The sequence below is a fragment of the Telopea speciosissima genome, chromosome 10 (assembly GCF_018873765.1).
Source record: "Telopea speciosissima isolate NSW1024214 ecotype Mountain lineage chromosome 10, Tspe_v1, whole genome shotgun sequence".
Lineage (NCBI taxonomy): Eukaryota > Viridiplantae > Streptophyta > Magnoliopsida > Proteales > Proteaceae > Telopea > Telopea speciosissima.
Genome location: NC_057925.1, coordinates 929325 through 986686, shown reverse-complemented (window position 1 = coordinate 986686; position 57362 = coordinate 929325). Strand labels below are relative to the sequence as shown.

Genomic DNA, 57362 nt, shown 5'->3' with positions numbered 1-57362 from the left:
TAGAGATCTGAAGGAATATTACTGGTGGAGTGGAATGAAGAGGGATGTGGCTGAGTATGTGGCAAAATGTCTTACTTGTCAGCAGGTGAAGGCGGACAGACAGCGACCTCATGGCCTCTTATAGTCATTGCCTGTTCCAGAGTGGAAGTGGGAGCATGTTACCATGGATTTTGTCACCGGGTTGCCCCGCACGCCTAGAGGTGTCGATACCATATGGGTTGTCGTTGACAGATTGACAAAGACGGCTCACTTCATCCCCATGAAGATTACCTATTCGATGGACAAGCTGGCTCGCTTGTACATTGATAATGTAGTTCGTCTACACGGAGTTCCTGTCAGCATCATCTCCGATCGGGATCCCAGATTTACATCTAAGTTCTGGGGGGGGTTTTCAGAAGGCAATGGGTACACTGTTGAGTTTTAGTACAGCCTTCCACCCTCAAACCGACGGACAGTCGGAGAGGACTATTCAGACATTGGAAGATATGCTCCGAGCTTGTGCCATTGATATGCAGGGCAGCTGGGACGAGCATCTCTCACTTATTGAGTTTGCTTACAATAACAGTTACCAGGCTACTATAGGCATGGCACCGTTTGAGGCTCAGTATGGGAAGAAGTGTCGGACACCGTTATATTGGGACGAAGTAGGTGAACGGCGTATTCTTGGACCCGAGTTGATTCAGGCAACATGCGAGAAGGTGGACTTGATTCGTGAGCGGATCAAGGCGGCTCGATCCCAGCGAAGGGTTATGCGGACTTGAGGCGGAAAGACCTTGAGTTCACTATTGGCGATAAAGTGTTCCTTAAGGTATCACCCTCCAAAGGGGTGATGCGTTTCAAGAAGAAGGGCAAGCGAGTCCGAGATTTATAGGACCTTTTGAGATCCTTGCACGGATTGGACCAGTGGCATATCGGTTAGCACTCCCTCCATCTTTAGAAGGTGTGCACGACGTCTTCCACGTATCCATGTTGAGGAAGTATGTCCATGATCCAAGCCATGTATTGACGCATGAACCACCAGAACTTGCGGCCGACATGTCCTATAAAGAGCTGCCTAAAAAGATTTTGGACAGCAAGGTTGTTCATCTTCGCAACCGGCCCATTTATTATGTGAAGATAAAATGGTGCAACCATCCGGAAGAGGAAGCTTCTTGGGAGGCAGAGGTAGAGATGCGGGCGAAATACCCTTTTCTTGCCTATCTACAAGGTACATCAAATTTCGAGGACGAAATTTCTTATAAGGTGGGGGGGATGTTATACCCGTACCCCGGGATATAATTAAATATCATTTCTTCTCGTGACGTGTAGATACCGCTGCCATGTATGCTGGTGACCTGTTCTCCATGATGGTCAAACCTAGCTACAAAATCGTTGACCACAGCACGGGTTTGCCTGTGGAGGAAAGATTCCTCAACCGCCAGTGGGAAAAGTTCATTGACGGCGACTTCGTCGATTACCCTTCAAGTACCAGTCCGGGAAGCGAGGAGTTCAGGAGAGAGCATCCTGGACCGTCACCTCAGTTGGATAATTCGTTCGGTGATGAGCTTAGCATTGCCGTGGCGAAGCTGTTCGGGGTCATGGGTAATAAACCATGACAGGGGAAAAGTAAGTTCTAGCCTCAAGACTTATTAATTATTCTTCCCTTGGTAACCTCAAAGTGCGGGTCCGGGCTTGAACCGCTCGAGCTATTTCATGAGAGAAGGGAATAATTTAAGTTCGGGTCCCGCGTACCTTTAGGAAGTACATTGGGGACTTATACCCATGTCATATGAACCCATCTAAGAATGGGCTTTTCCCTAATTGAGGTTGTGGGCAGGCCCATATAACCTATTGACCCAATGATGCGTTATTCCATCCACTTATCCACATAGGACTAATGGGTTGACCCATTAGGCCTCATGACCCATTTGACTAGAGGTACCCAAATACCCATTTATTATAAATGAGTCCATGAGGGAGAGAGAGAACATTACTTCTCCTTCATCATCCTCTTCTACCCTAAATCGTGGAGGAGAGAAAGAGGAGAGAAAGAGGAGAGGAAGAGAAAGAGGAAGGAGGGAGAGGCTTGGAGGAAGGTGGAGACCCCATCTTTTGGGCCATAAATCGTGGAGCTCTCATCTTGGGGGTAGGTAAGCTATTGAACCTTCTTCCTTCTTCTATTTTGGATTTTAAAAGGGGTTGGGTAATGGGAGAGATTGACCTAGATCTCTCTTGGAACCTAGGGAGTCGATGGAGCTTTAAAGCCAAGCTATGGTGGAGTTATTTCACTCCATTATGAGCTCTAATGTGAGGGTTCTCATTGCCATTTGAGAGATTTAAGGTTGGACCCTAATGAGCTTAGGATGGAGTTTTCTAGAAGTCCTTGTGCTTTAAAACCACTTGAAATGGGGTCCTTGGAGGGGAATCCTTCGGATTTTGGACCTGAAGGTGTGAGGGTTTACATGTGGGTTCAGACCTGCAAGAAACCACCTGAAATTACCTTCCCGCGAAGGATTCTGTGAAGGTCGGATTTACACTCGGTTTTAGTTTTCTGAAACCACATCTGCATCCGACCTTGACCAAAATTATCCTGAGTCCCTGTGAAGGTCAGATTTACACTCGGTTTCAGTTTTCTGAAACCACATCTGCATCCGACCTTGACCAAAATTGTCCTGAGTCCCTGTGAAGGTCGGATTTACACTCGGTTTTAGTTTTCTGAAACCACATCTCGCATCCGACCTTGACTAAAACTGTCCCGAACCCCCGGTTTTCTAGGATTTACATGTGGTTGCAGAATTTGGGCATGAAACCACTCCTGCAACCACTTTGTTTCCGAAACCTTATACTTAAGTGTTTATGGGAGACCTTTTGGGGATCCTTTCCTTTTGCTCGTTTAACCTTATTCCACTCTTTGTATAGGTTAATATATTCACTTTTGTGGCTTATTGCTTGATCGAGGCGACAACTGATAATCGTGGTGCTTGGCGTATACGTAGTGAGTGGGTTTGGTCGTTTGGGCTTGTTATTATTATTGCATTATATATTATGCAATCATTATAATTAATAAGCATGTTTGTGCATATTGCATACTCTTATACACAATTGTTATAATGTTGATTGGCAATGTGGTACCTTGATGGGTCTCGGTGGGGGTACGGAACCCGAACACTATATACATTTATGAAGAAATTTTGTTGAATGTCATGTTGAATCAGATGCGCCGTGTCGCGGCGTAACCGGGCACTAAACCGGATGAAAAGTTGATGCGCCCGATTACCTCTCGGGACGATAGGACTTGCATGTAGTATATTGTGGCTAGGATTTCACACCCTTATGCTACGACCCTTACCAACAGGGGTTTAGGTGTTGGGTAATCGACACCGGATTCTCGTGGAGGTGGGAGAGGCCACATGGTAGTATTGGTTATCGTGGGTCCGCCACCGAGTGGTCTTGGAGGCTTCGATCGGCGTAGGTCCCACGTGACAATTGAGGTTTCATTGTGGCGATAAGTTAAGTGACCCCGTGTCTCCCGAGTTGTCACAGTAGCATATGCCATTGACTTAGTTGTTTGTTAGGTGGAAAAATGGACTTAACATGTGCATGCATCATTGGACTATGTGAATTGCGTGTTTGTGCATTCCCATCCCCTCACTGGCTCAGTGGAGCTAACCCCCTCGTGCACACACTTTTTAGATTATGATGTAGGTGACGGATATCTCGCGGGACTTGGAGTTCAGCCCTCGGGATACGATGAGATCGGTGAGGAGGAACCAGAGGCCGTGTTTGAGGAACATGGCGACGGGTGTCCTTGCGATGATTGTGCCTACGGGCCGTGAGGATATTCGGGACTCGATCCCTTTTTGATCACTTTTGAGGCTAAGGCCTATGGTGAAATACTTACTGTAATACCATTTTTGATAGTTATTAGATGGTCATTGGAAATGTAACTAATTACTGTATTTATCATCTAGCTTTGAACATCTTGTAACTATTCGATTTATACGCTTCCGCAATACTACTGATCCTTGGAATGTAATATTCCTCTTTTCTGCATTCTAATATTATATTGTGTTAATATTGGATATGACTGTGCGTTGGGACACTGTGTCAGTGATCCGGGCGGTTTAGTAGGATGACACGCGTCGTCCTAGTCACCCTTTATATGATATTATATTCCTTGTCTGGAATAGGGGCGTGACATAAGAACATCTAGGAAACTCCATCCTAAGCTCATTAGGGTCTTAAGACCTCTCTAGGTCCATTCAATCACAATAGGTTCAAGAGAAGGAACCGAGAAGAACCTAACCTAAAGCATAATAGGGTCCAACCTTAAATCTCTCAAATGGAAATGAGAACCTTTACATTAGAGCTCATAATGGAGTGAAATAACTCCACCATAGCTTAGGCTTTAAGGCTCCATCGACTTCTTAGGTTCCAAGAGAGATCTAGGTCAATCTCTCCCATTACCCAACCCTTTTTAAAATCCGAAATAGAAGAAGGAAGAAGCTTCAATAGCTTACCTACCCCCAAGATGAGAGAGCTCCACGATTTATGGCTCCAAGAAATGGGGTCTCCACCTTCCTCCTCCTCCTTCTCTCCTCTTTCTCTCCTCCACGATTTAGGATAGATGAGAATGATGAAGGAGAAGTAAATGTTCTCTTTCTCCCTCTTGGACTTATTTATAAGAAATGGGTATTTGGGTGCCTCTAGTCAAATGGGTCATGAGGCTTAATGGGTAAGTGAATGGAATAACCCATCATTGGGTCAATAGGTTAAATGGGCCCTTAGTGAAATGGGCCATACTAGTTAAATGGCTTCTTAAGTTAAATGGGCCTGCCCACAACTTTAATTAGGGAAAAACCCATTTTTAGATGGGTTCATATGAGATGGGTATAAGTCCCCAATGTACTTCCCAAAGGTAAGTGGGACCCGAACTTAAAATATTCCCTTCTCTCATGAAATAGCTCGAACGGTTCAGGCCTGGACCCGCACTTCGAGGTCACGAAGGGAAGAATAAATAATAAGACTTGAGGGCTAGAACTTACTTTTCCCCTGTCATGGTTTATCACCCATGACCCTGAATAGCTTCGCCACGGCAATGCCAAGCTCATCACGGAACGAATTATCCAATTGAGGTGACGGTCCAGGATGCTTTCTCCTAAACTCCTCGCTTCCCGGGCTGGTACTTGGAGGATAGTCAACGAAGTCGCCGTCAACGAACTTTCCCCACTGGCGGTTGAGGAATCTTTCCTCCACAGGCAAACCCGTATTGTGGTCAACGATTTTGTAGCTAGGTTTGACCATCATGGAGAACAGGTCACCAGCATACATGGCAGCGGTATCTACACGTCACGAGAAGAAAAAATATTTAATTATATCCCGGGGTACGGGTAAAACACCTGGTGCATCCCTGTTAGGGTTTCTCCTTCCCTCATGTGTCCCATGCAATTATGGAACACAAATGGGACGAAGAAAATCATCTCTAATCCATCACATGGAAAGAGGGATCTATCCCATACTCGACTGCACAACGGAAATAAATCGATTCGAGTTTCTTTCGCATCCCCTAAATATTAATAATTGAATGAATCAATCAAGAATTGCTAACCTGGTGAGCCCCAACTGTTGCTCCTCCAATAGACAATGGTTTTTCTTCCAGTGAGCGTTCCAAACAAACAGGTCTGAACCTCCAATGGTGCTACCAAGGTTCTTCAAGCCAATCCCAGATGCTCTCAAATTCTTCAGCACAGATCTAGGGTTTCTCAAACCCTAACTCTCAAACACAGATGAGAGAAACTAGAAGAAGAAGAAGGAGAGAGATCATAAGAGGGAGAGAGAGAGAGACCAAAACGCAGGAGAGAGGGGGCTAGGCTGAAACGCAGAGCACTGTCTGCCCCCTCTGTGTTTTGGTCCCCTTTTATAGATGTAGGGTTTTAGTTAAAAACCTTGAGATTTGTTTAATCCCTGTGAGAGTTTGACTCTCTCTCTCTCAGTTTGGCAGTTCTGTTTAAACTCAAAATGCTTCTAAAAGGAGAAGAAATAGAATCTAATAGGGAAAATATTAATTAGTTACTTTATTTAATATTTATGGATAATTACAATTAGCACCATATCCATTAATTAAATAAAGAACCAATTAAAATAGCAAATTCCAAATAACTTTCTATGTGATAACAAATTATCATATACAACCCCCCCCCCACTAATCAACACCATCATTATGGAATGCAGGGCATGTACACATGTACTGCCAAACCCCATTCCATTGTACATGTCCATATAAGAGCGTCTGTGCATCTGATTGGGTCTCGCAAAACTCGATAAAACACTTTGTTCAAAATAATCATATAATCTATCATTTTATGTAAAATAGATTTTTGCAAAACTATTTCTAAAACGACACTGCATCCAGATTCTTATCCTACCATACACAGACAGTCTCAATCTTGGTGTTCCCCAATCGGGCAGTGGTGACCATGTTGGGTAACTCCTTCACTCACAAAGTGTTCATGCATTCCCAGAACACCGACTTTGACTCGCTTGAGTCTCAGTCATTGATGAACTAAAGAATGCGTCACACTTTGCAGCGACAGGGTTCCCTCAGGCAAAGGGTGTCGGTGACACATATCTATCCCTTCCTACATCTGACAGTAATAAATGAGGGAATCGACAAAATAGATTCTTCGCCAATGCATACATCAAACATGTGAGCACTTGCATTCGTACTCTGACATCACATGTCTAGGCATACCCAATGCGACGACCATATGATAAGGGTGCCCAGCCCAAACCCTAGTCGTGACTACCATTTTAAGTATAACTTACGGACACATAATGCTCAAAAAGTTTAAATCGTATGTGATAATATTAAACTAAAATGTATGAAAGTTCAATACAAAGGTGAATCGGACCGAACTGGATTTGATGGACATACACTTGTCCAACAATTAGAACATATAAAGGGATATTACCATAATACCCTTACAGATCGATCATTACTAATCTCAAGAAGGGTTAATTAATTTTGAGTGAATTGAGAAGCCCTAAGCTTATTATATAGGTGGAGGTGGAGACATCTGGGAATTGGTGTTGTTTTGAGCACCAAAAACCTGTGTGTACAAATCATAGTGGTTAACCCTCGAAGCTGAAGCTGAAGCTTTCTTGTTGTGAAGAAGCTGGTTTTTGAGGATCAGTTGAAGGGGAATGGGTATGAGCCCCTTCGTAGCTGATTCGGATGTTCTTCGGTTTCGAGGTAGACCATTCCACTCGCTTCTTGGCTCTGCAGTTCCTCTTATGGCACTTGAAATAGCTTCTACATATATACATTTATATATGGAATTCAAAACACATCATATCAGTCAGTATTTCTCAGAACTTAATTGTCAACGATATGATTTCAACCTTTTTATTAGTGTATCGATCTGTAAAAAAAAATTTATTTTACATACCTGTTTTTTCTAATAGTTTTGATGAACTTTTGGCCATATTTTTTCCAACCATGCCCATCTTCTGGGATCACCAAGTTGTTGTCTTCTTTATCTTTGATCACTTGCTCTTCTCTATGCTCTTCTTCCTCATCATGAGTTTCATCCCTGGAAGAAATAACAAGTTGGATATATTATGTTTAATGAATTATTAAATATTTCTCTTCCATCATACCCAAATTAATAAGTATATACGGCCCAGGCAGGGCAGACTCATGATGATGGAGTGCATGGTTTGGGATCTGATTGATCCATCTCCTAACATAAAATCAAAGAAACACCCGGCCAGTTTGGATTTCTGGAAAATGAAGTGGAGAACGGAAACATAAAACCATACATACACTTGTGCTCCTCTGGCTGGAGGAGGGTCGTCGGCCATGGCGCGCGGCTGATCTTCTTCGTCTTCAAAACTGTTTTAAAGTTACTGACTCTAGATCGAATTAGAGCTAGATTTTATGTTTTTTTGGTAAATCAAAGAGCTAAATTAAAACGAGAGAGAGAGAGAGAGAGTTATTTGTCGGCACTTTATATTTCTGATGGCGGAGTTGGGGCTTCCTATCACTATCACTATCACTATCTGTAAATGAAACAAAAAATTAACACCATAGGGAGAAAGAGTTCATGGGAGCCTCATGATGAAGGAGGAAGGGGGGGATGGGGGAGAGACGTATTATGAGGTCTATAATGGACACGTAAGTATTTAGTGACGTGTATCTGCTGATATCACCAGACCCATAGTACATTTCAGCATTTATATACCTAGTTGTACATTAGGCTCTGCTTGTCCACATAATCTATTAACCCTCATCTCATCCACTTATATATCTACCACCATATTGCAGATTGCAGATTTAATTAGGTGACAAAATTTATTTAAACACAATTCTTAATTACCTTTTCATTTCATTCATGTAAAAGGTAAATATCAGGTCTTAATTAATTTTGGATTTTAACATTTTTTTTTTTTCTTACTTACTTTCAACATATATATATAGTTGGAAATTAAATCAGTTTTCTCGATCTCGCGATTCAGTTCGTCTTTTTCAAAACTTGGTGAGTCAAATTTAGCAGGTGAAACACGTTTAAGACATGCACGCTAAACCTTGATTCCTTTAATTTGGCTTGAATTATTGGATGGAGACTATTCTCCCAACAATACAATATTTTCACTCCTAATATTGTGCATAGATAAAATGGAATAGAAATAACTCGAACTGTTAGGTATGTAGAGGCTAGGGAACTCACAATTAAGTATATAAGACGATAGCTAGATGCATGAATGTTGGCCGGATATATACCAATGTGTGACTATTCTCCCAACGATCAATGATGTCAATGGCCTCAAGAGTTCCTTCCTATATCAATTGATTGAACCAATTATAGATGACTCTCTACAAATTACATAGAATTGTTGATTCATGCATCGATCAAAGGGTAGTATGTACGTTCCCTAGCTAGCTAAAATACCCGCATGCATGCATGCATCTGAAGCCCGTGGTGAATGAATTCCCTTTCACCGTGACTTAAGGAAAACGATTAAACTTGGTCCATAATAGAAAGCTCGATCATCTTTTCTAAATTTTTCTATTGGAACTAGAAATCCAAATGTTTAGAAGAACCAAAGCATAGCCTTAATTATCACCTACTTAGAAGTTAGAATCACATTTAAATTATTTTTAACACCTACACCTCATGACCTATTTATTGTCTTCTTGATTCTATCACTGACAAAAAATTTCTGATGTGGTCAATAGGTAGAAAGAGACTGAGACCTTAAATAAAATAAGGATCAAATTTTCCTTTATCCATGGTGAAGAGAGAATCACTTCATCCACGGGTTTTCAAACTAACTCCATCCCTAGCTATGATCGATAGAGAACATATATAGGAAATAATGACACCTGGCCTTAAATCCCAATTGTTAGATCCTTATCACCCACATTAAATAATAATTTTTAAAGTAAAATAATGTGATCCTCTTAATTAATCCTTGTGAATTTGCCTCCAAGATAAAATAGTCCAATGACTCCGGCCACCATTAACCATACACAAGATTAATTATCGGTCTTCTTCAAATACTACTGGGTTGTGTTCAAACAAGAAACAAAACCCACTTACAAGTATCAAGTATGACTTGTAAAAACAAAACCAAAAACAAGAAAAAGAACAAAGTTGCAACATATATATATATATATACACACGAATGGGCCGGTCAGTTCAAGAAGAAGGATGTACAAAAGGATAAACTCCGGCCAGTATTTAAAAAAAGTATGACGATTTTAAGAGGAGAAATTAATTAAGGGTATCAAAATCTGAAGAAAAGAAAAAGAAGTTTTAAGAGGCCGGAGAGACTATATATATCCATAAATACTCTCTAGCTAGCTAGCTAGCAACTGAAATCTGAGAATGATTAACGATATATACCGAGCCAGCGGTTTTGGATTTCTGGTTATGAATGAACTTAAAAAACTTAATTTACTTAATTAATTAAGCTGATCGAAAATAAAGTGGAGATAGAGAGCAGAGAATGGTCATAGGAAGGCATATATACAGTAGTGATCCTCTGGGTGGAGGACTGTCGTCGGCCATGGCGCCTCCTCCTCCTCCTCCTCCTCCTCCTCTTCAAAAACAGTTAAAGTGCGTGACACTACCCACCTGTAAAAGTGCTACTAATTAAAACGAGAGAGAGAGAGAGAGGGAGAGAGAGGGTTATGATCGAGATCTCTGTTAGTCTGTAATTAATACTCGATCTCTTCGATCACATACGCTAGCTAGCTGCCTAGTCATTCAATTTTTCCATTTTTAAGGAGAAAGGATGGATGATATGAATAAAATAAAATTAAGTAAAATCTCCCCACGGGTACGTCCTTCGTTTTTTTTTTTGTTTTTTTATAATTTGATTCCTGAGAACAACTGCTTTTTTAGTGCAATAGTAATTAAGTAGAGCCCCAGTTCAGCTAAGCTAGCCTCCAGGTCCAGCTTCTCAATTGAGAAGGATATAATTAATTAATGGGACAATTACTATCACTATCTTACACTTAGCCTATAATTATTAAAACTATCCTATGTTCAAATTCTTTTTTAAAATTACCTGCTTTTAAACTTTTACATCTCCTTCTAGCCCTCATATTTTTAAATACTAGGATTGCCCTTCCTTTTCACCTAGTAACTTGCTAATCTATTTAACCTACCCTCATCCTTCTACTTTTTACTATTTTTAAGGATAAAAATAGTAAAAAATGAAGCATCCACCCACTTCTTCTCTCCCATTTTTTATTCCGTTCAGTTTTTTTTTTCAATTTTTCTATTTAATTAATTTTTTATTCAACATTTCATCCTCGTCGTTCTTCAAACAGATCATGGTTCTAAGTATCGATATCGTGTCGCCCGTATCGAGCGATGTACCGATTTTGTTAGTTACCGATACAGATACCATGCTAATACCGTATCGGTAGCACGGTACTGACAAGGGCTAAAATGGTTAGAGAACTCATTTTTTAAGGAAATTCAAGGGTAATTTTGCCTGATACAGCCGATCCAGGCCGATACTATATCGATATTGTATCGATTTTGTAGGTTATCGATACTCGTTCCGATACCGTGTACTAAAACCATGGAACAGATCGACTCTCATCAAAAATAGTAAAAAGTAAATTGAATAAAAAGAGGAAGAGAGAGAAGAAGTGGGGTGTTTTGAAGAGAGTCCATCTGTTCCATGATTTTAGTGCACGGTATCGGAACGCGTATCAGTAACCTGCAAAATCGATACGGTATCGGCCTGGATCAGCTGTATCAAGCAAAATTACCCCTGAATCTCCTTTAAAATGAGTTTTTTTTTTTTACCATTTTTCCCCTTTTTCGTACCATGCTACCGATACGGTATCGGTGACTAGCAAAACTAGTAGGTATCGCCCTATACGAGTGATACGATACCGATACTTAGAACCATGATCTGTTCGAAGAAGAACGATGAGGATGAAATGTTGAATAAAAAAGTAATTAAATAGAAAGATTGAAGAAGAAAAAAAATCGAATATAGTAAAAAATGGGAGAGAGAAAAAGCGGGTGGGTGCTTTCATTTTTTACTATTTTAATGACAAAAAAAAAAAAAGAAAGGAAGATTACATTGTGAAGTGGATAATGATGTAAATTATTTTTTTTTTTGAAAAATTCTTTAATTTTTTCAGGTGGATACATTTGTCCCAAATTACGTTAAATCCATGTTTTCGTGTGTGATTGTTTGCTTATTTTTATCGCGTGATTACATTCGTTTCTTACATGTTTTATTTATCTAAATAATTTCTTAAGCTTCACATGAGGAATTTTTATCACCTCCAATTCGCTGTCCGCTCCAATTCCCTCCAATCCCTCACATAGGAGTAGAAATGACCATCCTACCCCCCCTTGGGCAGTGTGTTTGAGCAGTGGGTAAGGTGGTCGATCATTTCCACTCCTATGTGAGAGATTGGAGGGAATTGGAGCGGGCAGCGAATTGGAGGTGATAACGATTCCCTACCAAGTTGCAGATTTAGGTGCCAATTCAGGTTTTTTTTTTTTTTAAAAAAAAACAAAAAAAACTTTATACATCATCCATATTAGGAAATTAAAAAAGATCCTGAATTTAACTTTTAACATGTTTTCCTGTTTTGAGGTCATTTGTAGACCATGGTTTCACGTATCAATATCGGTATTGATATCGACTGTACGTGATTGATGCTGATACCATATCGATGGTATAGGAACAAGGGAGAGTAAAACTATAAAAAATCTAGGTATCGATCGATATTTTGAGGGACCATGCAAGTTGGAACGCAAGAAAATTAATGTTGGCCGAAACACAAGCCAAGGTTCAAAAACATGGATCAGACTCACCAGAATCGGCCAATTCAATTTGGAATTGACCAACGTGGACCCTATTATTCTCAATTCTTTGCTTTTAATTTGAGCCCGAACTAGTTCGATCACGTACGACCAATTTGTAAACAATTGAAGGATGATTCAAATTAAGAGAAGACGAAAGATCGAAACAGCTGGATCAAGTGCACCTTATATTTGATAATAACTAACTCCGAATATATTAGATTGTACTAGATCGATCTGTTTAGTTTTTCTCTACTTCAAAATGATCGAAATCTTGAGGGTTTGAAAACGAATTTTTATCCTATGTTGTAATAGTATGGTGTTGTACTACATCGTGTGGAGTTGAAGAGACCATGTGCGTCATGTGGGATCCACTATATTACATGGCCTTTGTAGCACCGCACAATGCAATACAACACCATGCTGTAACTGCAAAGGATAACGATTATTTGCAAACATGAAAGTGACAGATCAATTTGAATTCCAAGGTCCCGATCACTCCTCTCGAGTCTTCGTACGAGAAGAGTATTTACTCTCCTGATACTGTGGTACCATGACACCTGTCCAAGACCAACTGGAGAGGGAGTCTTTTAATTATCCTTCTTTATTATGGAATTTTTTTTTCTTTCTTTTAACTCCCTCGTTAACAAGCGAGTAATCATTTCTCAAGTTTTTCAAATGCCTCCTTAGCAAACAGTGTACCCGGATACGACGCTTTCTAGGGAAGGTAGACGCTTAATAGGGAAACAATATACTAAAAATATATATTTTGAAGGCACGAAGTTTATAAGTTTTTTAAGGCGGAAATTAAAAAAAAAAACTCTTATTTCTTTAAAAAAAAAATAAGGCAAAATTTGTATACACAGCCGCACATGTGCACGATCAACATTAAATGCAGTTTAGATTGGCATAAATACCTATCCGAAATAACATAAACACCCACTCTCTCTCCCCCAAAATTTGACTAAGCTGACGGGAGAATCTCCCTGTGTACAAATATCTTTTCCAAAAATTAAAAAACTAAGAAAAATAACAGGAGAATTCTCTGTTTGATCTTGAACAGTTGTCGTGCTACCATTGTACAAAGAGAGTAGGAGGATTTGTTAGCAGGTGAAAGCATGGTTGGAAAATCAGGTTTTCTGACTCGACTCGTCTTACAGAAAAAACATGGTGACTTGGCCTTGTTAAACCCAATCAAGGCAAGTCATGTTTTTTAATATTTTAATGTAATAAGTAGGTATAAATTAGTACAAAATAAAAAAATCACATATCGATGCATTTTGAGTTTACACCACTGAACAAGAGAAGGGAGTCAAGGAGTTGACTCACTTCTTACTGTTTGAGAATAAAGATTTACTATTTTGGTGAATCGACTTTATGATTTTTTTTAAAAATGTCTAAATCGCCAAGTTTGTCATGACTCGTGTAAAATACCCATAGTCTTATTTGACTCGGATGATTTATGACATAGACTTGTAATTTTTTTATTTTAGCCTAGTTTACGTAACTCTTGACCAGGCTTTCCAAAATTTGACTTAACTCAAGCGACTCACACCAATCAAAACTCGATTTTTCTACTATGGATGAAAGTGTGAAATGTGTTTAACTTGACATGTCGGTTAATAGGAAGAGGAAAGATACAAAACTGACAACAGTCATTGGCGCACGAGCCTTGCTCGGCTACTCAACATCTCTTTCACACCTAACCATACTTTTAGGTATTGGTATTGGATCAGTTGTTTCATTTGATTCGTATCTGTATCAGACATGATTGATATTGATATGATATTCATACATATTATTGGTATTAAATTTAAAAAAAAAAAATTTGTGCATATGACAATAGTAGTAAAGATTAATAAAAGGACAATAGCTAAGTATGGCATGTTTTATCATGAATTCATCATAAATTAGTGTAGGACATAGAAGATGGAAAAATCATTGAAGTAGATGATTTCTGCTCAGGCTTCATCAGTGACTTGGGAGCTGGTTTTATGGTCGGCTCTATATCCATAGGGAATCTATAGATAGATGGTAAATACCACCACATAGCAGGTGGGGTGGAGGCTGATCTCTGCTCAAATGTCACGCTTCAGCTCATTTGTAGTTGCAAGCTTTCAAAAAATCCAAGACTACTAGGAGACTCCATAACAACTATTTAAAACTGCCTAAAAGGTGCATGCCAATAAATGAGAGGGTATATGATTGAATTTTAGTATGAAATTTGGCAAGTGGCCAATCCAGACGATTCTCTAGTATCCAATGGTCAAAATTGTCATATCACACTTCCACATGGCACAACTAGGTCGAACATATCCATAGATACTCTATGGACCGAACCGTCCATATCCAACTTACGAACAGCTGAAACGTAGTTTCTACAAAATAGCATTATACCATCTTGAAACTACTAAGAAATCAATGAAATAATTTTGTAAAAGAGTCTTCAAATCAAGTCTTTCTTACAGAATACAGATTAAACAGTTGTGCTCAACTCTGATCAGACCATTTTCGCATCTATGACCAATGGTTACTTCTACTGCTAAGCCCTTTGCCAGACTGTACCCAAGGTGCTAACCATCTCATTAAGTGCATTCAATCTGACACCCGACAGCTATAAGCAAGATGAAGATGTGACCATGATCTAATCTCATGCTAATACACACTCAGGACAGTCTATAGAGGGATTTTCAGATTAGAAGGATCTACAAATTCTTCTAAAATGAGTCTAAACCATCCTAGATATGCAGAATATGATCATTCTTTTTATACAACAACAATAAGAGGTGCTAAAAAAAAAGAGCCCCATCCATCTCTCTGTTAGCATGAACACAGCAAAGGAAGCATATTACTTATAAAAAATACTCAGTTAAAATTGAAGAAGAAGAAGAAGAAGCTTAGGATAACTATAAACCATGTCATTTGCAGAAAGTAATCTTCTTTTCATTTAGGCTGTACAACTGGGGATCCATTGATAAAAGTTGGAGGAGGAGGAGCACTTAGTACATCAACAGCAACCTGGAGAGGCTCCAGAGTCTCCACTATATCTCTCATCAAGGGCCTTGCCTTTGGATTTCGGTTCAGACAGTGATAAGAAAGCATGGCTACCTTGTGGATGGCTTTGACTGGATAATCTCCTTCTAATCTTGGGTCTACAATGTTGAGAACTTTCTTCTTTTGACTGAGCATTGGGAGGGCCCAATCAGCCAGATTTTTCTCTCGAGCCGGTCTGAACTTGTCTAAGGATTTTCTCCCAGAAAGAAGCTCTAGAAGAACAATGCCAAAACTGTAGACATCACTTCTAGGAGTCAAGTGTCCTGCATAAAAGCACAGGAAAAGGATTTTGAGTTGGTTAATTCACATTAGCTTTTCTGTTAAGCATTCAGTCAGATACCCCCTCAGGCGCAGGGCCTTTCTAGAGACATAACTCTTCCAGTAAATTTTGAACTAAAGATCACTTGATTGAGAAAAAAGGATCTAATGGCTATTGTCTAAGTATTTATTAGAAACGTAAACCACCTGTCATTATATACTCTGGAGCTGCATATCCATGTGTCCCCATAATGCGTGTAGACACATGAGTCTTGTCACCCACGGGTCCATCTTTTGCAAGGCCAAAGTCCGAAAGCTTGGCATTGTAGTCCTGAATTTAAAGTGTATAAACCAAACAGAACATGTGAGGAAGAGTTGGTGAAAAGAGAAAAACTAAAGGATAATCACCAACCATACTGGATGGATTTCCAAGTATCAATCAACTGCCTTGTAAGATCTCAAATTTTCAGATAGTTGGTTAAGAAGTTCCTACTTCTTGGATGATGATGAAATGAGCTTTTCCAAGTTAATTTCCCCCCTGTTTTGGGTGATTAAGCCGGGTTCAGATGCATGAAGCCTGTATCTGACTAATTAGGCATGTTTTTAACTTGTTTTTTGAATGCTAAATTCATTTATTCTAGGATTTCAGGAAACCCGAATTTGAGATTTGGGTGTGTAAAGCTGGCATCGAACTCATGAGTCATGATCTAATGGTTGGAACATCAATCACATGAGTTGAGTAGCCATTCTTCACTTCACTGACAAGAGTCTCTATTCATTGATAGAGTAGAATGGCTGGTAAGATCCTGGAACACTTGACCTGGTCTTTAAAAGACAACATCTGTACCACCACCACTGATAAACTATTTGACTAGGAATTGATACCTGTCATATCATAAAAAACAGGAAGAAAATTACTAACCATGTCTAGCAAAATATTTGACGTCTTGAAATCACGATAAATAACTGGTTTCTCAGCTTCATGGAGAAATGCAAGTCCTTTTGCAGCACCAAATGCAATCTTCATTCTGATAGCCCAAGGTAGAGGAAGCAATACTCCTGCATATAGAAATTAAGCCTCAAATTAGAGGACTTGGAGGCATAATAGGCAGTCATCTTCTTCCAAAAGTAAAAAATGTTTGCACATGAAAACAGAAAAGGAATCCTTCTAATAAATGAGGCTTGAGAACATGTCAGTGGATAATAGACAAAAATTCCCAAAATGGGCCTCAGATTTTTTAAGACCTCATTTAGTTAGAAGTGAAGTGATATGAAATGAAACAAACAGGAAACTTTTAAGGGGATGTTTGGTTGGAAGCAAAGTGAAAGAAGATTGTTGATTTCACTTCCCATTTACATACTTTCACTTCTAAACTAGAAGTTCCTAAGTAAGTTATCAATAAAGCAACCTTTCATTTGGGACTATTATTAATCTTGTCGAAAAGAATAGCATGTATCCAAAGGCCAATGACAATTTGTAACAATTTTTTTAGAAGGTTTTTAAATTTGGAATGGGGGGTGCCACTGGGTGTTTTTCTCGTCCCGAACACCCTCTCAAGCGTGTCCTGCCATCCCAATAACCCAAAAACACCCAAACAGCATCCAGGACATCACTATAGAACACTGGTTTGTAAGGGAACAGGTCGAGTACATAATTAATTTACTTAGTTTTGGTTTCTATTTTCATTTTCTCTTTCTGAAAAACCCATATTTCAAGCATCAGAAAAATAAATCCTTTCACTAAGTATAAAATTGTGTCATTCACTGTAGTCCATCCAGCTGGCAAAGATACAACCATCATCTTGATAATCCAATCATTCACCACCAACTTGTTTGGACTTGGGAAGAAACACAGAAAATCACTAAATTGGGTGATTCAAACCATTTAATATAAGGTCCTTTGTATGGTTAGTGCCATTCTTTCGCTGCCCATGCCAAAGCAGCCTTCTAATCTGAATGTTAGCATCACTTCTTCTACATTGACAGATTAACAAATTAAATGGGTTCTCACCCTTACATGAAGAGGTTAATGTCAAAAAATGGGTATATGGATTTGAGAAGAATTACTTGAAAAGAGATTGTTTTCCACACTACCCCGAGCCATATACTCATAAATCAATACCCTATAGTCATCTTCGCAGCAGTATCCAACAAGTTTCACTAGATTTGGATGAGAAAGTTGTCCAAGAAATATAACCTCTGCCTACATAACCAGCAAGTATTCATTAAGACTGATGGAGAGAAGGATTACTTACAAGAATAAAGAGAAGATAAAAACAAAAGGAAGGTTAAATAAGTACCAGCCATTCCCTGTGGCCCTGGTGACTGTTATCCCCATCATGAACCTTTACAGCTACTTGAAGGGGTTGAAGCCCCTCTCTTATATCCTCAGTAATGAACCCTTTATAAACACTTCCAAATCCTCCTCCACCCAATACGTAATCCTGCCTGAAATTTTCTGTAATTATCTTTAGCTCATTGTAAGAAAAAGCAATCAGAGGATTTGTGGCCGAATCCCGACGAAGGTCCTCTACTTCTTCAGGATTTGATGGTAACTTACTAAATTCCTTTCTTACTTTGGCGGATGGGCTCTGGTTTTTTGGGGAATCTGGAGCAACAGAAAATATGAATGCATAAAAGAAATGGAGAAGACAAATATATAAACCCCAAAAAATCAAATTCTCTCAAACTTTATTCAGTCTGATAATGTTAAAGAGAACAATCCCAAATTCTGAATCTTTCAGCAAGAGAAAGAAAAATTCTTAAAGGAATTCACGGATCAAAGAGAAAAGTGTAAGAAATGATAAAAGGAAAACAGAAGAGTAATAAGTCAATAATCCGATTGCAGACAAGCATCAATGTGGCAAATCATCGGACTATGAGAGAAAATAAACTAGAAGACCAAATTCAGATGGTTTGCAGAATTTCTGAGAAGTGGGTATAGGGGAAGGGGCGGGACGATTAAGAAGAAGACTTATTTATATTTTTTATTGTTCTTTCATTCTCTACACTTTTCCCAAATGTTTCAATCAGTAAAGGAGACACACGATGATCTAGATTCCAAAAACCTACTCGTCTTATGAGATTCACTTAGAAAAAGAAAAAGCTAACTTAACATCGAAAACAGAAAAGATAAATAAAAGGGGTAAGCACTTCTTAAAACAGAAACCTTATCTCAAATTTCACAAACTACCCAAAACCAGTAGAGGAAAGTAGGAAAGTGATTCAAATCATGAACTTAATACAAATAAAAAGGGAAAAGAAAAAGAATCGAAAGACGAACATACGCGATGGAATCTAAAACACATCTCCAAGATCCTAGAACCCACTTGCAGAAAACAATAACAAATTATAAAGAGCAAATGAGAGGCATACCCACCTGTCTTTGCATTAGAAGATACGTTGTAAACCGACGGTTGCAACATAAAACAACAGTTCCCCATCAAATCAAACTCCGAAGCAGAAAGAAGCAGCCACAACCTCACCAGAAACCCATCACCATACAAAGTTTCAACTCATTCAGTCTTTCAGAGAGATTAACCATCACAAGACTGACCACACATCAAAAGGAGAAGTAAAACAAATGGAAATTTCTTTCAAATGAATTGGGTTCTTTAAATATAGTGATTAAACGATTACGAGAGCATTGCCTAGTGGTTATTCTTGATCAAAGTTTTAAATTCATTCAATTTCAGTTCTAAAGAAAGATTAATTGGACCCAGAAAGAAGAACAAGGAAAGGAATGTTGTGAGCATTGCATGTGTGTGAAGTGGGACTCAAGGGTGATGAAACTTTCTTGTTTACAATGATGTGTTCGTGTTGAGGTGGTGGTGCCTTCTCGGCTCTGCGGGAAATGTAGTGACTAGTGAGGGCCCCTTTGATTCAAACACTTTTTTTGTTCTTTCTCTGGTTATAAAAAAGAATTGTGTTAGTGGCGTAGTGCCGTATTTTAATCCCACCAATGACCAATCCTTTTCCATCTTTTTCTCTTTTCGTAGCGTGGACTAGTCCCTTTTTGCCTCCTCTCGCTACCATGCGGCCACGCCTCCCCTCTTCATTAGTAGTTTCAGACTTTCAGTAGCTAAAGAGAGAGAACAGAACCATACAACTACCTTACCGACCATGAAATATAGTTAATTTCCCGCTAAACCCTACTAAGAGCAAGGTTTAAAAACCCGAAATTGGATCCGGGTCTGATTGAAATCCGGTCAGGATCGATTAGGAATCAATAAAAATCAGCCACAATATGCTTTAACCTTAGTTTTTGAAACTGGGGTAAGGTTGCGTACATTTGATTCTCTTCAGACCTTGCTAAACATAGGAGCCTCGTGCACTGGGTACGATCTTTATGACCTTAGTTTTTTTAAAGAAGATCGGCCAATTGAATTGACCAGAATCAAAATCAGCTTGGCTGACTCTGTTTCGAATCGACCCATCTGGCCGACCCAACAATCCCAATTTTACTAGGTTTGAATACGAAGGCAGGTTGGTTTGAGGTTTGAATCACATAGAATGCTGATGTAGTGATGTGGCTAATCAAGATCATTTGATGATATGTAATAGATTATATTATAGCTACTATGTTGATACTTCATCAGTGACGATTGCTATCTGTCCTAACTTGCCACCTATGACATGGTTGACTACTTGAGAACCCAAAATCAACTCTAAGTCCCCAAGGGAAGGGGCTCAAAAGTACTGTCCAAAGTTACAAAGAAGCTATTAGATTTCATCATTATAAAATCAATCTCCTTAATGGAAATTTAGATCAGTCACATCGTAGATGAGATGGGGTTGAAATTTTATAAACAAATTGACACCGAAGTCCTTTACACATGGGTCAAATTTATCAATGGTTAAAAACAAGGAATTGATATGTATAGAACCACCAAGAGGGTGCATCTCGATTACAGTTAGAAGTAATTTGAAAATAACTTATCATTATGTCATCAAGTGAAATGTCGATATTTTAACTATTTTTTAGAGTAACACATTATTTATCACCGTAAGAGTGTAGATTTTTTTATGAGAGATTATTTGAGGAAGTATAAATCTTCACTTGGAAAAGAAGAAAAAGAATGAAAATGAAAACTCAGGAGCTTAAATCAAGTTGGACCAGACAAAGGTTAAGGTTGGGGGAAACCAGTCAAAGCTGCACCCCCAATGCTAGATATATTGTTTTAAAAAATCTGTTGTAATGGATTACACATCGATTTTCCAATTGAAATATATATATTTTTGCCTTTAGTGTAGGGAGTCCAGATATTTGTATATAGTAATGTTTTGTGTTGTACATGTAGGATTTATTTAGTGTTAAATATATCATTTTTAAGTGAAATGTACATATTGATTAGATTAATGTTGTTGATTAGCCAGAGGAAAACCCTGCCAGGTCAACCACATTCGCATAAATTGTATTAGATTAATACTACTTTTGAGGTTGCAAGCATAGATTATAATTAAGAATATCTATGTTGGGGTGCAAAACATGTCAAAGTGGTTTGGTTGGGCCATGTAGGAAGTGTGTACAAGGCCTTAGGAATCATAATCAAATTTGAATTGAAATTGGCCAAAGTCAATCCTAATTCTAGCCAATTCTTGCAATCCTCTTTTGAGTCACCCATTATTTATATTTGATTTTCATTTATGATCATTAATTTTTTTTAGTTAGTAAAATAGCGAAAGTTCATTATATAAAATAACTCTAAAAAACATCTTTGCTTCTTCTTCCTAATTCCAATACCTATACGATTCTGGCTGATTCTAGGTTGATCACATGCATAATTCGAGTTCTTAAACATTGGGTTTATATTTCGTTAAACAAAGTTATAAGTACTTGACCACTACGTCAAAAACTCTTAAACTGATAGAATGCGTTAAATCAAGCCCTTTAATCTATTCTATACTAGGCTAGCTCAATCTAGAGTCCATACACTAGTGGGGCCCATCAAGCACATAACAACTAGTCAATTCCATGAAAAGGATTTTCCCACATAGCAATTGCAAGTACTTGGAGAAAGAGGAACTCTGTTTTCACAATGAAGTAGTGATACTCAAATTAAGGCTCCTAGAAATGACAGTGCAAAGAAACTAGTTCTCCCTTACACTGTTGCAGAGAGCTGCATCCCATAATGATCTATTTAGTTGGTGTAGTCTTGCACTAATCGAGTAGATCCAACTTCCAAAAAAACAACATTATCAACCTGGAATTACTGATGGCAATGCCCCAATGTCAAATCTTATCACATAGAGTCTTAAAATATGTTGAAATCTACATTTCAATAGCTTCATAACAAGTAGTCAACCTTTGGAAAGGATAAAAGAAACAAGAATTTAGCATTCAGTTTTAAACTGAACGCACAATTTGGAATTTAACTGTGTCAAGTTTGTACCTGGATCATATATACCTTCCATCTGTCCCCTCTCTCCCCCTCAAAAGTGATCCTCATGTTTGTCTTTTAAGCATTTCAACAACTATCTAATGGACACCTGACGCGCAATTAAGTTGTGGTGTAATTTGGAACTGAACCCACACCATAGGTCTGGTCCTAATCATAAAATACCGAAATTCATTTAGTTTCTCTTTCTAATTTGGTTTTAATTTCCATCTTTAGTTTTTGTAAACAAACCCCTTACAACGAGACTGCACCTAGGCCCCCATATCTATAGAGTAGTGAACTGAAACATTCAACAGTAGCCGGTGGCCTCTCATAGTTTAACATCATACCATGGAAGCCTCTCTCTCTCTCAAAATTATGTGGTGGTAGTGCTATGAATAATAATGGTCCTCCAGAATGGTAAAGCATATGCTACAATGGCCTATAAAGCTCTTTTGGAATTTAAACCTTAAAAGGATATTATCCTCCAAAAGGGATAGAAGATTCCAGCAATTCTTGGGCTTGATCATTATCTTAAAGACAGCACTGGGCTTGTAGATGCAGTGGAAAGCTGAGCTCAGTATATATGACTTTTGAAACAGAGCTGGATATTCTAATTTTCCAAGGACTGGTCCAGAACTTTAAACAGGGAAGAGAATACTGTTCAAAGTATATACAAATGGTGGGTCAGGTCTCCTGCCTGGTACTTTTCTCTTTGTTTTGTTCCTAGCAAACCCTAGAAATGACCTGTCCTAACTCCTATCACATCTTCAATGAGAGGAACATTGAAAGAAAGACCACCACTTGGTTTGGCTTTCCTCTCAAGTAGGTCAGTGGACCATGGAATTTCTCAACTTAAAACAAGCAGCCAATTGGCTTAACCTTAATATTGTTTGTGATGTAGAATAACACAATTCCAGTCTTACTGTAGCTATCCAGACTCCAGAGTCCAAGAATGACTTGTCATGAGAGGACCATCAATGCCTTCTTTTTTGGATTTATACCGGATAAGAATGACAAGAAAAGGCTCCTTACATCCACCAATTATATGTTTGGTTGAGACTAAAAACGTTTAGAATCTTTCGTCTACCATTGACACATGACATGAGAGGCAGATGGGAAATCATCTGTGATTCTTATATGTGAGACTTCAAGTAAGAAACAGCTTGTACTGGCTAGTAAAAGTATATCCATGACCATATATTGTTAATTTGTATTACAAATCTTGTAAACCTTCTTCAGCTACCATTATAAAATGGTTTTGTTTTTTTTTTATATGCTTAAGTTCACAGGATTTTATCAAAAGATAAACATATATAGGACTAATTAAGTGTTGACCAGGATTCAAAAATACTTCCATGCCAAGAGGAGAGGGAGCCATTTGGATCAATACATGATGGTGTATAATGATCAAAATGCAGCTGTTTCTGTGTATTTATTGACCATATTACCTGAAACATCTGATCTAGATGATTCCACCACAGAAAATGTGTACCAATGTCCTAAGTGTAAGGGCTAGTATATTTGTAAGTAACTGTGATTTATTCCTGAAACTATATATTGATTGAGACAAGACACTAGACAAAGTATCAAATATATATATATATATGTTGAATGCACCACTGAAACTGCTTTACTGAACTTGAGTTTTACCCACCTTCTGTCCTCAGTACTCAGAGGATCCTTGCCCTCTTATGTACAGAATTCACCAAATCTTTTATGCAACAACTATTTATTGATTGTATCAATTGCATCAATCTGTTCAAAATAAACCATTATAGATAGTCAAATTAGGTGGTCCCAACATCAATTCTAAGAGTCCCAACAAGTTTAAGAAGGTACTTTCTAAAAGACATCATCTTTATAAACAAGGGTTTTAACCATAGGGAAAAAAAGCTTGGGAAGGTACATCATAAAAATATTGATGAATCAAACAGTACTAATTACACTGTTCTGATATTTAATCTTTCACACATAAATCCATGAATATGTGAATTTAGTTATTTGTCCTTGTGTATATTGTAATAACTGGTGGATTAATAGATTTAAAATAAAAACAGTTCCTAGTGAATGAAAAAAACTGCTAATGTCATTAATGTTACTAAAGAAAATCTAAATTATGATATTGGCATAATTTACCTTGTAAGTGGAATACTCATACTCCAATTCATTTCAAAGATTGAGGTTAAAAAATAATCTATCACCAAAAGCATAGTTAAAACTTAAAAACATTTAAGTTTCTTTAATAGTATGAAGTTATTATCTATCATGTACTATTTAAATCTCATCATCCTTTGAAACTAAAAATAGGCTGCAAATTTTAATTGGTAATTTGTTACATTTGATATAAAATTTACAGGAAATCTTAGTATAGAAATTGACTATAACTTAACAAACAAGCATAACACATTCTCAAGTATGTATCACACTTGGAAACTAGAAACCTTTCACAACAACCATCCTTTGAAACATTTAAGTTGCTTTAATAGTGAGAAGTTCTTATCTATCTTGTACTATTAAAATCTCATCATCCTTAATTTGAAACTAAAAGAAGGCTGCAAATTGTAGTTGGTAATTTGTTTCATTTGAAATAAAATTTATAGGAAAATCTTAGTAAAGATATTGATTGTAACTTTACAAACAAGAACACATTCTCGAGGTAGCCTTTGTGGCTTTTGAGTTGTATATTCTTTTTTCTTTCTTTAATGTATTTTCCATTCACCCAAAAAAAAAAATAAAAAAAAATAAAAAAAAAATAAAAAAAAAATAAAAAAAAAATAGAATACATTTTCAGGCATGTATCACACTTGGAAACTAGAAACCTTCCACACCAACCATCCATAAATGAAAACGAGTACCTCACCTAGGAGGCATATAATTGAAACAAAATTAATAACAAATTTCAAATGCTCTAAATAAGACCAATTTTCTTTACTCATTCATTATAAAACAAGTTGCATTGATCATATGCTAGTATGTCAAAGCAAACTAGTTACTTTACTTCAATTGACATTATGATGCATCTAGATGTAATTATAGATCACTATAAATGAATCGGATGCCTCTCGACAAAGCATGCGTGTCGTGTTCAAATGGTACAAAGTCCAATGATGTCAAATTACCTTGGAAGGTAGAGAATGTTTCAATTAGCGATTACGCAATAGGCTCAAGATTGATTCACGCGATGTATTGGTATACATTTTACAAAAAAATAAGCAATTAAGATACATTCTAGACATGTATCTCATAGAAAATATATGCAAGTTATACTAACCAAATGAGATATAGTTCAATGAGCTTTTGGAGCATGTTTTCTATTCATAGGGAGACTTAGGGTGTAATTATAAACCAGATCACATCATTTAGTAGGATGGTTCTCATTTGTTCACCGGAATCTTTTATTATTAATTCGACATATGGAGGCAAGTGGTCATAGGTAGGCCTAGGTATACAATGCTTACTACTAGATATGCTTATGTTGATTTAGGATAGATATGCTCTCAAACATACCTATAGAGGATTTATTTAGTAACCTATAACAATGCAGCACCCTGAAATTGTTAATTAAGTTTTTTTTCTGTTTATTTTCAACAGTAAATTAGCTTAAAGGAAATCAAATTAACAATCACCTCTACAAATGTAAAATGAAAATGCCCACTGATCACTACCACATATGAAGCATGTAATACCATTTCTGTTCAAATATACTTTTGCTTTTATTTTGCTTTGACAGTAAAATTTTCATCTTACTTCCAAGAAAGAAAAATTATTCACTTCAAAATAAGTTTAAAATGAAAAAGTTTTAGATAGATAAAGGTACTTCTCATCAATCCATTAAAACCAAAAGCTGAGGAAAGTATTTCTGAGTTTTGAACTCTATTAATGGTTTACAAAGTGACTGTTATAAAACACTAGCTCCAATTCCAAATGACTAGAATCCTAAATTTGAAATTTGAAATGAGGAATTGCTCCATTTGAGTGAGTAAAACAAAAACAAAAACAAAAACAAAACTAAATGACACCACCAAGTATCTATACCATATAACTTAAGCTTTCAAAAAACTGGAAAAAAAAAAAAAAAAAAAAAAAAAAAAAAACATAAATTAAGAGTATAATTGTCTTATTCTATAAACTATCCTTCCTTATTGATTATGAAATCCCAACCGTGGGCAAGAGCTTCAATAGAGTAGTGTTCTTTCTTATATTGGATAGGGATGAAAGATGTAGCTAGGTTACTATTAGCCTATTAGGTGGGTATAGGAGAGACAGAGAAAGAGGTGGTGTTTGGTGTTTAGATCAGAGTCATATAGCTTTGAAGGGAAAGTATAATCATGTTCTCCCATGGGTTCATGTCAGTGTTCTTGCAGCTTTGTAGACTTACAGTGCACGCAGCCTAACTCATACTATTCCATGACCAACCATATTGGAATCATATACTAAAACTTTACCTGTCTATTTAATCCCCCCAACCCACCATGTGGTTCTTCCATAGGAGACAAATATGGCCATTTCTTTTCATTGGTTTTGGGGCCTATTCCTCTTACTACTTTCACTTTATTTTATTCCCTCACACTCTACATATCACGTAATTTACTTTTATCATACAAAGTGTTTTCAGCTTTTTTTGTTTTTCTTCCCTTCAATTCCCTCAATTAGTAATCTCCTATGTGATCAACCTTTGATTCTGCTTTTTATGTTTAATTTTACAGGTTCACATTGTCTACTTGGGGCTTCCCCAAGTCCAAGATCCTCTTCTCACTACCAAATCACATCTCCACCTCCTCTCTAATGTCTTTTCTAGGTGAATTAATCACTATTAACTAAACCCAACTCAAAATGTATTTCATTCCTCTGTTAGTAACTCTGTCCCATTTCTTTCTCTTTTTTCTTGTCTCTCTCTCTCTCTCTCTCTCTCTCTCTGCAATGTCTTAGCCCTTTTGGTTTTGTTTGTTTTTATAGTGAACAAGCTGCAAAAGATTCTTTGCTGTACAGCTACAAACATAGCTTTTCAGGCTTTTCTGCAAGGCTCAATTCTACACAGGCAGCCACCTTGGCCAGTAAGATCCTCAGTAATTAGTCTTTTAACTTTAATTCTCTAGTTAATTTATGTTTGGAAAATTGGTCACGGGTAGAAAACTAAATATGCAGAGATGGAAGGGGTAATATCAGTGTTCAGGAGCAAGACATTGAGATTACACACTACTCGAAGCTGGGATTTCCTGGGTCTTACCTTGGATCACAGTAAAGGAACTCCATTTCAGCTAACATATGGTGATGATGTTGTGGTTGGAATCTTTGATACAGGTGATCGATGAACTCTAGCTACTTGAAGCCTCTTTCACTAATTCTCATCATCTTCTTCCTTCTTTCCTTATAATTTGAAGGGCATTACTGTAAGACTTAGTGCATACTAGTTACTGTAACAGAGACTCCCAGATTAATCATATTTAAGTTGCTTTAATTGTATCTGTTAATTATTAAGTGCACAACTACAGTATATATATGTGTCAATTAATAATGGCACTTTAGCCTCCATTTCATGGATTGATAATGAGTGATTGGTTCTGTAAATACTGGGTTTTCCATTTCATGGATTCATAATGAGTGATTATTGGTTATGTAAATACTGGGTTTTGAGTATATGAGTCAAAAAAGAAGTGGAACATAGACGAATTTCCATTAAGTATATTAGTTACTTCTAATCAAGACTCCCATATTATTAGTACTTATAGCTAGCAATGTAATCATGATTTTAGTTACTAATACTAACTGGGTTCATCATGTATCGTGGTTATTAAAGGTATCTGGCCTGAATCGGAGAGTTTCAGAGAAGAACCCGGAATCAGACCGATTCCATCATGTTGGAAAGGTAAGTGTGTGAAAGGAGACAAGTTCGAGCCATCTAAGGCATGCAATAGGAAGCTAATCGGTGCACGCTACTACGTCCGAGGCTTCGAGGATGAGTTCGGTCCCCTTAACACCACTGGGCCTAATGCCGAGTACCGTTCGGCCCGAGACGTATTGGGCCATGGTACCCATACTGCTTCCACAGCCGTGGGCTCTGTTGTGAACAATGCAAGCTTCCTGGGCCTGGGCCTTGGCAAGGCCAGGGGTGGAGCTCCAAGGGCGCGTTTGGCCGTTTACAAGACGTGTTGGAAGAATGGGCTGGACGGGAGCTGCTCTGAAGCCGATGTACTTGCGGCTTTCGATGATGCGTTGTGTGATGGAGTCCATGTAATCTCGGTGTCGTTCGGTGCAGGGGTGGTGCTGTTGCCGTTCTTCGCATCTAGTGCGGCTATTGGATCGTTCCATGCTTCCCAATTGGGCGTTACCGTGGTCTTCTCCGCCGGAAATGATGGGCCAACTCCGGGTCTTGTTGAAAATGTGAGCCCATGGGGGATTTCTGTGGCTGCCTCCACCATTGATCGCTCCTTTCCCACTCTCTTGAGCATAGACAACAATGCCATTTCCATTGTGGTAAATTTTGAGAACTTTTTACCTATAGTTTTTTATCCTCTTCAACTTATATCTCTCTTTCTCAGGTCAAATTTCAGCCACAAACATGTATTATAGGTGTTTTAACTAACTATGACTGGACTAAGGTTTTATTTTTTTTAAGAATACAAAAGTACACAGTTGAGGACTTGAGGTGTAGCATCAGGGGAGAACCATGGGCCATATCAGGAGTCCCAATTTCCCAAAAAGAGAGAAGTGGACTTTGCAAAAGATGTGATTAGAGTTTGAATTAAAATAGGAAGGACCTTGCTTTCCTAAAGCAATAGTGAAGGAAGAATTCCTTCACCCATGGCTATTATTGTGTTTGGATGGGTGTCAGGATAGTGAAATGTATTTCAGACTTCCAGCGTAAAGTGGGAATATGATGACCTTAGATTTGTAGGTGAACCCTACATCACTTTGGATGAATATAAACTTCCCCAAATAGGAACCACTATATACAATTTTTTTTTGTTTGGGACTTTGTAGCTCCCAAGCTCTTCTATATGACTGATAATGTACACTTTTTGCTTGTTTTTTTTTTCTATTTTATTTTGTTATTTATATTTTTTTTTTATGGGAAATTGTTTCTACACCTACCGTGCTTAACATCTTTTCATGTTATCTCCTTCCTAACACTTTGCAAACCATGTCTCCCCCTCTCCCCCTATACCCTATACTCCCATTAACTGGGCGTGGAAATTTCATCCCATGCTGTCGGCATGGCAATCCCTTGCTTTGTTTTTATTTAGGGATTACCCATTAATGAGGCTGCTAAGTTAGGTGCTATAAAAGAATGTGAGAAGCTTGAATTCATAAACCAATTACAAATTTGTCCAAAGAGCTCCAAAATGGAAGGGCCTCTCACTAGATGATCAAATTCATCATATGATTCTTAGGCTGTATTTGGTATGTATTCTAAGTCGATTTCGCATTTTTAGACCATAAAAACCATAAAATAGTTGTTTTTATGGTCTGAGAATGCGAAATCAACCTAAAATACATACCAAACACTGTCTTAATTTTTGCAATGGTAATATATTTAGTAGCTAGAAATGGAAAAATGGAAGTGCCTCTAATAACAATGACCTTCCCCCTAGTAAAGATGTTTTGCTTAGCTTAGCTTAGCTTGGTTCTCTGCTCCTCAAGCTTTGCTCATGTCTTTCGAAGCTGTGGAAGCATCTCAGAGGGTAGGCTTGTAATACATACATTCTAGAATATTTGCTTTTTCTAGCCTAATCCTACAGATTGCTTCGCGTATGCTTTCCTTCCTTCCTTCCTGTATAAAGTCATAAGTAGATATCCAAAACAAATCTCAAATCTATCTATTTCTCAAAAAGTAGTATTAGATGAAGAATATCGGCCTCTGTATCAGAATTGGCAATGCCCAATCGTGTATCAGTGGAACGGTTCTAATTGAGGATAAATTTGTTTAAAATTAATTTTTTTTTAAATTAAAATTAAGGGAAAAATTGTCTGAAACATCTGATCTCTATATCAATATCGATATTGGCTGAGACTAATATTGATGCCCATACCATTTTTTAAAACAAAATCGACCTAGAATGCATACCAAACACAGCCTAAGTCTATTACCCGTTCAGTAAAACCAAGAGTTGAGGGGACTTGGCTCTTGTGCAGCCGTGGCGGCGAGAGCTGCATAGGTGCAGCATAAAAACCACCCCAAATACAAGGGGGTCATTTCACAAGTGGGGCCTAGGTGGGACCCACCTGTGAAATGACAATCTTACCCCTATTTTTGCTGTCGTTTAGCAGCATTGCACCTGTGCAGCTCCCGCCACGGCTGCACAAGATCTTTTTCCGAGATGAGGAGGTTCTTCAAGAAAAATGCATTTTTTATAACATTGAGAAGCCTTTTTTATCAAAGAAGATGGAGAAACGCTTCCACCGAGCGATTTATTTGAAGAATCTAAAATAGTTTTTCCTGCAACTTAAATATTATTGACAAGATTAATTGGGGTAATATAAAATTTTCCAATTTGCATGCCATATATTAAGTGCCTATTCATAGACTCCTAACCTAAATAAATCTCTGCTTGTTATTAGGGACAAAGCTTCAACGTGAAACAAATGAAGTTGAAATTAGTGGATGCAAGCAACTATTTTTTTGATGGGTGATCTCTTTTTCTCTCTCTCTCTCTTAAATTTTCAAATTAAAAATTTGTAAGAATTATATATACGGATATTAGTAGTTGTATTAGTAAGTGGATTCGGCAACGGGATCACCACCGTTGATTCCAACCCCATAGGAATCGGTCGAGGATTGGTCAAAATTGCCTGAACCCTAGATAAATACCGTTTTCGACAAAATACCCAAAAATTGGGATCAGTCTTGACCGATTCGATCGATCTACTCCCAATGCCAATTACAGTCAGGGATTTAGGTATTGGTATCGTATCAGTTGAGATATATACAGAGTTATACGATCAATCTATATCGGTATCAGTATCGACGGCAACCGATATCGTAAATTAAAACCTTAGATTATAATTGAAGCCAAGAGTTCTTCTATTATGATAAAATGTAGTACGTACTAATCCATATGAACTCGATCATGATGAATTAATAATGTGTAGGGTTTGCACAAGAGATAACTGGAGAGGAAAACGAGCCTCAGGTGGGAAGTTGTTTCTATGCATATCTACCATGGCTGGGTCTAGTCTTGAAGCACAGGTAGCGGCTCGCATAGCCAATGCATCAGCTTTACTCATAGCAGAGCCTATGACCACCCAATTACCTGAAATTGATATCCTTCCAACCATCCTTATTGACATCAACCAAGGGACTCAAATCTCCCATTACTATGCTACTTCCCCCAAGTAAGTAAGTTGGTTCTTAATTATGGATCTCCACATTATTAATTTGATCAATATATATATGACACAGATCGATCCAGTGTTTGATCTTTTATTGATATTGTATGGTATGGTATGTGTTGCATGTTGGCCTTAATTGAAGGCTTCCTATAGTACAGATTATGCCTAGTGATGTTACTATTCGCCAAACACCAGCACCTACACTAGCTTATTTCTCCTCCAGAGGCCCAACCTCACTTTCTACAGATATTCTCAAGGTATATATGTTAATTTTGTGAATTTTGTGACAAATAAAAATAACCTAGGGGGTGTCAATCGGTCGGTTTTGATTGGGTCGTAATCGATTCTGCACATCTAAGGGACAAGACCGAAACTGAACAATTTTTTGTATTTAGCCGGTTTTGGATTTAAAGCAATCGGTTCGATTCTGGTCAGGTTCGGCTGGGTATTTTGGTGCAGGCCTAGGATTGGTCAGCTGATTCGACCGATCCAGTTTGAATTTTTTAAACCATGTACAATTCGATCCCTTAGAATTAATACAAAAAAAATCTCATATAAATTCATAATTTATCTTGTTGAAAATATTTCCATCATATCTGTCTTTAAACATGCAGCCAGATGTAAGTGCACCTGGAGTCGGTATCTTGGCAGCATGGCCACCACAGTCCCCACCATCTGGGTTTCCCTTTGATCACCGCTCTGTGAATTGGAACTTTCAATCAGGAACATCCATGTCATGCCCTCATGTTTCGGGGGTGGTAGCACTTATCAAATCACTACATCCAAAATGGTCTCCTGCAGCCATTAGGTCTGCTCTCATGACTACAGGTACGTATTTAAAGAAAGAAAACTAAGGGTGTCAAATGGTCGGTTCAGTCCGGTTTCAGTTGGATACGATTTTGATCTAATTTGGTTTCGATTTATATCATTTTCTTTTATCAGGCTTTTTCCGGTTTGAATTGATATCAAACTTAGATTCAGTTTCGGTTTTCCATTTATATATATATACAAACAATTATAGAAACAATATGGTTTATGGGTTTGTATCGATTTTTTTCTTAAAACTTTTTGTACCGGTTTCACTCCAGTTTTCAACCGGTTTCATAATATCCCAAACTGAAACTGGTTCGATATATAGGGAATTGGTTTGATGTAGTTAGGATATGTTTGGTTAGATTCGATCGATTAGGTTGTTTCAGTTTTTTTGTTGACGCCCCTATAGGGGTAAGTGTCAGTTATTGGTTTGGTTTTGTTCGGGTTGAATCGATTGCGGTCTGGCACTGGTTCAAATCAAAACCAATCTGTTATGGTAAAGGTCAATTCAACCACTTTTGTTTTCAATCCGGTTTTTCTTTCAATTGGTTTTGATCAGTTCAACCATTTCGAACTGGTCCGGTCAATTTCAGATTCTTATCTTTTCTTTTCTTGGCCTCCAAACATAACTTAAAGAAAACATTTAAAAACTATCATCTTAATTAAAAATTGGGAAAGAGAATGCCACCCTTGTAAGTGTAGCGCATGCACGGCAGATCACCCTTGCATCCTGACACATGAGTGTGCAAAATGATCACCGCACCCCGGTCATTTTTGGGGTTTCAAGGGAAGCGACAGTTATTTCGCATGCGGCCCCTCGTGTGTCTGGCACCACCTGCAGGTGCGTTCTTTCTCCCTAAAAATTACTTGAAAGAAAATATTTACTAAACATCAATTAAATATGAAGGTATGAACCAGCATGTTTCATGGGGGCAAAAATGTGAATCAACAGTTTTGAGTTGTGGTTGATCATGATCATCCATTCCATTTTCAGCTTACACAAAAGATGCACAAGAAGATGAAATACTAGCAGGAGGATCAATGGAAGTTGCAGATGCCTTTGACATTGGTGCAGGTCACATAAACCCCTTAAGGGCAATCGATCCAGGACTGGTTTATGACTTGAACACAGAGGATTACATTGTCTTCCTTTGTAACATTGGCTACTCAAAAGAACAAATAGAGAGCCTTGTTCTAACACCAGCTTCAAGTAGTGTTGAAACTGATTGTTCTGAATTCACATATCTCAACAACAACAACAACAACACTAGTAGTACTAATGCTGCTGCACACCTCAACTATCCTTCAATCACAGTTTCGGATCTTCGCTCTACAGTTACGATCAAGAGGACAGTACGTAATGAAGGTGGGAAGAGAGGTGTTTACTTCGTTAGAGTTGAGAATCCTAAAGGAGTTGATGTTTGGGTTTGGCCAAGGATCCTTGTTTTCAGACGTGCAAGGGAAGAAATCTCATATTATGTGACATTAACACCTCTTAAGCAATCCCAAGGGAGATATGATTTTGGAGAGATTGTGTGGTCAGATGGCTTTCATCAGGTCAGGAGTCCATTAGTAGTTAGTGTAAACACTACTACTACTACTACTGATCATGAGGAGGATTTTATAACTACTGATTCGGCCATCACTGCTCAGTACTCAACTTAAAACTCTTTTTTCTTTTTTTTGGAGTTATCAAACACTTTTCTTCAAGTTGTTTACTTTGTTATAATATGTTCATTGTTCAAAGATAAATATGTTTGTATGAAATTTATATAAATAAAGGAGCTGAGATCTTTTGCTCTTCTCATCAAAACTCAACTAATTAATGTATCTTCATCATCAAATAGTTAATTGGGTTTTTGTTATGTACAATAGTCCCACATCGGTCCTGTAAGGGCTTGGATGTGGGTATATATTATAGTGGGTTTCCTCCCTTTGTAGACCCTTTTTTTGAGGGTGAATTCTTCCAATCGTAAGAACAAGTAAACATGCATTGGCTTTCATGAATGGTAGTGCACTATCCCACTACACCCCTTTGATTTCTACTCAAACTCGAATAAGACTTTTAAATAGGAATCGTCTCTTTAGTGTCAACGATGTCCTTTATTTATAGATGAGAGATGCCTATTGGAAATACTTTTCCAAAAGGGTCCAAAAAATGTCTCCCAAAAAGAGAAGACACAAAAACTAGTCGTTGCCAATATCTAATACATACATACTAGACGACGTGCAATGCAAGATTGCCAACGTCAGGGACTCGTTGAACGACGTTCATCTGACACCGATAAGACCTCTTTCAACGAATAGAGATCAAAATATATCCGTATGGTCTTTGATAAACCCCAACTCATATTATATCATGTTCGACATCCAACAATCAACTTACTAATCATTAGCAAAAAAAGAACCGCACACACATTAGCGACAACCTGACCCGGTGCACACGAATATTTAAATAAACTCCGAACCCTTTAGAGATAAGAGAGCACATTGAGTTTTCCTTTTATGGAACCTTACCCTTGTAATTCCCATTTAAGCAGATGAACCTCACATCATTCTCTTCCTTTTCTAATGTGGGACTAAAATTCTTCCACCTGAGACAAAAACAACCAACACCTTTTTTGAAAGAAATAAAGAGGTATTTTGACACTTCAATTGTTTCAAATACATTTGTAACCAACAATTTATCTAGAATAGACCTAAGAAACTCATTTTCAACAAAATCTTTGATCTTTATTATGATGCATAAAGAACTCTATTTGATTTCAAACTTCACATAACACTATCTTGCATATTAGACATGAATGATATTTTTAATATGTTTAAGGGGGGTATTACCGAAAAAAATATGTTTGGGGGGGACAGGTGAGCGTGGATCGTGTCCTTGTACAAGTATTGTCCAAGGCCCTCTAGAGCTACTCACATGGAATCCACTATGGGATCCATAGGAGGAGTGGATTCCATGTGAGTGGCCTTGGAGGGCGTTGGACGGTACTTGTACAAGGATACGATTTGGTCTCGGAAAAGGTCTCTGAGCTTGCGTCATAGGCTATGCTAGCACTCTCCATCTCTACCTCATTCCTCTTGTCATGGTCTCCTACCTCCCCGTTCCGTTGCTCTTCACCTTGTCGGCTCCAAGTACACTCTCTCTATATTTAATGAAAAAAAGTTTTCTTGGGGGAGAAAAAATCTCCTCACCATTGATGATGTAACCATGTGATGGGACCAGTCCCATCACAAACTCCCACCCGCTATTGTTTGGAGTTGAAATTGACGGAGGGAACAATACCGAATCGAAATTTTTTTGATCTAACACAAATTAAAGATCAATCTTCATATGTTATAGGGTATTCGAAACAAACGATACAATACGGATTTAGGGTTATCTCTTAGTGCCGCAATCGAAGCACCTCCAATGGTTCACAACACTTTAACACCGAACTCGATAAGGTAGGATTAGACCTTCACTCAACGCTTTGATGAAGAAGAACACAACAAAATCCTTCCCCTAATAATGACAATCATCAACTTTTGGAGAGATGAAGAGAAGAAGGGAGAGAGTCTGAAATTTCTTAGAGAAACTTTTTCTCTCTAAAATTTATGAGCTATGTGATTTGTGCTACTTTGCTCCTCTTAAGGCTATTATATAGTCAAACCTTTATTCCTTTCATTATTAGGATTCCTAGTGTCAAGTGGCGCAATTTTATTGGGTGGTACACCAAGGTTGCCTACATTAAGTCACACACAATTGGTTAATTAAGTTAATTACACACAAGTGCACATTAGTTTTGGTAATAATCATAACACTCAGAATTAATAGAAAACATTACGTATAGGTCTCTTCACTTTACAACATCTCACAATAGATTTTGAGGCATTGCAAGTTGGTGCATGCCCCCCAGGAGGTCAAGGGTTCGACTCTCCTGGATTGCATTTGTGCCAAAAAAAAAAGAGGCACCTTTCTCCCCCTCCCCCTTTAGTTGTAGATTGTGGGCTTGTCTTAGCCTTCCCCTTAGATTGTAGTTGGCCTATGGGCCCTTGAGTAGGATAGACCCAAAAAAAAAAAAAAAAAAACAACAGATTTCAAGGCATTGAATTAAATTACTGTCATCACCCTTATCTATTGAACTAGTATAAAGTATGTTGATCACTGATTGAACAACAAAACAACGTGATTAAATGTTTTATATAATAATTTTATAAATTATTTTGTAAAAGCTTTACAAATAAAACACCAAGCTCATAATTATCATCCAATCAAGTTCAGTATTCTCTTTCGAGATATTTTCCGTACATGGGAATTGGATTCCTTATTAAATGTCACTTTTGTTCACAGACAGATAAAATGGACCTACTGTAGTGATGTATAGTCAGTCATATATAAGCATCAACCTTATGTACATTAAAGTACACTATGTCGGTCTACAACGATAAAGACCTCTCAAGTTTGGAGACCACACAATTGTAGTCACAACTCACAACTGTATCTAATATCTTCATTCTCAAAAGCACACATTGTGGCAACCATGCAAATAGAGAACCCAACTTTGTCCCTAATCATGAACACTGTGAGATCATACTTTTAGCCACACAATCGTCGATATAAAATTAAATATAATTTATTTAAAATAAATAATTTATTTGAATTTGATGGATACCATATCCAAGAGAAACTATCCCTCCCCTTAGACATCAGATGGTACCTACCTGTTCTTTAATTTTAATGTTCATTAACTTGGTTTGTTTAATTTACACCACCAAAAAAAAATAGAGTTTGGGAAGATAAGACTCTACATGTGGACAAAATTTGAGGTTACCCACTTAACACCACACATGAGCTATCTGATTAATGAGGGAAAACAAAAAAAAAAAAGAGGACTTTGTCTGGTGTTGATTGAGGAACTTGACATAGGAATTAGAGGGTCAATACCCTAATAGGAAAGGGATATCCTAATTCCTAACCCACCAACCCAGAAGAGGAGATGCATCTTTGACCTGAATTGCAAAAGATTAGTTCCCCACGACTTCTAATAAGGTTTGAAAATTTTGGTAAAATTCAAAATTTAAGATTGAATTCCATGATAGCTTGCATCAGTACAGCACAAGAAGTCAGTAGTTGAAGTGAGTGCTTAAGGCCCACCAACTTTCCCCCAACCCTAACAAAGGTACGTGTCAATTCTTAGTTCCAGTTGTCCCATATCCAAGGCATCCACCTGGCATCTTATCACTGGTTTGAATTTCAAACCACCCAACCCAATCAGTGGCCATTACCCTGTGAGTTGGGCTGGGCTTGTAACAATTTAATTTGTATTAATTTCATTTTTTACCAAAACTAACCCATGTAGCTTTCACAGACAAAGCGTATCGGGGCCCATTCAACAAACTTGTGTCGCATAGCAATCAATGTTTCAAAAATCCGAATTGGATCGGTCATATCGGCTGATTTGACCATGGCTGATCTCAAATGATCGATCCTAGAGTTTTGGGATCGACTGGATCGAAATTGCAGGTCCGATTCGAATCCCAATTCTGAGTTTAAAATCCTTAATAGCAAATGGCAATAGACACTCAAAACTCAAAAGGGTGACAAGAGAATTATTTTTTCAAAAAAAACCAATTAATATAACGCCAATCTTCTGAACTCGTATTATAGTCCATATATTCGAAACTCTCCAAACCCCCTCCAACCCCCCCCCCCCCCCCCACCTCCCAAAAAAAAAAAAAAAAAAAATCTATTGAGACCGAGTTTTTCTCGAATTACGATAAAGGAATCGATGACCATCATTGCATGAAGGGCGTAAAAAACAATGAAAGACATTTCAAAGCTCGAACAAATTAATAGGGGATGAGTAATAATGATGACAGATTCAGGGGTGGATGAAGGAAAAACTTTCTCATAATCCGTGAAGGGGCACTTAATCCGTCCATTTAGATTTAATGGTGAAACCCTGTTTTTTTCAGATTAGCTACGTTACACATCCCTATATACATCAATGGCTTGTCAAGCCATTCAAATTACTATTATTAATCATAATTATCCATTTATATTTTATTTTATGGTTTCCTGAGTAACAAAGAATGAAAATAGGAACTACGCACTTGGGCTGAAACTTAATGAATGAAGATGGCTGATGTGGGAAATTTGCTATCCTTTTTACCGTACCATTATAAGTTCTAAGATTAATGGAAAAGAGGCGACCCTTAGGTTATAATATATTGGGAAAATTACATGATTAGTTACTTTTGGGTTTTCATTTATAAAACTGTCCACCCTATGTTTGAGTTAACAAAAATAGACAAAAACAAGTTAAGGTTTACAAAACTCGACAAAATAGTGTCTCTCCCTCCCACATTTATTTTTTTAGACATTTTTACTCCTGTCATTGCCTTCTCTCCCAGGCATCCTCGGTTTCCTACAACCCTGCCCTTGTCCCAGCCACCGCCATTCTCTGCTACCCCAAGTAACAGAGGAAAAAAAAAGAGATTTTTTCAAAAGGGAATTGCCGAGGAAGGAAAGAGAGTCACTGTTTTGTCTAATTTTGTAAAACTAAACTTGTTTTTGTCTATTTTTGTTAATTCAAACATAGGATGGACAGTTTTGTAAATGAAAACCCAAAAGTAGCTAATCCTGTAATTTTCCCTAATATATTTTGTTACCATTTGTTTGACGTTTTTTCCAAATTAATTACAAGGCTTCAAAATCGTTAACATAAACAAGTCAAGCAGGATTGGGAGGGGGGGGGGGGGAAGAAGTTGAATTCAAATGATCAATTAGAAGAGTTTATCCATTGGAATTATTTTATTAATAAGTCCAGAGAGCTTATGTATGTAAAAGAAGGGAAAAAGATTCCTGCTTGGTAGCGCCCCTATGCCATCTCACAAGGCACCGTTAAATGACACCCCTACCCTCCAAGTGGATACCCAAGCACACTCCCCCTATTGGTCCAAATGCTGGTGTAGAGAGTAGAAACCATGCAAGCAAATAGCGATCTCATACCCGTAAATGAAATAGTACTATACGAAGTACTTTATGTCCTTGTACACATTTTGCTTTTTCTTCATTTGCTTATATCTCAAAGTCATCAAATGTATTTTTATCGTAAGAGTTAGTTTTTATTTATTTTATTTTCCTACACAATCAATGTAACACAGGATTGGGGAAAAAAAATGAAGTTGCAAATTTCTTGGTAAATTATCAGTTTGCTAGGGTGTACATTGAAGGCAACCGGTAGGCTATAAATATATTATACAAATATGATGTTTCTCGTTACCATTATTTTGTTGTTTCTTCCAAATTAATTTTAAGGATTTAAAATCTTTAATATGAACACGTTAATGGAGATTGGGGGAGGGGGAGAAGTTGAACCCAAATGTTCAATTAAAAGAGATTTATCCATTAAAATGATTTAATTAATAAGCCCAAAAAGCTTATGTATGTAAAAGAAATAGTACTCTACAAAGTACTTTATATCCATGTACACATTCTTCTTTTTCTCTATATGCTTATATGGCTCAAAGTCATCAAATGTATTTTTATCTTAAGGGTATAATTTTTAATTAGTAATTTATTTTCATAGGTTACCCATCACAATACTGAAAAAAATAAAATAACAAATTTCATGGCACATTAATGGTTTAGGACAAAAAAATGAAATAATAAATTTCTTGGCAAATTATTGGTTTGCTAGGGTGTTCCTTGAAGGTAACCATTAAGCTATTATATATTATACAAATATGATGTTATTCGTTACCATTTGTTTATTGCTTCTTCCAAATTAATAACAAGGCTTTAAAATCTTTAATATAAACAAATCAAGGGGAATCGGGGGAGGGGGGAGGGGGGAGGTTGAATCCAAATGATTTGATTAATGAACACAAAAAAGCTTATGTATGTAAAAGAATTAGTACTCTACAAAATACTTTGAATCTTGATAAACTTTTTGCTTTATTTTCATATGTTAAAATGGTTCAAATCATCAAATGTACTTTTATCTTAAAAGTTAATTTTTTACTTAACATATATAAATTTTTTTATAATTTTTTTTTTTTCTTTCAAAAACCTTCCCTTATTTATAATAGTGAATGACAAGGCTGTTCTGCTCACATCCATGAAATGGAATTCCACGTAGGATTTACTTTTTTTCTTATATACGTCAAAGAATTTATACTTCACAAAATGTTTTGTAATTTAATAGTTTGTACCTTCATAATTCATAATAAATGCTTTATTATGTTTTTTGTTTTCTAGTAAACAGTTCTTTATTATATTCATTTGATTATAGGACAAAGTGTTCCTCCACTCATAGAGGGCGGTTTGCCCACCATCCTAGGGTTTTAGTATATTCCAAAATACCTTCCTGATACCCATTCCTGGCCTCTCTAGCCCATGGATGGAGGAAAACTTGATCCATGATTATATTTTGAAAGGTATTTATACTTCATGAAATGAGTTGTATCGTAGTAATCTCTCTCTCTCATAATTTGATACAAATTGTACAAACTTTTTCATATGTTCCAGTCTTGTTTTTCAACAATGAGCTTCAACCACTAAGATTGCTCATCCCAAATGTCTCATGTACTTGAAGCTGGCCTACGTGTAAAGGGGGTTTTAAAAAATATGAGAGAGAGAGAGAGAGAGAGAGAGCCCATAAGTGACATTGGCTTTTATTCTTACCCAAAAAAAAAAAAAAAAAACAAAGAAATTGGCTTTTATTATCTTGAGAATATGGATTTCATCAATCCATCTTCTTCAGTGTATCTTCTTATGTTTTTATACATATAAGAAAACATATTTCATGAAATGCACTATATTCTAACATGTGCTTCTTATTGTAACCAACGTGGTGAATCGAAAAGTTGTAACTCTCAAAAGTTCTTTTAACCGTAGGGTCAAAAAGGTTTTTGAAATAATTTAAAGTAACTTATATTATGTTATTTTTCAAGAGTGTTATTTTTTGAAATTTGAAATGAAATGATTTTATCTTTATTAAAAAAGGAAGAATAAAGAAGAAGCTTGTTATGCTAAAAGAGCAAAAAAGTAAGGTTATAATTTTTTTTCATCAATTTTGGTTACAAATAAGATTTTTCTTATTCTTATACACGGTATCTTTACAAGTATTTTAAAATAGGGAAATTGGTAGGCACATTGCCCATAGTACACATCCTCTCACAATAACAACACATATATGCTGTATTTTTGCAAATATTTTAAATAGGTAAATGGGTAGTACACTACCCACAATACATGCTCCTTCACAATGACAACACACTTTCTCTCCTTATTAACCATTTAGCCCCCCCCCCCCCCTTTTTTGGTTAAAACCATTTAGGCGCCCTATGTACATAACAAAATGTGCTATATTCTTTCTTCTTTTTGGCTTGGCCTATATGATGCTAATATATCCTGGCAGTGTGTTGGCATCGATCTGTCTCCTTTAAAATATTGTTGGCATTATATTGTATGAAAAAATCATACTTTACACGATGAGTTGTATCCTCCTAGTAAATATATTCTCTCTCTCTCTCTCATAATTCTTGTTGCTTATGAAAGATGCAATTCCTCTTCAGTGAATAGCTGCCTCCAAAAAGAAGGGGAGAGAAGGAAGAAAGAAAGAGAAAGGCGTTAACATCAAATAAATGTCATAAATCAAATGGGATTTACTATACCAACTCAACTTTTTTTTGTTGGGGGGGGGGGGGGGGGAGGGTGGGAGGGGTTAATAAGAGACAAATATTATTCATATCAACATGTCTAATTCATGGATGAGGAATATAACTCCACAATCCATGGATTGGAATTAAGCCAGACTGTCAAACACGTTACTAACAATGCCTTCTTTATCAGGGAGTCAGTCATATTATTGACCTCTCTTACTTAGAACATAAGAAAAATTATGTGATACCATGTAAGAAGATAATAAAGAAATATCTTTAAGGATGAGATGTTGAGGATTATACCAACCCACCTTACTGTGTGATTTGGTCAGGCCAGCCTAAAATCCAGCCCAACAAGGTAAAGGGCCTTAAATCTAATCAAGGCCCACTTAGAAAAGGAAAGCCTAAACATGGTGTGGGCTGGGGACAGGCTGGGCCTCTACAATTAGGGTTTCTTTTACAAGCCCTGTTCTCTAGAACAATACATGACCAAGTGGAAAGTGGGAAAAAAGAAGGAAAAATATAGAAAGGTAGGAATTGGCGAGATAAAGACCCCCAGGAGGAATGGAGAAAGAAAAAAGGAAAATATCGGGAAAAGGAAAATATCGGATTTTGATTTTTGAAGGGGGAGCGTGGTTCTATTTGAATCACCGGTTTCCATCGTCAAAATCCTCTTTTCCCAAAACCCCGAACCCTTGGCGGCTCTTTTTCTCCTCTTTCTCTCTCCTAGGGTTTTTCTCTCTCTTCCAAAACCCTTGCGCTTTCCTCGTTCCTTAACGTTTTCAGGGTTTAGGATTGCTCCCCTCCACTGCTCATCTTCTCTGAAGATCGGATCATGGCGGCTGTCGCTCCATCTGCAGATCGTATCCTTTACTAAGTCTCGTTGTATAAGGTTGCTTTGTTCCTTGTCTTCAGGATTAGATTCTCTGTGTTCTATATCTCCATGATCTATTTTTTCACCATATTGATTCATCGCACTTGATTTTCCGTTCTTCCCTTTTGTTTTCTACGGGTCTTCGATTAGGTTGGTGTGTTTTGTTAGGTTTTATGTTTGGATCTGGGAGTTATGGACATGTCTTTCTTCCCCTTGTCACAAATCTCTTTGGGTTTTATTCGTCTAGGGTTTTGTCATATTGTGTTGAGTTTCTTTGTTCATATGTAGATGGTTGTCGTGAGATTTATTTGATTCAGTCTCTGTTGTGTGGATCCATGTGGAATATCGTCCTTCTGGGAGGGATGTTTATCTGCTGAATAGGCTCTTTTATGCGGGTTTCTGCTATTTTTTGTTATTGTGAAGGTTTGAACTTGAGGCACTGTTTCTGCAGACGTTTTTTTTTTTTTTTTTTTTTTTTTTTTTTTTCCATTTTGGTGCATCTTTGGAAATTTTTATATGCTCTTTTTTGGTTCTCACAGGACTAGAATCAATATTTTGTTGGAAAAGGCGTCTAGGGTAGATTTTTGCTGTACCAGTTCTTTTCGTTGTTTGAATTTCAGTGTCAACGAGTTTTTTGTTCTTATTGCGTTCGGTTCTCCCTCTTGTGGGGAGAACTTTGTAGGTTATGTATAACACCTTTGTTGAAGATCATACTTCTGAGTTTGCTTTGATTTATTTGAATGATGTATAACAAAGTAAGGTTTTCAGTAGCTGACTTATTTTTACGTACAAATTAGATTGTTCCCTTAACTCTTTTTACTATAGAACCTGCAGATTTACTGCAGAAATTATCGTTAGATACTCAGCCCAAGACTCTTGAAGTTCCTGAGGCCACTAAGAAGGTAATTTGCAACTTTGAAATGTTCCTCTATCTTTCAATGGGAAATTTCTGCTTTCTTTTGGCTCCTCTGTCAGAATTGGAATTTAAACCTTAACATCTCCTCTCTGATTTTTTTATTATATTTTCTATACACAGGTTTCTGCTATACAGTATGGATCAGTTGATGCTGGTGGACTGCCAAACGGTCAAAATCAGTCAGAGCGGTCTCCAACTCCTCTACTTCAGGACTTTGTTGATCCAACAATGTGCTATCTTCCAAATGGATATCCATCTACTGCGTATTATTATGGAGGTAAGCTGATATTGTGCTCATTGTTTTTACTTTTATTGGATTCTTTTTGTGCAAAGGTTTTGCTAATATGGAACACTTACTGTGTCCATTGTTTTGCTGCTGCAAGATATTTACAGTTCTTATAATTAAGTTACAAGTAGTTGGAGGATATTTGCCATTTTAGGGTCTGTTTTAACCATTCTGGATTCAAAATTCCAGGTTATGATGGGCCTATGAACGAGTGGGATGACTACCCTAGATATGTAAATCCGGATGGAGTGGAGATGCCTCCTGTGAGTTATTTTTCTTGCTCATATGTTTACTTTTGTGGAAGATGTGCTCTTTTGATTGTAGGCATGTTTGGCTATTGTTTGGATTATTTCATTTATTTTTTTTAATATTTACTAATATCACTTGCAATGCCCAAGAGTTGGCTTTGAGGTTCATGTCATATTGTTTGTTGACAGGGAGTTTACGGGGACAATGGGTCACTCATGTATCATCATGGTTATGGATATGCGCCTTATGGTCCGTACTCCCCTGCAGGTTCCCCAGTGCCTACCATGGGACATGACGGTCAGCTTTATGGCCCCCAACACTACCAGTATCCTTCTCCTTATTATCAGCCACCAACCCCCCCTAATGGGCCTTACTCTCCTAACCAACCAGCTGCTCTACAAGGGGATGTTTCGACCTCTGTTGCTTCTGAGCAGGTGCCTTTGCCTGTAGAAACAACCAAGGGTAATAGCAATGGGATTGCAAATGGGAATGCAAATGGAAATAATGCATCTGGCCCATTAAGACCCAGCTACCAAAATTCATCTTTGAATTCGAATGGCTCATATATTAGGGGTGTCTTGCCGGGCGGTATCCCTGCTTCTGGTTATCAGGACCCTAGATTTGGTTTTGATGGGATGAGGTCGCCAATTCCGTGGTTAGATGGTACAGCATTCTCTGATGGGCAGCCTAGACCTGTTACAAGCAGCTCTGTTTCTTCAACTGTATCGCATATCGGTAATGGTCATTCTGGGAGGAATCAGAATCTTAGGCCCATTCCCCACCTCATAGTAAGTGTATATGTATCATTCTTCTTAATTTAAGTAGAAGACTAATTTGTTATTTGTATTTAGACTTTTTATCCTTTGGTTGTTTTGTTTATTTGTTGTTCAACTGTTGAATACTTCTAAGCTGGCCTCATCAAATATGCAGCCTATAATTTTTACTAATTCATAAATTATTTGCAGGGTTTGCACCACCCAAGACCCACATCTGGTATGAACCCTACTCCAGGATTCATGAACAGGATATACCCAAACAACAGGATGTATGGTAATAATACTGTTAGAACTGGTCTGGGTTTTAATGGTTATGACTCCAGGCCAAATGGACGTGGGTGGTTGGCTGTTGATAGCAAGTACAAAAACAGAGGACGGGGAAATGGTTTCTTTGGTTATGGAAACGAGAATATGGATGGTCTGAATGAACTGAACAGGGGACCAAGAGCTAAGGGATTTAAGAACCAAAAGGGGTTTGTACCCATCACATTAGCAGTCAAGGGACAGAATCTCCCCTTAAATGGGAATACTACTGAGGAAAAGGACAAGGAAAATTCAAGTTTGAATCCAGACAAGGAACATTACAACCGGCTAGACTTTCCGGAGGAGTATTCAGATGCAAAATTCTTTATTATTAAATCCTATAGTGAGGATGATGTCCACAAGAGCATAAAGTATGGTGTGTGGGCTAGCACACCCAATGGAAACAAGAAGTTGGATGTTGGATATAAGGAGGCTCAGGAGAAGTCTGATGGCTGTCCTGTATTTTTGTTCTTCTCGGTGAGTGAGTTGATCCTATTAATGGACTTCTATTTTTCCCCTTCTACAGATTCACATGGTTGCACCCTTGCCCCTTGATTCTTTTTCCCAGGTCAATACCAGTGGGCAATTTGTTGGACTTGCTGAAATGGTGGGCCCAGTTGATTTCGACAAGAGTGTGGAGTATTGGCAGCAGGACAAGTGGAATGGCTGTTTCCCTTTGAAGTGGCATATTGTAAAGGATGTACCCAACAGTTTGTTGAAGCACATCACTCTTGAAAACAATGAGAACAAGCCTGTCACTAACAGTAGGGACACTCAGGAGGTTTGCACCCTGTTCAAGCATTTTTTATAAAATGATGTATCATATGTTGTTTGGTGGCTTTAACAATGTTACTGGTGGTTTGTAGGTCAAGTTCAAACAGGGGCTTCAAATGCTTAAAATATTCAAGGACCATTCCAGCAAGACATGCATCCTGGATGATTTTGGCTTCTATGAGGCTCGTCAAAAGATGATGCAGGAAAAAAGAGCTAAGCAACAGCAGTTTCAGAAACAGGTAAACATATCTTGCCCTCAATTACAGATTTTCCACACATACATTAAGGTGCTCTTTTGTTGGACTTTTTATCCATATTACTCAAGCTGTTCAGTATGTTTTTTGCATCCAATTTCAGTTTGTTTATGGATCTATATCAAGATATCTATTCAAGTTAATTTCAACCTATTTCACACTTAAACCTCATCTATCCTCTCTTTCTCTCTCTTGTTTTGGTTAGAGGACAAATGGATACAGAGACTCCCTCCGTGAGCCACTGTCCCCTGGGATGAATCACCCCCCTCCTGCTGTGGCAATGATGCCTCCTCCCCTGTAAAACCCCAACCCTTTATTTAGATTAGATTTTGGAGCAAGTCCCAGGAAAGTATAGGTCATCTCCCAGCTCCAAATCCGCAGTTCTTGATTTCTCATACTATTTTTTCTATAATTTTAACTTAGAAGGGGAGCATTTGGTGCTGGGTCACTTGAAGAGGAATTTCAAGGTCATATAAGTAATGTACACTCCTCTGCAATCCCTGCACCCCTGCCCAACCCCTCTGTGCAACAGCCCTTTTATGTAACCCAATCCTTACCCCTGCTGCGGCCCTGCCACCGCCACCTCTGCTCCTATCGCCTCCTACCATCATCGCTCTCGCATTGCTGCCCCATTCCTCCTGCTCCTGCCGTTGGTTCTGCCGAGTAAGAGCAACATAAATAGAGAGAAACTATTGTGAAAATTCAACTACCAAATGGCATTCTTATTCTTGAAATATTTCAAATGTTACAATAAAAGTATTTCATTTTCTTGACCCAAAAAAAAAAAAAACTATTTGTTGACTTATTTCTAGGAATCAATATGAAGTTGAAACAGAAATCAAGTCAAAGAGAGTTAATGAAGCTGCGACTATTTCATTTTCCCAAATGTCCCATTGTATATGGATAGGTCTGCTTAACTGATTCACACTGCTGATGTAGGTTCGGGATGGGAAGCCTACAGATGTTGCTGCCTCGGATGAAAATTATAAAGAGATGGCTAATGGAAAATCAAGATTACAGCAATCTTCTGATGTGGCATCAGCTTTACTCAAGGAACCAGCTGCTGCAGCAGTGGCAGTTCAGTCAAATGGTGAATGTAAGATGTCTGAAGAGAATGGGTCGGTTGCAGGAGCTGCTCTAAAGGGTGCTACAAAACCAACTGTGACGGAGAAAAGAGTTTTAGCTAATGGGGTTGTAGCTAATGGGGTGGCAAATGGGTGTTAGGTATCCATGGACTTGATTCCCTCACTGAAATGGTCTGTAGTGGCTGGCTGGGGTTGCCTGGAAGAGTTGGGGCAGAAGTTTTGCTGCTAAGAATGGCTTTCAGAAGCGAACGCTGCCCAACATTCTTGGACTTGGGTCTTAGTGGATCTTGCTTACTACAAGGCAATAAAATGTAGATGAGGGATGGGTGAATGCCTCCTTAGATTTTTCCTAGTTGTAGTGAGGCAGGTTCAACATCATCTCAGGATCTCTAAATATTTTAGTCTTTTTCTTTTACCCTTTAATTTACCATTATGACCTCTTCCCTTGGCATTAGGATTGTGATGGTTTTGTTTTGCAGTTGCTGGGTAGCTCCTAACAGTTTTTCTCTTGGGGGATTTGGAATTTTCTTGCGTCTTTTTGTTTTTTCTTGGTTTTTCATCTTGTAAATCTGCTTTGTATTTGTAGGAGGACCAGTTATCAGGTGGCATAGTTCATAGTTGGTTTTTTTTTTCTTTTTTGGTGTTCAAGGTTGGATAATGCAATGCAATAGAGTTGGAAGAGCATAAAGTTTTTATGCTTTTTACATTTATAGCTAGTCCCTTTGGACCCTCTCAGTTGAGCAGTACTTGAGCTTCACAGTAGAATCATTTTGTGCAAATTCTAATATTCTAAAAGGAGATAACATGGGATGGTTGCTAGTTTGATTAATATCCCTTATGCCGACATTTATTAAAAGACATTAAAAAACTATGGATTAGTTTGGGTTATGCATAATCAGTACGTTTCCATGTGTAACAGAACTTGAATAAGAAAAAAATTTATCTTTGCATTTGTTTGGGTTATTTGTGCCTCTAATGAGAGTTTACTACTTCCATGATCATTTGTCCGAAAAATAAGTTTTGTATAAAGAAATTGTAGAATTACTACTAAATGGATTTCATATTACGGAGTCAAACATCCAATCTGGAAGCCTAATATTACAAGAAAGCGAAAATGTGGTAGCACACGGATGGTTGCATGCCTAAAATAATGTTCCTAATGTTATGTTCTTCCAAAATGATGTTGATGATGGACAGCTTCCATCCGTATAAATATATAAATTTCCTCATCGAATTCAAATTTTGTAGGTAGATAGGGAAAGCTGTGGTCTACTCGGGAGGCAAATTTTATGGTAAAATAGATTACCAAGTAGCAGATATTAGCTGAGACATTGTTAAGCTAGGCAACAAATACATAGCTAGCATATGTTATCCTAGGGGTGTCAAACGGTCCGTTTGGCCAGGTTTTTGTCGGGCTGAATTGGTTTTGGTCTCGGAATGTGAGTCCAAAACTAAACTGTTAATAACGGTTTAGATCGATTTGTTTTTTACTTTGAACCACAACGAAACCTTACATTCATAACTTATAGTGAGGAAAAGTTAGATAAAAACACTTTTAATTCACCTTCTCCAAGTCAAACAAGTTAAACAACCATGAATAAATAGAATTTGTAGCGAAATTATTGTTACAAATCATATCATTATTTATCATTTATTCTATGAGGAAGATAACTAATATTGAAATCAATGAATAATTAATTAATGAGAAGATAACTAATATTGAAATAACAAAATGAAAACCTACAACATGGATAATCGAATCACGTATTAATAATCCTATATTCAATGATATTTTGTCGGTCTCATTCGATTCGATTTTTGGTTTGGATATCGATCGATCCTGATTTTCAGCCAGTTCCATCATATACCAGTCCAAAACCAAAAACACAATGACTATGTGTTTCCCTTCGTACGCCTACCAATTGGTAAAGTGAGTCCCCGAAGAATTTGACCAGATCAGTGGGTATCTAACGGTCTCACCTTAATTGAAGTTCTTGATAATGGCAAGGAACCAAAGGTTCTTTAATTGATGTTATGTTGTTGAGAGAATCCATCACTATACCATGAACAATGGAGAGTTCAAAGAGAGTTGAGAGATTGTCGATTGCAGGCCTCGATACAGCCGCTGAAACCTGGAGAACCAGCTTTGGGTTCAGAAAATTACTGATTCTTCCCCTGTACTTTACTCTAATTATACATTCCTCTCTTTGATTTTGCCCAATTACATTTAGATTCCCTTTGACCGATGGTGTTAACCTGATGTTAGTTGTTGTATAAAAAGACTATTGGGAAGCAGTTTTGCTGTACGGGAGTGCACTTCCATGTGTCTATCTCTCTCCTCCTTAAAACAAGGGGGCAGAAATGTCTTTTCACATGGGAAGGAGGGAGATAAACTCATGGGAATGCTGGCGTAGGCCACATTCCCAGACAGAGATCTTTTTCACAAGACTATTTTACCCTTTTACTTTACAAACAGAATTACAAATATACCTTTTGCATCATCTTCAACCTAAAAACACCAATAACAGAGGAAACGAATGATGATGTACATTTCCATCGAATAACCTGTTAGGGTTTAGGGTTTAAGCACAAGGTTGCTTAAAGCATTACACCCTGAGTATCTAGTTTGGAATACCCAGACTGCTGCCTCCAGTTAGTATTTATAGGGAAACTAGGGTTTAGGTCAGATGAGCTAATTACTAGATTGCCCCTCACAGCCTGGGCATTAATACAAGTAGGATTATATTAGAACATATAAAGGGATATTACATAAATATCCTTACAATCTCCTCCTATGTTCTACATATATCCACCACACATGTATAGAAACCATTATTCAATCAGTAATTGAATCAATATAAATTGAATAAATTGAATAAGTAATAAGTAAACTTCAAGAAATAAAACTAAGGTTTTAGACCAAAACTAAACCTAACAACAAATCCGAAGTTCCACATGCAAGTAGCTAAACCAAAAGAAATAATCAAAAGAAAAAGTCCTTGCAATCCATGTGACTTTACTCATCAAGTAAGTCATCCTCATCGAGATCCAGGTTCAATCGTTCTCCTCCATCTTTGTCATTCTCTGTAATTTGTCAAATATGAATTTTATAAGATAATATGAATTCAATCATTTGCACAATAGTATCTAGTTCAACAATAAGAACTTAGTACATTCCATAAATGACTGAAGGTAAATAAAAAACAATAAGCATCATCATCAAGTTTCTTTGCAAGAACTCGATCCTATATAGTCTCTATCACAATAACCATACCATGTTTTCATTTGGAATACTGTGTTTATCATATCAGTCATAGATTTATGTTGTATCATCAAATTTGGAATGATGCACCATACTATGAAAGACATGTCATCAAATTTGGAATGACATAAAGATTAGCACAATATCATTGAAACATATCAGACATTTTTCATATTCCTTTGTGGAATAACAAAGTAAGAAAATTTCACATGAAAAATTTGCTACACCATCAAATTTGGAATGGTTTCACAAGCCACTATACTTAGTAACCTAACTAAGTTATCTGAAACATGTAAACTGTCACGAATACTTTCCAAGGCTAGATGAGATTCGAATAATTCAAAATAATGCTGGGTTAGGTTAAGACCTGACTAAATGGTCTTTAACCCCACCTCCCCCATAGTTTTGAATGTTCGATCTTTGTTCAATCCCTTTATAAGGGCATCTGCTGTATTATCCTTCGATCTCACATCAATCAAAGTGATAATCCCTTGTTCTGTTTTATAATTCAGCATGGCCTGTTTCAGCCTGATGTGTCTCCTCTTACAATTAAAGAGTGAGTTATTCACAATCGTCTTTGTTGCTTGATTATCACAGAATATAGATATGGAGTTTAACTTAAAACTCCTTAATGGAATATCCATGATCAGATCCTTTATAGACTCTGCTTCATCTCCCGCAGGAGCTAGAGCATAAAGTTTCGATTCCATAGATGACAGAGCAATATTAGTCTGTCTCTTCGACTTCCATGCTACAGCTGCTCCTCCTAGTGTAAATACATAACCACTGGTGGATCTGCTGTCTCCCAAATCTTAGCATCAAGACGCATCAGAATATCCTTTCAAAATTGGAGGATGTCCAGTATAACATAGAGCATAACCCAGAGTACCCTTAAGGTATCCCATCAGCTTCGTCAGGGCATCCCAATACTCTTTTCCAGGATTACTAGTGAAACGACTCAGCATGCCTACCATAAAGGCTATGTCTGGCCTAGTGCAACTCATTGCATACATGAGACTGCCAATCAGTTTAGAATATTTTGACTGATTCACGGTGTCACCTGTGTTAGGTTTCAACCGTTTGTTATAGTCATAGGGTGTCTCAATCGATTTACAATCACTGTATCATCAACTAAAAAGTAGCCTCACAATGTAATGAGACTGACTAAGGGTGATCCCTTGCTCATCGAAGCTTACTTTCATTTCAAGAATGGTGTCCACCATACCAAGATCTTTCATGTCGAATTCTTTAGACAAGGTTTCTTTAATGTCACTCACTACAGAGAGATCAGAACCTAGAATCAACATGTCATCTACATACAAGCAAATAATCACGACCTTGTTTGACTCAGATAAAAAATAAAGGCACTTATCCAAGTTACTGGTTTGAAAACCAAGGCTCTTTACTGTCTTGTCAAACTCCTCATGCCACAATTTAGGTGCTTGTTTAAGACCATAGAAAGATTTGTTTAATTTACAAACTCTTTTTTCAGAACCTTCTATGACAAACCCTTCAGGTTGGTTCATATAGATTTCTTCTATTAGGTCTCCATTAAGGAAAGTCATTTTTACATCCATTTGATGCACAACATAATGCTCAATAGATGCTATGGTAAGAAGAATCCTTATCGTGGCCAAATGGCAGACTGGGGAGTAGATGTCAAAATAATTTATCCCTCTCACCTGGGTATAGCCCTTAGCTACTAACCGTGCTTTATACCTGGCTATAGACCCATCCGGATTAAGTTTCTTCTTCAGTATCCACTTACACCCTATTATCTTGGCCCCTCTAGGCAGATTAACAAAGTGCCAGGTCTCATTCTGCATTAAAGAGTTCATTTTCTCATCAATGGCTTCTTTCCATAGCAGTGAGTCCCTAGATCTAATCGGTTCCTTATCGGTGGATTGATCAGCCTCTAAATGGTAGGTCACAAAATCCTCACCAAAATCTTTGGGTACTCTATCTCTAGCAGATACTCTTCTAGGTTCTGATTCAGGGAGCATTGTGGGTTGAGTGTCAGAAACAATTGGTTCAGTATCCATAGGAGATTTTGTAACTATTTCTGTCAGACCAGACAAGGTCAGGCCTTTATCTCTGAGAAATTTATCTTCAAAGAATATATCATCCCTAGATTCTATCACCACATTGGTGGATAGATCCAAAAATTGGTCTGTAACACTGTCTTCTGCACAACCTAGATACACACAAGTGTTTGTTCTAGGTCTCACCTTAGGTCTCCTAGGGTCTTGTATCATAACATAAGCTATACAACCCCAAACTTTAAGAGTGTCATATCTACAGGGATGGTTATGCGATAGTTCATAAGGTGTAGAAGTCAGTTTTGAATGTGGTAGTCTATTTAGAATGTGATTTACAGTTAACACTGCTTCTCCCCAATAGCAAGAGGGCATGCCAGCTGTCAATAACATAGAGTTTAACATCTCTGTTAACGTCCTGTTTTTTCTTTCAGCTATGCCATTTGATTGAGGTGAGTAAGGAGCAATAGTTTCAAGGATTATGCCTGCAGAGGCACATAATTCCTTGAACTCTGTCAATTTGTATTCTCCTCTCCTATCACTTCTAAATCTTTTAATTTTCAAGTTCAACTAATTTTTTACCCTATTCTTGAAAATTTTAAAATTTTAAAATGCTTCATCTTTAGATTTTAACAGGTATAAATGACAATATCTAGAAAAATCGTCTATAAATGTTATCAAATACTTTCGACCTCCTCTAGTTGTGTAGCTTTTAAAGTCACAAATGTCAGAATGTATAAGTTCAAGAAGTTGAGTGCTCCTAAAAATTGTTCTGAAAGGTTTTCTAGTTATTTTGGTTTGAGCACACACTTTACATCTGTTAAATCTAATTGAAGGGTCTAATGGTAAATTATGAGTTTTAGCTAGTTTGAACATTTTCCTATAGTTCACATGTCCTAATTTATAGTGTAGTATTTTGGGATCAAGTGAAGTATTGTTAAGCTGGTTTATTATCTCATTAGCTAAACTCAACCTAAATATACCATTCAAATTATAAGCACATCCAAAATAAAAAGAGTTAACAGACAGTGTTACTCTACCACTACTAAAAGTAAGAGATATGCCAGTATCAAGCAAAATTTCAATTGAAATTAAATTCTTTTCAAAATTAGGAAATATTTTAATATTTTTCAAAGTAAGTATTTTACCTGATGAAAGAACCAGGTTCACTGTCCCTTGTTGAACCACTTTCACGACGTCTCCATTTGCAACAGTGACAGTCTCTGCTACTTGAATAACATCAGTGAGCAGGTTCTTACTATTACAAACATGACAAGTCGCTCCAGAGTCTAACCACCAATCTGAAGATGTACTGGCCAACCCCTTACCTTTGCCAACCATGGCAACAAAGTTAGTAGGCTCAGTCTTGTCCTCCAGCATGTGAACTTCCTTCTATGGTGTGTCAGTGTTCCCTTTCTTAGGACTCCTACACTCAGATGCATAGTGATCCCACTTTCCACAGTTGCGGCATTTGTCCTTTTTAAAGTTAGTCTTTTTGGCCTCCAACTGTTGGGGTTCTTTCTTAGGTGGCTTAGACTGCCTAGGATTTTTCTTGGGTTGTGAAACAAAATTGGTAGATGTCTGTTATTATTTTACCATCTCCAAGTTATTTCTTGCTCTGTTCTCATCTTCGATTCTAATGAACCGTTTGAGATCATCTAGCCCCACTTGTGTTTTCTTCCTATGCATCTCAGTTTTAAAGGAATGCTAGGTAGAGGATAACTTAAAAATAATTGCACCCACTAAGAATGCATCAACAACAACGATATTTTCTTGGTTCAGTTTTGTTCTCAAGTTCTCAAAGTCTGTTACTTGTGGAAGTATTTCCTTGTCTTCTTGAAACTTGAAATACATAAATTTGTCAACCAAGTGAGTTTTTGATAGGTCCTCCTCCTTTTTGAATTGGGCTTCTAGGTTTTTTCAAATCTCTTTTGCAGTCTTATATTTACTATAGGTCTCTGCCAGCCTATCTGACATGCAGTTCAATAGGTAGTCTTTGCAAAAGTCCTCATCACTTATCCATTGGACTTCAGTTAGATCCGTATAATCAGAAAAAGTATTTACTACAGTGTAGAAAATATCGAAGTACTTTAGTCCAAACTGAGTCCTCATTTTCCAAGAACTGAACTCAGAGCCACTAAAGCTTTTCAATTTGATCATCTCAATTGGAACAACATGTTTCGCCATTCCTAAGTGATTTGTTTATATGCCTAAGGAAAAATTCAAATAAAAAATAAATACTCAAGGAACAGTCACACCTAAGATGGAGAACTCTGAATTTAGACAGCGGAGAAAAGAATCGCAAAGTTGTAGTGGTGTCGACGCTAATGCGGGTATTGGCTACACGCAGGTAATGGCCGAACCCAAGAGAAAAAAATTTCTGCTAATGTACTCTGCAAAATCCGTATTCTGTAAAACCCCATTTTTTTTTTTTTTTTCAAGTCAAATCAAATCAACAATGCTTTTCACTCTTTTGTCTTCTTTCAAAATTCAAAGCTTTCCTTGTGAATAGAGACAAAGATCAAAAGCTGATTGCAGACTTCTTTTTTTTTTTTTAAATCAGCCAAAACCCTATTGAGAAGAGCTTTCTTACAACATAAGGAATTGTTGCAGAATCATTTTGTCCTTTTATATAATTGTTTAATCAAACAATTAACTTTCTTTAATAAAAAAGAAAAGCAATGAATGCACCAAAACCAATCTCTTCAAGGAATAGAACCGTGACGCACGAGACTTTTGATTTTTTTTTTTTGTTTTTCTGTTCTTTGAATCGAACGATCAAAACAAGCTGTTGACAAAAAAATACCTGCAGAATTCTTTTGTCGATCACATGGGCAACCCCAAAACGTGAACACGATTCCGTGAAACCAATTACGAAAAAATAGATCTCTTAAGAGGCCATTACCGTGGATTCGATCACCAAAAGTCAATCACATAAATTTACAAATTCTAAAGCCGATCAAAGAGGGAACATAAGTAATCTAATGCTTTAAGATTGTTAGGGTTTAGGGTTTAAGCACAAGGTTGCTTAAAACATTACACCGTGAGTATGTAGTTTGGAATATCCAGACTGCTGCCTCCAGCTAGTATATATAGAAAAACTAGGGTTTAGGTCAAATGGGTTAATTACTAGATTGTCCCTCACAGCCTGAGCATTAATACAAGTAAGATTATATTAGAACATATGAAGGGATATTACATAAATACCCTTACATAACCAAGCATCTCCAACGATTTCCAAGCCGTCTCCTCCAAACTTCGGCTGAAACGAACATTGTCATCTCCAGCGAAGATAAGTATTGCAGTCTTTGCTCACTTTGGCCTCTCTAAAACCTCAAAATCTCAGATAGACATGCTGACTGGATGCACAGAAAAATCAAATCTCAATTCTGCCCAGAAAACAGAGTATCGCCAGCGAGCGTTATATGGAAAAACCTTGACAGAATGTCTTTCCATAAAATTAATCCACAAAAATGTTGGGATATCCATAGTCTCACATCGGATATGAAAGAAGATGTGAGTGGGTTAACAGGAACTTGGATACCCTCTCCTTAACGGTTAGTTTTTGAAGATGAGACCCAAGTCCCTAACAAAAAACATATAAAGAAACCTATAATCATCTCTTCAGCCATGTCCACCAATAATCTCTGGAAGTTGAGAGACCAAATAAACTATCCCTGGTCTTTTTTTGTATTTTTTTTTTTTTTGGGGGGGGGGGGGGTGTTGTTAAAAGAGAACCCATTGCTAGCAATCCCATTATATGTCCGTTCCTTACATTACAGAAGCGGCATCGTCTCGACCGTGTCCTTCTTGAAAATGCAGCAGACTCTTCCATCTCACCTAATCCTCCATTTCCATGACAAACTATTCCTATCACTTCTTAGGATTCAGAGGGACGGTTTTCTTGAAACAAAAAAAATGAGGAAAGACGAGGAAGAAAAAGAATCAAGAATGATTCCAAGCCTCATTCGTAGTCCGTATCCTTTCCTGCATTCTTTGTTACTTTATTTGTGTTATGCTACAGAATAGATTAAAACCAAGTTAAGAGATAAAAGCCAAATATATGGAACAATAAGTCCAAGAAGCAAGCTAATGTGCAATTCTTCTGTATTCATAGACAGCTAATTTGAACAAAATTATTCAATTTGAAATTTGACAAAGAAAGAATGAACTCGTGTTTTAATCTTCCCCACCAAACCCCCAGAAAACCTGTATAATCTCTTCCTTTTCTTTCTTTTGCCACTGAAAATGAAGAAACCCTAAAAAATTATATAAACCAATCGGAAGAGGTGGTAGAAGAAAAAAACAAGGGACAATATTAATTCCCTGCAAAATTAGAATTGGTGAGTTTATTGGTATTTATACCTGCTGTCATGGTGGCTGTCAAATTGATACACTATCTCTGGAACCTAATTTCTTCACCAGAGTTTCCTGTATTATTTCCCAAACTATGACATGTATTTTTTGGATAAAAATCGTCTCCGGTGTGCCCATATCTGCCAGTACGGTGCAGTGCGGGCACCAGAGGGTGACTCTTGGCATTTGAGAATCGTGCAATTGAGATGAGTTTGCCCCCATTTGAGTGCCTCAAACCTAGGGGTACAAGTTTGGTCCTATCGGCCTGAACCCGCCTTGAGCCCAAACAGGGCCTGGGCTGAGATACCCTGGCCCTAAGGGCGGGTCAGGATTGAAAATTTCTAACCCTGAGTTAGGGTTGGATTTTTCAGGCCCTAAG

General features: G+C 37.5%; 4 protein-coding genes across 4 annotated transcripts; 2 read left to right on the top strand and 2 right to left on the bottom strand.

Moving 5' to 3' along the window:
• Positions 1–7045: 7045 nt before the first annotated feature.
• On the bottom strand, positions 7046–7879 carry LOC122644004 (probable WRKY transcription factor 12). The gene is made up of 3 exons (XM_043837591.1): positions 7805–7879; positions 7428–7571; positions 7046–7291 (listed from the first exon to the last, which is right to left on the bottom strand). The coding sequence occupies exons 1-3, from the start codon at positions 7840–7842 to the stop codon at positions 7111–7113; spliced, it is 363 nt and encodes a 120-aa protein (XP_043693526.1). The 5' UTR covers positions 7843–7879; the 3' UTR covers positions 7046–7110.
• Positions 7880–15180: 7301 nt separating this feature from the next.
• LOC122644003 (probable serine/threonine-protein kinase PBL16) lies at positions 15181–19498 on the bottom strand. Its single transcript, XM_043837590.1, has 6 exons — positions 19015–19498; positions 17936–18243; positions 17703–17838; positions 16558–16694; positions 15843–15966; positions 15181–15640 (listed from the first exon to the last, which is right to left on the bottom strand). The coding sequence occupies exons 1-6, from the start codon at positions 19076–19078 to the stop codon at positions 15267–15269; spliced, it is 1143 nt and encodes a 380-aa protein (XP_043693525.1). The 5' UTR covers positions 19079–19498; the 3' UTR covers positions 15181–15266.
• A 6800-nt stretch (positions 19499–26298) lies between these two features.
• On the top strand, positions 26299–33823 carry LOC122642197 (subtilisin-like protease SBT3.18). The gene is made up of 10 exons (XM_043835626.1): positions 26299–26597; positions 26722–26813; positions 26972–27069; positions 27161–27316; positions 27813–28489; positions 30575–30642; positions 31106–31348; positions 31488–31602; positions 31960–32173; positions 33153–33823. Exons 1-10 carry the CDS (start codon positions 26514–26516, stop codon positions 33821–33823), a joined length of 2418 nt encoding a protein of 805 aa, XP_043691561.1. The 5' UTR covers positions 26299–26513.
• An 8637-nt stretch (positions 33824–42460) lies between these two features.
• Positions 42461–48030, top strand: LOC122641894 (YTH domain-containing protein ECT4-like). Its single transcript, XM_043835212.1, has 9 exons — positions 42461–42675; positions 43512–43588; positions 43723–43879; positions 44078–44151; positions 44326–44925; positions 45103–45693; positions 45785–45997; positions 46083–46229; positions 47184–48030. The coding sequence occupies exons 1-9, from the start codon at positions 42648–42650 to the stop codon at positions 47466–47468; spliced, it is 2172 nt and encodes a 723-aa protein (XP_043691147.1). The 5' UTR covers positions 42461–42647; the 3' UTR covers positions 47469–48030.
• The last annotated feature ends 9332 nt before the right edge of the window (positions 48031–57362 follow it).

Coding starts and splice junctions, on each gene's coding strand:
- LOC122641894 (XM_043835212.1), top strand. CDS start 42,648: ATGGCGGCTGTCGCTCCATCTGCAGATC. Junction 42,676..43,511: donor TGTCGCTCCATCTGCAGATC/GTATCCTTTACT, acceptor TTTTTACTATAG/AACCTGCAGATTTACTGCAG. Junction 46,230..47,183: donor AACAGCAGTTTCAGAAACAG/GTAAACATATCT, acceptor CTGCTGATGTAG/GTTCGGGATGGGAAGCCTAC.
- LOC122644003 (XM_043837590.1), bottom strand. CDS start 19,078: ATGGGGAACTGTTGTTTTATGTTGCAACCGTCGGTTTACAACGTATCT. Junction 15,967..16,557: donor CAAATATTTTGCTAGACATG/GTTAGTAATTTT, acceptor CTTTAAATTCAG/GACTACAATGCCAAGCTTTC. Junction 15,641..15,842: donor TCCAGAGTATATAATGACAG/GTGGTTTACGTT, acceptor GCTTTTATGCAG/GACACTTGACTCCTAGAAGT.
- LOC122644004 (XM_043837591.1), bottom strand. CDS start 7,842: ATGGCCGACGACCCTCCTCCAGCCAGAGGAGCACAAGT. Junction 7,572..7,804: donor CCAGCCAGAGGAGCACAAGT/GTATGTATGGTT, acceptor TATTTCTTCCAG/GGATGAAACTCATGATGAGG. Junction 7,292..7,427: donor AAAACTATTAGAAAAAACAG/GTATGTAAAATA, acceptor GTATATATGTAG/AAGCTATTTCAAGTGCCATA.
- LOC122642197 (XM_043835626.1), top strand. CDS start 26,514: ATGGCCATTTCTTTTCATTGGTTTTGGGGCCTATTCCTCTTACTACTT. Junction 27,070..27,160: donor ACAGGCAGCCACCTTGGCCA/GTAAGATCCTCA, acceptor CTAAATATGCAG/AGATGGAAGGGGTAATATCA. Junction 32,174..33,152: donor GTCTGCTCTCATGACTACAG/GTACGTATTTAA, acceptor TTCCATTTTCAG/CTTACACAAAAGATGCACAA.